Source organism: Pleurodeles waltl, chromosome 3_1 (assembly GCF_031143425.1).
Source record: "Pleurodeles waltl isolate 20211129_DDA chromosome 3_1, aPleWal1.hap1.20221129, whole genome shotgun sequence".
NCBI classification, from domain to species: domain Eukaryota; kingdom Metazoa; phylum Chordata; class Amphibia; order Caudata; family Salamandridae; genus Pleurodeles; species Pleurodeles waltl.
The window spans coordinates 980,015,785-980,087,873 of NC_090440.1; positions in this window are offsets into that span (position 1 = coordinate 980,015,785).

The following is a 72,089-nucleotide window of genomic DNA, read 5'->3' on the forward strand; positions in this document are numbered from 1 at the left end:
GTGAGTGCGTGGATGGCGGGTGTGAGGGGGGTCAGAACCGGTATCGGGGTGAGGGGTTCAGAACAGTGAACGGGGGAGAGGGGGTGTCGCTGCTTGGGGGGGCCTTCTGATGGTGTCAGGGGGTGGGGGCTCCTACATGGAGCGGGGGTTGGAGAGTCCTAGGGGTTGGGAAGTCCTGTTGTGGCGACAGGAATGAGTATTCCTGCCACCAGTATCCTTACCGTCAGGGATTTTGTGGCTGGGTTGCCGCCACGGAATCCCTGGCAGAAAGGATACTCAAAGTACCACAGGCGGTGTTAGGTGGACCGCCGGGTCGAAGGTGGTCAACCTTCGGCCAGGCGGTCCCACCCACCTGGGGCTACAGGTGGTGAACTTGCTGCGATGCAGCCAGTTCACTAGCGATCTCATTCTTTAGCTGTCTGCAGTCTGACCGCGACTGCAGGCGTGGTGGTGCAGGACCGCCAAGGTCATAATGACCACCTAAGTGTTTCTCTCAGCATTCATCGTCTGAATGAATCGGATAAACATCCATTGATCACTCTAAGATGCATAACTTCTTCATCATTAAATTAATTGAACTTACAGTGTTTGATGAGTGTGTCAGTTTTTCACAAATTAATCAATTGTTTCACCAACTCTCTGACGTTCTTGACTGAAAACATATCGTTCATAGTCGACGTTTAGTACTGGTTTGAACTTGAGACTCAATCGATTACTAATCTAACTGTATATGACTCCTTTGTCAGTTCTCCTAATTTTCTTTATGACTTCTTTCACACCATCACCAGAATGATTTTTTAGATATTTGATCATCTTCCTGTTATCAATCTCTTCTAATACATCAATGAAATCTTCAAATGTCTCCATCCATGCAGTACATTTATCGCCAATATTCTGCTTTTTGGCAGTGTTGAATTGTGGTGGTGGTTTGAGGAAGGATGCAGCATTGTCACCCAGTGTGAAACTTACTGACATTTAGAGCATCACTTTCTTCAGCCTCTGTGACTGGAAATCAGGATCTGTTCCATTTGTGTCCCGACCTTGGCTCTGCAATAAACCAGCCTCGGGTCGTCCTTGATGGGCTCCATCGGCAGAATGGCCTTCTGCTGAGTTTTGGGCACTAGAAATACAGACTGCTCCTTTAGCATAACCCCTGCACTTCTTCTTGGGCCCAGCGTTAGCCGTGGTGCAGTGACTCCCTTTAGCAGTTATGCTAAGTCCTTTACTTTATTCTTTGTATACTCCAGTTTGTATTGTTTTACAACAGGTTGTTCTGCCTTTAGTGCTTTATCTGCGCTTTGTAAACCTGCTTGAATCCTCCTTTAGCATTAACGCTCCATATATTGTATAACTTTATTTTGCGTGCCAGAGAAGTACCTTTTTGTAGAAACTTGGTTGTAGTTTCTTGACCAACGATGCACAGACTTTTCCGTGAAGAAATCTTTGTTTTCTCACACTTCACTTCGGCTGGAGTTGCGCTTTAACTCCAAATACGCCAATCATCAACTGTGCACTTCGACCAAGGCACACGTGGCACGCACAAGCAATTTGCTTGGACCACAGCAAACTCTCCAGGGGAACACTTTCTTTTTCAGATTACTTATCCCCTATCTCGTCGCCAGTTGTAGCATCTTCCCCAGCCTGATACCCGCTGAATAACTAAGCCACACATAGAGCTTTAAACCACATGTCTTTGTTCCTTTGCATATTCCTGTGAACTTCAACATTCTAAAGCACGCTCACATGCTTTCTATTCTAGCGACTACGTCACACCCTGGTATGGAGGGAAGCCATAAAGGTTCTGTTCTAAATTATGCAAGACACTACTCCAGGTGCTCACATTCTTAGAAGATTTTGGACCAGGGTACACAGGTGAAGATGTCTCCCAGGGATGATAGCCATACAACAAGCCACCTCCGCTTGAACCCCCAGCTACTCTTGTGCTGTTCCAAAATTAATCTCCAGGAGACTTGGCAGGCGCTATCTTAACTTCACCTTTCAGGGGTTTGGAAGGAATACCTTAGCCACCTCTGTCTGAAAAGTCACTCCTCTGTACTGCAGCATCTGAGATGGCAAAGGGTAGTATTTTTTGAAGCTCAAAAGGAGCCTGTCATATTAGAGAAAACTTCATAAAGTCTGAACATCTTAGTGGTCCTTTGAGAAAGACGATGCACTAATTAGTAGATCATCAAAGAAAGGAAATACATTTTGTAAAAACTCTAAGAGCTAGGAGTAGGCCAAAATGAACCCTAAATTGGAAATACCTCCTCCAAACACAAAAGGCATTCATATTTTTTAAATTGTTAATGGATGGGAATGTGTACATTTGCATCTATAAAATCGAAAGAGGTGAGGAAGTTGCCCTGGTATATCAGCGGAATAATCATTTGAAGAGTTGCCATCTAGAAAGGTCTGTGCTGGAGATAAGTGTTCAGTTTTTTGAGATCCAGAATTGGACTGTACTCTCCTGCAAGATTTTTCACCACAAAGAATATGGAAGAGCAAGACGGATGGTGCGGGCTTTGCACAGCCGTGTCCTCCCTTTTAAGAAAAAAATAAAAAACTGAAAAGTGCTGGCCTTGTCAGAGCTGCTCAAAAACAATAAATGGCCTTGGGAGAAGTGAAGACCCCCGGGGAAAGTGACAAGCACAGACTACTCTTTCCTTGAGGTGTTCCATGCACTTGGAACGAGGCATTAGGAAGGGATAGGTAGGTTTAATGGGAAGAGTGGGAGATTAGATAGAGGTAAAAACTATCAGGAAGGTCGGGTCCAGCCTCTCCCTGACATTTAAGCATCACCAGGAGGGCTTTTGGGTATCTTGGGGGAAGGAGTATCACATGCAGGTGTATCCACCCTTTGGGGGGGGACAGGAAGGGAGCACAGACGAAGGAAAGTGGTGTGCAGGATTTCTCGTGCAGGTCTAAGATTTTCATTGGAGGATGTTTGGTAGGGAAAGATTGGGTAACTGGAAGGAACTCAGTAAGTAAAAAGGGGAAGAACTAAGCGAGACATGGGTCACTGGGGTGTAAGTTGGTGTGATGTGAGAAAGGTTCAGTGAGGGGAATTTAGGACTTACAATATTTTTATGTTTTTGTTAAATGTTATTAATACAAAGTTGAACATGTTGTAAAGTAGCAAGGGCTCATAAGGAGACGTGCAAGTGTCTTTAGAGTTAAATAACAAATAAAGAAAAGAAAATAGCAAAATAAAAGCTGCTTGGGTGAGAGTGAATGAGAGAAGGAATGGAGGAGTAGCGAGCTGCAGAGAGTAACATGCAAGTTGTAGGGTATTAAAGAAGGTTGAGGAATGGAATAACATAGTTCTTATAATGTAAAAGCAGAAAAAGCACTTTTCCAAGCAAATACTGACAGTTTTTACATTCAAATATGAAAATGCTGTGAATTTGCGCACACCTACAAGGAGCCATGCAAAGTCTTTGGACAAAGATAAAAGTGCAGTGTAAAAGCCAGGTGTGGCTTTTCCTTAAGGGCGGAGGAGCGTCAACCCCCGCCAGCAGCGGCAGATGCAAAACCTTTCAAAGAAAAGGATAATAACCTATGTATATTATCCTTCTCTTTGAAAGGGGCGTGGCCACGGGGGGTCACAGGCACTGAGAGGTAGTGCACAGACTCCCCCTCACTACGCATGTATGTTTGGCAGGCCGACTCGGGCGCAGTAGGCTTGCCGGGCTTGAGAGAGCCTGCACAGGTTCCCAGTCTGCCTGGGAGCGCCCTGGCTGATGCTGCTCTAAGCAGTGACAGGATTGACACAGGGCAGGTTGGGAGCCTGTTCCTGGAGCAACAACGCAGGAGAGAGAAGCAGCCCGCGACGGAGAAAGTAATTTTTTATTTTTTATTTTTCTTTAATAAATGTTAATAATGTATTAATGCCTCCCACCTCCTTCAAGTGCCCCCCCCCTCCCCCAGGAATCTCTGCGAGCCGCTACTGGTAAAAGCACACAAATGTTTCATGTTAAAAGCAACCCTGAAGGGCTGGCTAGCAAAGAAAAGTTTTGTGTCACTGGAAGTACTGCTGTATTATAATCTGTTGTCCACATCTTCTTCCTCTGCCTCTTCTTCCTCACTGTCCACAGGCTCCACTGCTGCCACTAGACCATCTCCAGGCTCATCCTCCTGCAAAAAAGGCACCTGGCGTCTCAAGGCCAGGTTACGCAACATGCAACATGCAACGATGATCAGTACAGGGATCCACCTGTCAGATGGAGGCACCGGAACCTAGCCTTCAGGAGGCCAAAGGTTCTTTCAATTATCCTCCTTGTTCGCCCATGTGCCTCATTGTAACGTTCCTCTGCCCTTGTCCTGGGATTCCTCACTGGGGTCAGTAGCCATGAGAGGTTGGGGTAACCAGAGTCACCTGCAAATATTGAGGGATACCTGCTAGACACACACTAACCCTTAGGGACAACCCCATACACAGACACCAACTTATACTGGGTGGGGAACTTGGGCTCACCTATTAGCCACACCCGGTGCCTCTGGAGTTGGCCCATCACATATGGGATGCTGCTATTCCTCAAGATAAAGGCGTCATGCACAGAGCCAGGAAACTTGGCATTCACATAGGAGATGTACTGGTCCGCCAAACACACCATCTGCACATTCATAGAGTGATAGCTTTTTCTATTCCTGAACACTTGTTCATTTCTCCGGGGGGGGACAAATGCTACACGTGTACCATCAATGGCACCAATGATGTTGGGGATAAGTCCCAGGGCATAAAAGTCAGCTTTCACTGTGGCCAAATCCTCCACCTGGGGGAATACGATGTAGCTGCGCATGTGTTTCAGCAGGGCTGACAACACTCTGGTCAACACGTTGGAGAACATTGGCTGAGACATCCCTGATGCCATGGCCACTGCTGTTTGGAAGGAACCACTTGCCAGGAAATGGAGCACTGGCAGGACCTGCACTAGAGGGGGGATACCTGTGGGCTGGTGGAAAGCTGACATCAGGTCTGGCTCCAATTGGGCACACAGTTCTTGGATTGCGGCCCGATCAAGTCTGTAGGTTAGGATAATGTGTCTGTCCTCCATAGTCGCAAGGCCCACCAGGGGTCTGTACACTGGAGGATGTCGCCATCTCATATTCACCCTCAGCGGTTGAAGCCTATGGAGGAAAACAGTGAGCAGAGGGTCATATTCAAACATCAATTGAAATAATGATGCATCTTTTCCTTTACAGAACCTGTATGTGAATCTGAGAGTCAGTTGCTGTGCCAATGTCTGCTGTGATGCAGTTAGGGGCCATGGCCTCTGCCCCCCTGAAATTGCAGCTGCCTGACCTGTGAGGAGGCACAAGTGGAAATGAGGTAATTCCGCTGGCGTTGTGCGCCCTTGCGGTAGTCGGTCGATGACCGCCGCGCAACTTTGCATTTGTTATCATTAGGCCCTATGGGTTCCAGGAGCCAATGGCGATGTACGCCGGCGGTGACGGTACGCACCGTCGCGGACGTGACCGCCACTTTCTATCTGTGCACTCACTTGCTACCTGACCTTCAACAGGAGAGGGCCTACACTGCAAGTGCTGCTGTGACCTGTGTCTGGAAGCGACAATGGCTCATGTGTCTGGGGTAAAGGCCCCTGCCTTCACCGGGGAGGTGTTGGAGAAAGTGGTGGATGGGGTCCTACCAAAGTACACGTTACTCTACGGTCCTCCAGACAAACAGGTGAGTACACTGTGAGCATGATGCATGGGCCATGAATGTATGGATTACTGTGTGTGTAAGCCACATGTACGGGGGGCTGAGGCGTCCTGGCCAGGGTGCTGCATATATGGTGGTCAATGTATGTGTGGCAGGAAAGGGAGGGATCTGCTGGGCCATGAGTGTCACGGTCTGGACGGTTAATTAATTCCCTTTTCTGCTGTCTTTTCCATGCAGGTCAGCGCCCATCAGAAAAAGGGTATTTGGCGTGCCATCGCCAAGGAGGTGCGGACCCCGGGGATCTTTGACAGGCGGAGCACCCACTGCTGCAAACGGTGGGAGGACCTGCGCTGCTGGGCAAGGAAGACGGCAGAGGCCCAGCTGGTGCTGGCCTCCCAACGCGGAAGGGGTGCCCGTCGGACCCTGACCCCCCTGATGTTCCGCATCCTGGCGGTGGCCTATCAGGAGTTGGATGGGTGCTTGAAGGCATCACAGCAGCCACATGGGGGTGAGTACAGATTCAGATTCATGACTGTGCGCGCGTTAAGGTTTACCTGGGTGGGGATGTGGGCTGTGGGTGCCCCTTGGCCAGGGCGAACATGGCAGGATAGGTCCCTTGTTGGGCAGGCTCTGAAGCACTCCACCCCCAATAGTGTTAGTGGGCATCTACTACTGGACAGGGTCCTGTGGGTTTCAGGTGTGCAGCTAATGGCATTAGGCATTGTACCCCATGGGCTGGTGACTATCTTGATAACTGGTAGTGCATGGCCTAGTGCATTTATGCTGCTGCTTGTGAGTTGTGTACGCCAACGTTAGTGTTGTTGCTGGCATTGACCATATGTATTGTCTGTCTCTCCTCCCCCTTTTTGTTTTGTCACCCTGTCCTTGTGTGCATTAGCATCATCTGGCGGAGGAGCAGAGGCACTGGCGACAGAGGGAGCTGCATCCCACATGGGCCTGGAGGCCGAATCCACCGACTGTGAGGGCACCAGTGGGACGGTGGGCGAGGGGAGCACCATGACGGGGACAGGAGGGGACACCACAGACAGTGACTCTTCCTCCGATGGAAGCTCCTTGGCAGTGGCGGACACCTCTGTGCCCACCCCAAAAACAGGTACAGCCGCCACCTCCCCTACCAATACTGCCCTCCCAGAAGCCCCTCAGCGTGTTTCCCATGCCCGCTCACTCAGGAGGGTGGGCATCTCCTTCGCCCCAGGCACTTCAGGCCCTGCCCCAGTCAGCCTTGCTGCCCTCAGCGAGGAGGCTATTGACCTCCTGAGATCCCTCACTGTTGGGCAGTCAATCATACTGAATGCCATCCAGGGTGTCGAGAGGCATTTGCAACAAACAAATGCATATCTTGAGGGCATTCACTCTGGCGTGGCGGCCCAACAGAGAGCATTTCAGGCTCTGGACTCAGCACTGATGGCAGCCATTGTCCCTGTCTCTAGCCTCCCTCCTCCAAATTCCTCTACCCAGTCCTAATCCCCTCAACCTCAACCTATCCCAAGCACATCTTCAGACCAGCATTCACCCAAATCAACACACAAAAGTGGCTCAGGCAAACACAAACACCACACTTCATCTCACAGGCCCTCACACAAGCACCATCCCCATGCAGACACACCAACATCCACTGTCTCCAATGTGTCCCCCTCCTCCTCATCCTCCACCTCCCTACCGCAGCGTCTCCACTCACACCTGCATGCACTACATTCTCATCCACTACCTCCATCACCAGCATGCCAATCACAACACACCCCTCACTGGCAGTCACCATCCCCACATCCATGCAAACGTTCCCTCTGTCCTCTCCCAGTGTGTCTGTGACCCCTCCTCCCAAAGTACACAAATGCAAGCACCCACCCACCCAACAGCCATCCACGTCACAACAGCATCCATCCCATGCACCTGCACCCAAACTCAGCAGACAGACACCTCCTACAACCACTCCCTCTTCCTCCACTCCCAAACCCTCTCCCTCTTCCCGTCCCAGTGTCCCTAAGAAGCTTTTCCTGGCCAACTTTGACCTCTTCCCTCCCCCTCCCCCATCCTTCCCCTCGAGCCAGGGTGGCCAGAACCCAGCCCAGCACCTCAGCCACCAAATCGTTGTCCGCTGTGGTTCCTGCAGCTATCAAAGGCTCAAAGGGGGCACCTGTCAGCCCAGCCAGTGTGCCGCCAACCGTTCTTCCAGGGGGTTACGGGGTGTAAATGTAATGTTGATGCATGTGTTTGTTTGTATGGTGTTGTGGGTGAGGGTGGGAGTGGGGGGGGTGGCGTGTTGCGTGTGTGTGTCACTCTCTTTTTCCTCCCCTCCTCCCCTGTGTACTAGGTGCAGTACTCACCATGGTCGTCGCTGCCGCCGTTGGTACTCCTGGTAGATGAGGTGTAGACCAGCAAGGGGAGGACCTGCAGCTCGGGTGGTGGGCGGTACATTGACTTCCGCCTGTCTGTTGGCGGCTACCGCCGCGGTGTTTGTTGCTACCGCCGTGGCAGTAGGGGTGTTAAAGTGACTGTGTGTTTTGCCGGTTTCCTCCGTGGTCGTGATCCCATTTTTTTTACCGCCCGCCCGTTGGCGGTATTACTGCTGCTGTGTTTCTTCTACTCCCCCACTAAACTTCTCTGCTCCATTCAATAGACATGAGCCATCATTCCTTGCATATGGAAGTCATCAGCTGGAAGAAGATCCTTCGCCTACGTTGTGGCAAAGAGCTGGAACACCTGGCCTCTTCACCTCAGGCAGTCACCATTGTTACCTCAACTCAGGAAGGACCTTAAGACCTGGTTCTTCAACTGAAGCACAGAAGACCGACCCCCCCTAGTCGCCAAGCCTGATGTTGGTAAAGGAAGAAGGAAGAACTGGAAAATCTCTGGGTTGGTCATACAAACAGTCTGTTATGCGGCTGCTAATTCCACTGCATCAGTGGTAAGGTTGAGATGCTTTTAAACTCAATGTTGCACTTTGCTAGAAAGCATCTCTATAAATGTTCCCTATATTCTCCACAGTAGTATTAGATGCTGTAAGAGTGATCGTATGCTAATGATTGTTTAAGCTTGTGGTGAAATCGGCTGTTAGTTCCCCTCCACCACTTTCACAGCCCGATAGACGTGCAAGCGATCTGAACCGGCTAGCCCAAACCTAGTGCGTAATACAAACTGTGAAGGCCTGCAAGAGCTCTTCGTGAGGTTATCCACAGCTGAGCTCTACACTTCGCTCGCACTGATGTGAAGACATGTAAATCCCTTGCATCACCATGACCTTTTGTTTTGCTAATAGATGCAATTCCTTTACTGAGGTACTCAACCTCTATTAAAACTGGTTTGTTCGTTAAGTTGGGTGAGGCCGGTGATATCTATATTAAAATAGCTTACCCAGCTTCCCTTAACTTTGATTGTTTTTTTCAGCAAGGTTTCTTGAGCTCACCTGATTTAACATTTAAAATGTAATATGAGTATGCTTTTAACACAATGCACCGATTTAGTACCACAAAGAAATAATCCTATATATAATCTAAGATCCAAAAATGAAATGCATTGCATTGTAAGTAAATACTAAAGAGTCTTTATCATCTATGTACTGGACGTGTGTTGCATAATTTATGTTCCGATCAGGTTGGTGGCTCAACCCTAGGCCAAACCCTCCCTTCTAATTTACTGACTCACTCACCTCTGCTCAGGGGCATAGTTTCAAGGAGGGGTTTTGGGGTGTGACACCACTCAAATAATGTATTTGTGGCTTCGTACTTTGGTCTGGGAGGCCTGAGTCATGTATGTGGTGTATGGGTTGTTCTCCTGATCATATTTAAAAAATTTACTTTTGTCATCATTCACTGAGAAAATAGATTTTAACTTGTTAGGTTTTTGGATGAAGGAATTAAAAATATTATGACTGATTTACAAAAGTAGTAGTAACTCTGAACCCGATGAACAGGTGTAGATTTACTACTTTTTGGAATTCACTAACGTTAGCAGTAGTATGGTTGGAAAGCTGCTCTCGTCTCAGACTTTCAGACATACTCCTGGCCATGTCACGTGTCATTTTGGTCATGTAACGTTTGTGAACACAACTGCCTCCAAAACGCAGATTGTGCACACAGTACAATTACTCATTGGGAAAGGTCACTTTGCAGTTGTTTTTTCTTGCATGAGGGACAATACTTTTCTTAGTTGAGAAAAACTTTCAGCGCTAACAATATTTAAGGTATTACATCACTCTTCCTGACCCGGTGTTTTGCTGGAGGAAATTTCTGGAAAGTTCTAAGGTGGGAAATGTTGAGAGAGGAGCATGTGAATTCCCACCAACACATTCACAAACTCTCAAGACAAATCATGTTTGGTCCACCCACACCACACTCCTTGGGCGCCATTCACTACTGCATAATTGTACGAAGTTCTGACAAATAGCTATGCTGTAATAAATGCTAGGTATCATTTGGTGGCTATGTAATGGGCATAAATTCTCAGCAATATTTTGAGCATTGGGCCTAGAGTATCAATATATTTTGTGATGGAAGAGTGAAATATAAAAAATGGTCCGCTTTTGTATTTTTATTTTGGGATGGTGTTTTGTGACATGGGACCGCAGGTCAAAGGACACAACAAACCTCCTGGTATTTTTACGGTTCATATTACCTTTCATATTGCAGAGGACATACAACCAGCCTTGGAAAAAGTTTTAATCCCAGTTCCTTATTGCACTGAGCAAGGGCCCTAAGAGAGCCTGACACATTCCATGACAGTTTGCTTTATCCCACCAACAACATCTAAATCAAACTTGGGGCATTAAAGCTGTTAAGACAGCTCAATTTTCCAAAAATATTTGATGGCTAAAAAGCTAAGTGCCCAATTAAAAAAAGCAGTCTAAAATCTGCACCCAAGTGCTTCTGACCTTTCATGGGAGCTTCAGAACACGTGCTTCTGACCTTTCATGGGAGCTTCAGAACTTTCATGGGTGCTTCAGACCTTTCATGAGCGCAGCATGGGTGGGACCTTGTATGGATCATATTAACTTTCCACCCTGACGCCCATCGCTCGGTTTTTGGAAAATTTGAGATTTAAATCCTCTGACTCTCACTGACCAGGATACACCCTTGCTTCTACTGAAAGTTCTCTCATCCTTGTCTGAGAGCAATGTTCCCTTTCAGGCTGTTGTGAGAGTTTATCGACTCCTTGTGACTATGGGAGGACACAATGCCTTCTCGTGTTGGTGAAAGGGTACAGTGTCATCTCTCTCTTGTGTGATACAGTGTTGCTATGTGTTCGAGCGAAGTGTCTCTCTGTGCTGTAATGAAGGTGTTTTATCTCTTTCTGCTTCAATGAGGGTATAGTGGTTTCCCATATTTAAGCCATGTTCAAGTGTTGCGTAATACTTTTGTGAGTTCACAGTGACTCCTCGTGCGTGTGAGGCTACAGTGATGACTCCTGCATGTGAACGGGTACAGTGATCCCTCATGCTTGCGTCAGAGCACTGTGTTTCCTCAAGGTGAAGGAAGGGCAACGTGTCTCCTGTAGCTGTTAGGAGGATATAGTGATCCTCATGCTGGTGAGAGGGCACAGTGTTTTTTGTGCTTGTTCAGTAACAGTCTTTCATGCTGTTGTGAGGATACGGTGACTACGCATGTTTGAGCGAAAGCACAATGACCTCAAATACTTGGACAAAGACCTGATGACTCCTCGTGTTTGCGCGAGGGACAGCCTAAGTGAGGGCACGATATCTCCTCATGATGTTGTGAGGAAACAGTGACACCACATAATTGTGTGAAGGCACAATAAGTCAGTCATTGTACTCACTGATGCGAGAACATAGGGCCAGATGTATCAAACAGTTTTGGGGCATTTGTGATTGCAAAAACTGCATTTTGGTATGTATCAAATCCAATTTGCGATTCGGTAACCTGTTACAGAATCGCAAATTGGATTTGCAACTACATACCAATTTGGTATTAGGAAGGGGCGTGTCAAGGGCGTTCCTTCCTAATACTGAATCGCAGAGGTATGTATGATTGCTTTGTGACCGTGAAGGCGGTCGCAAAACAATCGCAGTTACCACCAATTTCAAATTGGTGCTAACCCATTCTCCAAGTGACACCTTCCCATTTAGGAATGCATGCAAAAACATTTTTTAAGAGCAGGCAGTGGTCCCACAGACCCCTGCCTACTCTTAAAAAATGAAAAGAAAACTTTGTATTATTCTTTTTTAAACCCATCCTGTTTTCCTTTATGGAAAACGGGCTGCATTTTTTAAAAAAAAGATTGCTTTATTTCAAAGCAATCACAGATATGGTGGTCTGCTGAGCCCAGCAGGCCACGATCCCTGTGATTGTAGCCATTCGCAATGGGTCGCAAATTGCGACCTACCTCATGAATATTAATGAGGTAGGTCCATTTGCGAGCCCTTGCATATCGCTATATGAAATTCCTGGAGTGTCATTCATTCCGATAGTGATTACTTAATTGCGATTCTCAAAAAATCGCAATATGGTGATCACTTTTGGGAAACTTGATACATCTGGCTCATAGTGATACCCTGTGCTTGTGTGAGGGTACATGTCACCTTGAGGAAACAATGGTCTATACTTAAGAGGGCCTAGCGCCAGCTATCGCAACATTAGCAACATTATTTTTTACGCTAATGTGGTGATAGTGTGGCAAAAAAGGCTGTGCAATATTTACAAAGTGGACAATGCATGCATTGCGCCATTTTGTAAACCCTTGCACCACATTATGCCTGTGCCAGGTATCCCCTATTAGGGGGCCAACAAAAATGGCGCAATTGAATGAGATTCCACTACGCAATTTTAGACTGCATTTTTAACGCCTCCACAGAGCAGGTGTTAAAAGGAGGCACACCATTACTTAATGTGGGTCTCTATATACTTTTCAGGATTAGTGCCAACATTTCTGGTGCTAATCTTGCAAAGTAAAATAATAGCGTGAAAAATTATGATGCCATTGTCCCTAACCTGCGCCATGGTGTGCCGTATGATAAATACAGTGCACACATAGTGGTGTTAGGGGGGCGTAATGGGCCACAAGACAAGTGGCCCTTCATGACATGAAGCGCCACTTCTCTTAAATCTGGGCCAATGTGTCTTCTATAGCTAGTGTGCAGAACATAACATGCACTGCATCGGGGAGGGCACAGGACCTCTTTGTCCTGGTGAAAAGGCATGATGTCTCCTCTTGCTTGCTCTGTATTCAGTGGTGTCTCCTGGAATATGACCAGAAGGAATAGAACATTCTGACAATAACATGACAGGACAATGCTTGGCACAGGTGCAAAGGTGTGTCCAGGAAAGCTGGTGCTGCCAGGGTGTCATTGCGAAATGCAAAAACTATCCTTCGGAGTTAGAAACTTGGAAGCTGCCATTTGGATCAAAAAGAACCGCAGGCTCTTACATTCTGCTGAAATGCAATGTGTGTTAACGTTTTTTCGTCCCTTAATGTAGCCTATACTTCATAAAAAGGGACACCACACTTAACATGTTCCATATAGGCTAAGCTACAAACAGCAAATAACCTTTCAAACATTGCCTAAAATACAAATCAGATTGTTTGATGATCTCTCCATGCGTATGAAGTGATATATATAAACAGTTCGATATCAGACCGCCTATACAGTGTTTTACATCTGAATAGGATATGGAAAGACATATATATATATATATATATATATATATATATATATATATATATATATATATATATCACAAAGTACAATCCAGAATGCGGCAGCTGATGCGCAACGGTCCAGCCAGGTTCAGGAAACCCCAACTACTTAGAAATATTTCAACTGTAAGGAAACGTCAGGACACCTTCGTGATGCTGTAATCCTATTTATTCAGGAAAAGATTTCCCCTCCAACGCGTTTCAGCCGTAGCCTTGTTCACGGATGGAATGGAAATGCAAACCACATATTTAAATATTTAAATAATGTTAGACATAACAAAGTACAAACATTGTGTAATTCACATCTAGTTCACAGACGATGGCGGCCGTTATAAGATGTGCAATCATTATACATTTTATAATACGATCCTAACTTGGCCAATGTTTTTCTCCCAGTTCTGATAAATGCTTCATGAATACTGTCAATATTATTTATAATAAACATTATATCAATTTTCATATAATACAATAAATAATTCATGATTAATTAAATTTATAATGTTAACCCAATCAAGCCCAAGTGGGCACAAGTATAATTATTAATCAATCTATAACACAGTGTTATTTTTTACCATTATTCTCAGACACTCATGATATATTTCTCATAATTCTTATTAATATTATTCACTGAAGACATATATTCAAGTTATATTTGCTGTTTCTCTGAGTTTCATACCATTACATCATTCAAATAAGCACAGTAATAATTCAAATTGTGATCCAAATTATATTGTCATGATAGTCAAGCCCAAGTGGCCATCAGATAGTCCTAATTTTCCAATATTTAATTCAAATTATAATCCAAATCGTAATACTGTTCCAAACAAGATCAAGTGAGCACAATTAATATCAGAGAAAAAAACATATTCTAAATATCTACCCAAATATAATTCCACACAATTATTAAGTCAGGTATATGGCATAAAACTGAAAATGTAATCAATATTGGCCCCATTACTATCCATATTGGCATCACTGTTGGTCCCCGTGTCCAGCTATTCTAAACTACTTCCCCATATTATAGTGGGCCACGCCTGTGTAGATACTTTATATGCCAGTAGGTAATTATTGGGCACCGTTTGACGAATCTTCACAAAAGTTTCCAAAAATATGTTGCAGTGATTCTTTTTGCACAGGAAGTTTTGGGCTGATGTGTGAAGCGGGGGCTGAGGAAAAGGAGGGGGGGGTCAAAAAGGTTGCATTTTCCTGTGAATTGCAGTAGAACCTTCAGACACGTTTACAGCACGAACCACTGGACGGAATTACACCAAATTTGGCAGAAAGTTAGCTTTCGGTAAGCAGATTGATCTTTTGCTTATTTGGTGTAAATCCGTTCTCTAGTTTTTGAGAAATTTAGTGAAATCCACATTTGTATATCTGTGATTATAAGACTAGGTGAAAAATAACAAACTCATGCAGGGAAATGCACAGCTCTGATTGCCTACCAACACTTCAAACCAGGAAGCTTTGGCAGCCAAGCCAAGTCCCGGAAAAAACACAGCAAAACCCCAAAAGGGGCCAGGGTACACCCTAACCCCTTAGCTCTGGTGCTGGGGTCCCAGAGTGATCCTCCCCAGAGCTAAACAGCATTTAAATTTTTTTTTACCGCAAATTCAGAACGGGGGTCACGAATACACAGTAAAAAATGTTTAAAAAAACTAGCACAGGCTCCCATGCTTGATTTTAAAGAAGCCCCTGAGTGGGCCAGGTCCCAGAGGCACTTTTTTGTTCTCAGTAGGGGGGTCTCTTGGCCCCCCGCACCCCAGGGCCCATCACCCCCTGATGCAAAAATGCTTTTGTAATGTGAGGGAGGCCCGATGGACTCCCCTACAGCCCCGGGGACCATCACTTTCCGGTGGCGATTAATGAAATATGAGCGGGAAGCCGCCTGGATCCCCACGCCCCGGGACCACCACCCCTCAAGGCAGTTTAGAAATTGAATGTGGGGGCTGCTGGGGCCCACCCGCAGCCCCAGGGACCACCAACTCCCCGGGGCTAATACTAAATAATGTAAAAGGGGCTCTGTTTTAGACCCCAAAGCCCCGGGGACCACCACCTCCCCGGGGCTATCTGCACAATGGAGGGGACCACGCAGCCCCCCTCGAGGAGCCACTGATGGCCCTGGGGACTGCCACCCCCCTGGGCCGGCTCCAGCTATGTCCCAGGGTGCCTACCCTTGGGACATAGCTGTTTACTGTGGCTTGGCTGCAGCTCTGTCAAACAGGTCCAGCTGTCAGAAATCAGAGCAGATATGGATGCAGGGAACAGAGATGAAAGGTGTGCTGCAGCAACAAGGGAGCTTCTACTTAAACAGCTTCTTGCTTGCTGAAGCAATGAGACCGTGGGAGAGGTCCTGAGGCTCCCCCCACAGTCCCAGATAGCCTGTAAAAGGCAGGAAAAAAACATAAGAGACCTCGGGCTCCCCCCCCCCGGGTCCCAGATAGCCCATAAAGGCCTTAAAAATATATTTAAAAAAAAAGAAAATAGCTCAAGTGTGAAGGTCAGAGACCTTCACACTGAACGTTCGAGACCAGGTATATACCTGGTCATTTCACCCTTCTTTTATTTTTCAACTACAAATGTTTAAGGCTCATACTGAAAGGTGATATTACTGTTTTTCATTGACAAATACATTTTTCTTTTCAATTTGTGCAGAAATATCTAATTTTAAGTATATCATCACTCAAAGCCTAGAAAACTCCCTATCTCCCATCCACTCTCCTTCTCTCCATCTCTTTCAATCTCTTTCTATCACTCACAAACCCACTCAGACCCTTACGCACCCACACACTCAGACACTCGGGCATCCACTCAAAGCCCCACTAGACCCTCATGCACCCACTCACAGACCCACTCAGATGCTCACAGACCCACTCAGACTCTCACACACCCACTCACAGAGCCACTGACACCCTCATGCACCATCTCACAGACCTGCACGGAAACTGATGCACCCACTAAGACAGTGAAGCATGCACTCTCACACCCAGAGACTCTCACAGTCACTCACCCCCAAATACACCCTCTTACACTTATTTTCACACCCAGATAGGCTGCAGCCAACTCCCACGATGCACGGCGAAAGGGCTATGTGCAGAGTGGGGTTGGGTGGTTGGGGGTGGCCTTGCGGGCAACCCCGGTTGCACACGGGTGAAGGCCCTGCACAGTGCAGGGTTGGGTGCTTACATGGGATTGGCCTGCGGCCAGGCCCTGTTGCCAACTGCTGCAGTGCACGGCCTGGTTTGATTAACGTATAGGAATGAAACTTGCTATATCTTAAAAAAACATAGAAATGTACTGAAAAAAATCAAAGGATACAGGGATGTTATAGTTAGGAAATAGAATTTTTTTTAAACATAGAAATCCACTGGAAAAAACAAAGGTTACATTGACATTATACTTAGGAAATCGAATTAAGAAAACCTTAGCCATCACTGAACAAACATAGGTTACAGGGATGTTAGAGTTAGGAAATAGAATTTCAAAAACCCTAGAAATTCACTAAAAAAAACAATGGTTACAGGGATGTTACAGTTAGATTCACATTTCACATGTACAAAATCAGTGAAATTCAGCAGTCATAGTTACCTCACTCACAGCCCAATGCACTACTGATACACCCACTCACTCACCCATACATGACTCACAAATCTACTATAAAATACATATAACCACAGACACACCCACTAACTCACACATACAACAAAAAACACACCCATGAACTCACCCATACAGTTACACAACCACTTATCCACCAATACAAAGACTTACACACCCAATCAATCACCCATACAACTCCTACTCCCAGTCAACAATGCATACAGGCACTCACTCACCCTAGAGACACTCATACTCCCACTTTTTTATGAACACATTTACTCACATATCCACTCACTCTAACAATCACTCACTGACACAGCACTCACTTATGGAAACAGCAACTCAAAGATAAAATCAGTCACTGATACACTCACTAAATCACCCACTAACTGGCTAATAAAGACGCTATTATGGCTCTTAAGTCCCCAAATAAACATCTCACACATACATATTTACCCATACAGCTACTAACAGATTATTTTTCTTACTTGTACACCTTCACACACATTCACTTACTGTACCACCCAAGAAGTACGAGAACCACTAACCTGTGGATACAGCCACTTATAAAGGCATACACTCATTCATGTACTCAATAACAGAGAGTTACACGCTAACAAAGTTGCTGAAACATACAGGCAGTACTCTATACAAACACTCACACACCCATTCTCTCAGCTATACAGCTACTTAGACACCCCCTCACTGTACCAATACCACCAAGTAACACATCAACTTACGGTTTCATACAGAAACTAACTCAACCACTAACTCACCAATACAAGCACTCACACCTTCAGTCATACATACATATAACCACTTACAGATACTGGATGACATCATCAGTGATGTCATTTGAGATGGCATCAGTGATGGCATCAGTGATGTCACTGACTAGGTCATCAGTGATATCACTGACTATGTCATCACTGATGTAATATGTGATGTCATAAGCAGTGCATTACAGGGGCACAAGTTATAGTTAGCTCAGGTAACTAAAACAGCTGAATTTCTCTAGTTTTGTGGAAGTAAATTCAGGACCAAACTATAACGTCCCTGCAACCTTTGGGAATTTCTAACGTTTTTTTAACTCTATTTCCTAACTATAACATCCCTGTAACCTTTGGATTTTTCAGTGAATTTCTATGTTTTTTTCAAATTCTATATCCTAACTAAAACATCCCTGTAACCATTGTTTTTTTCAGTAAATTTCTATGTTTTTTTTTAACGTATACTCATTTTCATTACTATATGTTAATCCAACCACTGCAGCGCAAGGCTGAAGGGGGTTGCTCGCAGCCATTTTCTCTGGGTGTGAGAGTAGGTGTAAGAGTATGTATCTGGGGGGGAGTGGCTGTGAGAGGCTCTGCTTGGGTGTGCAAGTGCCTGTATCTTGTCTTAGTGGGTGCCTCGTGTCTGAGTGGGTATGTGAGTGGGTGCATCAGGCTCTGAGTGGTCTGTGAGTAGATGTATGAGTGTCTCAGTGGGTCTGTGTGTAGGTACATCAGTGTCTCACTGGGTCTGGGAGTGGGTGCATTGGTGTCTGCAACAAGAATGCCCACGTCACTTTTTTGGAAACTTTTGTGAAGATTCATCAAACTGTACCAAAGGTATAGGCAAGTCAAAAAACACTTTTTCTATGGATACTAGGGCCTAACTAGAACTACCTACTGGGTAGTACCAAGGCTGCTAGACGCATTTCGGCTGTCTAGCAGCCTTGGTCACGTGCATGACAGATCCAATAAACACTGTTTAAATAACGTGTAATCAAGAACATAAAAATTTTCATTTTCATTTTTTATTTCATTTTCATTTTTATTTTTATTTTTTTTCCCTCCCTTCCTCGAAGTAATTTGTTTATAAATGCTATTCAATATAGAGTGATAGTTTGTTGTCATTGCATTAGTGTTAATTTTGAGCAGTGTAGGAATATTAGTGTACAATATGAATTCATTATGTTTAGGCGAAGTAATTTAACTGTAGATTTATTTTGGTAAAGCAGTCCTATTTTTATGTTCTTGATTACACGTTATTTAAACAGTGTGGATTGGATCTGTCATGCACGTGACCAAGGCTGCTAGACAGCCGAAACGCGTTGTGTTGAATAAATACTGTTGATTCTTTGGATTCCTGAGACTACGTTATCTACTTGACATTTCTGGACTTGATATATATATATATATATATATATATGTATATATATATATTTCCCTTTTGCGTTGTTCCCAACAACTAACTTCGAATCGTACAAGATACGGTAATCTTGTTTTATTAGTATTTCATTTTTTCATTCTTGCAGCGAAACGTAAAACCCTCTCCGCCTCCTCCCCATTTCTTACTGGGTTTTCATGTAAATGGACCACCACCCCCGCAGGACAGCTCATGCTATGTTCCAGGGTGCCCACCCCCAGGACATAGCTGTTTGCTCTCACTTGGCAGGAGCTTTGACAGCTCCTGCCAAGTCAGAGCAAACACTACAGTTCCAGCAAGCTAGAGCTGTCAAACAGCTCTCCCTTGCTGAGAGTGGAGGTTTCCTCTGTTTCCCTGCCCACAGAGATGCGGTTGGCCATGCGCAGTGGTGGTTGGATTAACCTATAGTAATAAAAATTACTTTATGATTAAAAAAAACATAGAAATTCACTGAAAAAACAAATATTAGAGGGATGTTATAGTTAGTAAATAGAATTTTTTAAAAATTAGAAATTCACTTAAAAAACCAAAGGTTAAAGGGACATTATAGTTAGGTTCTGAATTTACTCACACAAAACCATAGAAATTCAGCAAGTTTAGCAAGTAGCTATAACTCACGCCTCAAGGTAACTATAACTCGCGTCCTTTGCCATGCTCTGCTAATTACCCCAGATATTACAGCACTCATGACAACTTCTATAAAGTTATTAAAAATACAAATGAAGCACTAGCAGACAAATTAATGAAGAAAAAACTGTGCATGGTTGTGAGTTATAGTTACTTTAGGGCGCGAGTTAGGACCTAGTTTCCATAAGAAAGTGTTTTTTGTTTTGCCAATAACTTTTAGGCCACTGGACGAACCTTCATGCATTTTTCAAAACTTATACTGTGGGCTCGGCTTCTGTCTTGAAAGTTTTGGGGTGATTCATCTAGCGGGTGCAGAGAAAAAGGGGGGTCCCAAAACGGGTTTTCTCCATGCATTTTCCCATAGGGATTTTGAACACAATTACAGCCTGAATCGCTGGACGGAATTATACCAACTTTGGCAGAAAGCTAGCTCTTGGTTAAGAAAGTGTGCCTTTTGTCATTTGGTGTAAATCCTTTGTGTAGTTTGGTAAGTAATTAGAAATTAAAAAATATAGATATCTAGGGAAGCAGACCCTCCGTGGATTCAACTGTCTCTGTGCTTATATCTGATTGCCTGCCAACTCTTCAACAAGAAAGCGATGGCAGCCATTTTAAGACTCTGCTTCAGCTGAATCCCACTTTTTTTTTTTAGTTTTTTAAGAAATGGGGCCTGGGTAGGGCCACCCTGGGCCCTTAGCCTTGGTCTAGGGGTCCCTCACAGACCCCACCAGGGCTAGAAAGCATATTTGTTTAATCTCAGAAACACCCGCAGATCCGGATCTCCCGCACTTTCTTTTTAAATTTTGCCCCCAGGTGGGCCAGGTCCCGGAGTCATTGGCTGATTTAAAAAGGAGGGGGTGCACAGGGGTCCTCTTAGCCATGGGGATCACTACGACCCGAGGCCTATAGAGCAAAACTGTGTGGGGGAAGGGGTGGCGCAGGCCCCCTCAATCCCAGGGGACAAATCATTATTTCAAATGGGGGAGGCCCATAAGATCCAACAGCTCCAGGGACCGTCAACTCCCTAGGGCTAATTCTGAAATTTCTGCAGGGGGGACCACACTTTCCTGGGGAACAATCATTATCTAAAATGGGGGAGGCCCATAAGGCCCAACAGCCCAGGGGACCGCCACCTCCCAGGGGCTAATTCTGAAATTTCTGTGGCGGGGAACGCCACCACTGTGGCAATTTGTTACAATTAAGGGGGGGCACACTGTCCCCACCAGAGCCCCGGGGACCACTACCTTCCAGGGGCTGATATAAAATGATGAAGGGGGTCTATAGTGGAGCCCTAGGGACCACCACCTCACCGGGGCTGATATAAAATGATGAAGGGGGTCTGTAGCAGAGACCTAGGGACCACCACCTCCCCGGGGCAAAGTTTAAGGTTGGAGGGGTCTGCACGGCCCTCTCGTGGAGCCAATAAGGGCTGGGGGACTGCCACCCACCAGGGTTGGCTCCTGTCATGTCCTGGGGTGCCCACCCAGGGACAAAGCTGTTTTCTCTGACTTTGCTGGAGTTTTTACTGCTCCCGCCAGGTCAAAGCAAACATAACTCCACTCCGAGCAAGCAGTCAAACATCTCTCGCTTGCTGAGAGCGGAGCTTTTCTCTGTTTCCCTGCCCGCAGACATGTTGCGAGGCCCCCCCTCCTCCAGTGAAGGCCAAGCCCCGGGCGATGGGGTCCCCAGGGCTGAGATCGGCCTGGGGAGGAGGACATGTGGCCCCCTCCCCAATAAACTTTAAGATATTTTAAGGCCAGGCCCTGGGAAATGGGGACCGCGGGGCCAAAATCGGCCCAGGGAGGGGGGGAGGGCACATAGCCCCCCTCCAACATGGTTCTCCCTTTAAAATAGTATGCAAATGTGCAAATCACCTGGAAGCTGCACCCGCTTGGCCCCGTAGTGTTTAGCATAGTAGTATGCATATGTCTTCCCCTCTTCTGCCAGGATGATGGACATCTTCCTAAAGGCCCCCCTCCAGTATGTTTCCTGCAGATTTCGATGGCGAATTGTCGATGCCGAGAAATATGAGAACATCTTCACAAAACAAACAAGCACCTATTTCATATAGATAAGAGTAAGGACCCTGGTTTGATGAAGATTTGCGTCTTTGTAGTCTCATTGGCCTCTCTATAGGAGGATTGATCTTATCACAGAATACTGGAGAAAGATGCAGGAGGAACAGTCACATTGCCAAACGCACATAGGTCACTGATGACATTTCCTTGTGCTCTATTACACAGCTGTAGTGTAGAATACATACTGGATATTTACCCAAGGAGGCAGAAAGAACTCTACTTGGGTAGATATTTCATGCAAAGCAGTGTACTCTTGTTGGATAAAAGGGCAGGTGAGGTTTTTGTGTGGCAGAGTCACTCACATAACTACTGCCACACCCACACAGACACTCATACACCCACTCACAGAAACACTCATTCACCCACTCAGAGACACACACACTAACTCACAGACCACTCAGACACTCACACACCCACTCACAGACCCACTTACACACTCATGCCTCCCACTCATAGACCCACTCAGAGACTCACGCACCCACTCACAGACACACTTAGACACTCACACACACACACTCACAGTCCAACTCAGACTCACGCCTCCCACTCATAGACCCACTCAGAGACTCATGCACCCACTCACAGACACACTTAGACACTCACAGTCCCACTCAGACTCACGCACTAACTCACAGACCCTCTTAGACACTCAAGCACCCACTGACAGACCCACTCAGACTCTAAAGCACCTACTCACAGACCCACACAGATTGTCACACATACACTGACGGATCCACACACTCACACGCCCACTCACAGAGGCACTCTCACTGTCTCACCCAAGGACACCCTTTTACATCTACTTACACACCCAGACACTCTCACACCTACTCTCTCACATCCACATAGACCCTCTCAAACCCACTCTCACACCCAGACACTCTCACACCTAGAGACACCCTCTCAAACCTAGAGAAAATGCCACTAATGCTGTGATTGGTTTGTGGATGATCTGGTTGATGTAATCAGCCGAGGTTTACAGGATTAGCATTCTCATAAATTTCTCCAGTCTTTACAGTCCCTCTGTCTCCTGACATCAAGCATTTTTAGACTTGTGTGGAGCCGTCCCGTCCTCCTGTACATAATATGAGCAAAAGAAGATGCCAGCATAGGTCCTTGTGATCTATTTGACTTGTTTATATGCTTCTTTAGGCCAACTCACTCCAGGTCGTTATAGACACTTTCTCCAGTCCCTGAACTTTTCACCTGCAAAACATCATTTTCATGTGTATTAGTCTAATAAATTCAATGGAAGCAAAGCAAAACTCAAAATACAGATGACTTTCAAACAAAAGCCCTGAAGTGGAGACTGCCCAAAATGAATAAGGGGGAGGTGCCCGCCCCCCCAGGTATACCTGTCATGATCCAGTATCTAACAGGGAAGGCAGCTCTGTGACCTATAGAACCTGCCTCCCAAACTTAAGACTTCCATGTGAAGGCAGGCACTCCCCTGTCCTGATGTTCAAGAGACACTTCCTATTTTTTCAGCTTGTTGCTATTTCATCAGAACTACTCTTGTCATGGGGTGCACATTTTCATTTTCCCAAAAAGGATAATTCCTTCCTCTCACCTGGACTGAATCTTAATTTTCATCATAGGTTTACAAATATTTGTAGCCAAAACTCAGTTCAGGAGTTATGTGTGGGAAAATGTTTATCTAAGTGTAGACACTTCAAAATATTACAAATAATATGAAGTCTAGGTAAAAAAAAAGTAATTCATATGTGGCAACATTAGTCTCATAGTTGCTTTCCATGCCCTCACTTTACTCATGGGGTATTGTGTCTGGTAGGTCTACGATGAATCCTCAAATAGATTGTATAGTGTAATCAGTTTACTTATCGTATCATGGTCTGGGACATGTATTCAAATAGCCTAATCCCAGCCCTATAACCTTGTCTGGGTTTAATGTTTGCATGAGTGACAAACAGTGACAGTGTACCATGGCTGTATGCATGGATTGGGTATGGTGCCTCAAGCACAACAAACAACGTTTGCTAATGTGCATGAAAGGACAAAACATGTTTGTGCCCTGACGGTCCACACACAGATTCACATTGGCTGCAACCCAATGATGGTGCTTGCGTGGTGACTAGCTGTGAGATTAATCAGCACAGAGGCACTGATGTTCCCGGTTGCAGTAGAATTTGAGGCCACCCTGTGTACAAATGTTGTGATGAAACCTGCCGGTTTTAAATTACTGATCCATTAACTTTGTGAGCACACCAAGGGGGCCCTGTTGTCAGTCTCATAAAACTTCTGCAGTGCCATAGCTGGACTATCCCCATGTGTGTTGTGATTCCTATTGGCTTTTGGTCAATTCTGCTTTGAAGGATACTCTGTCAATGCAGGGAATGGCTCCACAGACTCATGACTAGACCTGCACGTAACAGTGACAACATGGAGGCCAATAATGACACAGGGTACACATGGCCACACACTTGAACTGGAAACCTTTGTGCAATTAACCACTGGAAATATGTGAACACATGCAGCTTGGTCTGCTGGTCCTCCACTGCCACAAGAGACACATAGGTCATTTATATGACTCAAACTGTGGAGCGACATTACATTTTTGGATTGGTTTTGGGACTCTGTGTCACAAACACCGTACCCACACAGCATTTTCAAATGCCTGACTCATGGGTAGTATACAAACAAGTGACCAGGAAGTAGTATCCAACATTGCAGTACATGTGATGGCTTACTCTTGTAACATTGCCATTATCACCCGTCCTCTATCTATCCTGTGCATAGTTTGTCATGGGAGATGTTTTGTCCCAAAATTCAGGGAAGTTCACACAGCATTAGTTGCTACGTTGACGACAAAGAACATATCCTGACTCATTTACACACTGAATAGCATCTGATGGGTTTCCACATTTACAACACATGCATACAAGCACATTAATGAAAGCACGTCTTGTGACGTTCACACAGAGGCCCAACTAAAATTGAAATAGCCAATTCACAGACATTGACACACAGGCAATGAGTTAATGTATTAAGTTGCGTAGCCTTGCTATCCTCTATTGGTGCACAACCTGCTCAAACTGGGTAATACCAATTTGTATTCCAAACGTTTGGGTATCTATTGCGTCAGTGAAGAGTGCTCATCCAATACAACAACTGGAGTATCATGGTCCGGGGTAGTGTGATCTGCCACATGTGCCCAAACACTGGAATACACAATGCAGGTGCAAACAGCCTATCTCTGTACAGTTAAAGCTATAATTTACTATAAAAATGTGAGAAATGACACAAACACAGTAAAAGACATTAATGTTGACGCAAACGCGTAAAAAGACACACATGCATCAAGAATCGCTGCATATGCGTAGAAAATTACGCTCACAGCCATGATACATCCATTGGCCCCGAGCGGTAATTCCTACAGTGTACCCCATGAAATTGGTTACCAATGCTAAATATTTTGAACTATGGATGCGGGGTAATTTTTTAAGCATTTGCGTCAAAACAAAATTGACACACAGACTGTAAGCGTCATAAAATGTTGACGCATCATAATAAAAACGCACCGCATTTGAGGCAGGAAGTGGTGTAATAGGATATCCAATTTACAGAATTGGTACAGTGGGTGTACTTTCACTTTCACTTTGCAGTCTGTGATTTTTCTAGACTGTGTGGCTGTGCTTAGAGTTTTGTCTGCCCCAATTGTGCTTTTGTCTCCTGTGTGCCATCCTATTTGTCATCTGTTTTATTTGTAATTGTCTCAGTTGTTCATTGTACGTGTTTATTTGTCATATTTGGTGTCTAATTTTATCTTTGTACTGTTGGGAGTCTGTTGTGGGTATTGTTAGTTTGAGGATAGTTGGGCTGTTTGAGGGTTACTTTTCTTTCATTTTCCTCCCTCCTTTCCCTTTATTTTCCTCCGTACCCTTTATTTTTCCTATTATTTATGTCATGTTGGGTAGGCCACGTCTAGGGAAAATGGGTGAGGAGGAGCTGGGGGCATTCATTTGGCTGGTGTGCCACTTCCTCCTCTTGATGATTGAAGCAGGTTGCAGTGTGATACAGAGGTATCACACAGAGACGAGGAGGCTCCGGTGGTCAAAGGTGTTGTACCATCTGCGTCGCATCTTCAACACACCGCATAATGACCACCAACTGAAGCTCCGCTGGTCCGACCTTGTTGCCAGAGAGCAGGACCTGCTGGACCTCCTGGGTATTGTGATTGGTGGCCCTGTTGGTGAGTACAATTCAGATTAATGTGCACATTAAAATGCTCTGTAGTGACACTAGCTGCTTTGTTTATATGCTGCATGCAATGTTTTTGGACATGTGGAATGCATGTTAAACATACAGTGGCCCTGAGTTATACAATAATTGCTACACATTACCGTCATTTGTTGACACAACAGCTGCACTCACTTACAAAACACAACTGGATCTTGTAAATTAGTGCTGCCTTCACGTCAATAGATGATGGTAATGCGGCTCAAACATATATTTTATCCATGGTCTGTGAGTGTACCAGGAAAGAGATGTTTTTCACAAGCTAAAGCAAAGAATTAATGTGTTCCCCAATTATTTTGGATGCATGTCTGAACTGTATTCTGGCCCATACGTATCAATTTCTTTTTAACCTCCGGTAATATCTTAGGCTGATAGTTTGACTTGGTTGTGCCACAATTAAATTAGGAATGGATGCCAAAGTAATGCACACTGGTTCATATCTAAATGTTTGGTGCTACTTTCCATAGCTGTAGCGTATAACATGAAGCAAATGATACAAATTGAGGGATAACAACTATCCCTGACCCTCTGTTTGTTGTACCTGTGTGTTTGAAATTGGTCTTGGGAACAATAGCTGGAACAGAGCTGATGCATTTCCCATCTGTGTTACTCTATCGCCATGCACTTCTCATACGTTATGGGGTCATCATGGGATACCTGACGTTGGGGAGTGCATAGTCACAATGTATGACGTTCATGATGTTGTGCAAGGGACCCCTGACCAATTCCATCATACATATAAAGTTCCCTATTACTTTGCTAGTTTACGTTTGGTACACCCCTGCTGATCTAGTGCAGCATATGTACAATCAGTGCTTTAAATGGGCCGGTACTGTCCGGTACTGAGTACCGGCACTTTTTTATTTTAAGAGGGAGAGTACCGGCGCAGCTCAAGAAAAGCGTAATACTTTTAATTGGAGAGTACCAGCACTTCTCGGAAACAAGCAGGTACTCTGGCACAGAGTACCGGCACTTTCATTTTTCCATTTCAAGCACTGTGTACAATAGCTAACTTCCCAGTTTGGAGGCTATCACAGACATGGGTGTATGCTAAGATCAGAAGACCAGCATTCCTGTGACTGCTGCCATTCCGAAGGTACATATAAATTGAAACCTACATCATCATGATTGACACAGTTGACCATTTCCTAAACCATGTTTCAATAATGTGAAAGTGTCAGTTTGCTGTATACCCGCTGATCTCCCAACTTGGCAAATGTAAGATGATTAATGTGGCTAACTGTGATTTCCAAAACACAATGTGGGTACACAGGGCAATGAGTGACACATTTCAGGTGCAATGACTATACCTGTGCCCATGCATTCTGTCGTGGATGACCACAATATACACTGTCACCATATATTTCTTTGTTGCATTAAAATAAAAAAAATGGCCAATCCATGTTTTGCCTCAGATTGTCACCAAGTAACGCACAGGATCCCTGCCATTATGGTGTCATATAGGGCATATGTGGCTCAGGGTACACTGTAAATGTAGCATATGTAACCTACCCCCAACACAGGCCCTACATGTAAGGGACCATAGAAAGCATAATAAATCATGACCTTCAATCAACCCACATGAGCATCACACAGTAATTGATTGTCCCTTGATGCACAAGCCACAATACCTGAGTGACTGGTATTGCAGTGCTCCAGTAATGTGGCTTTGCATGTCTCGTATTACAACACATGATGAAAGGAGTACACTCCATAAATGAGTCTGCAACCAATTGATGGATCATGTTTGTCACCACATGATAGTTAGGGCCACTGCATGTGTGCATATGTGTATCACTCACTGGAGTGACAGGGTCTATACATGTTTGCAGTGCTATGTATGTTGGAGTATCATCATGCCTGAGAGGCTGGACTTTCAGATATAATGTCACACACAGTAATTTTATTTGAAAGTGTTGTACAGTGCACAGACATTGAGCCCATGTCACCCTTCCATGCTTTACAGGTGGACCTGCCCCTTCCACAATTGGGGATGTGGCTCAATTTGCGGACCCAGACATATCCAGTGGGTGTTGATATTTCTGTTCTGTGTTGTGTTTGCAGCTGTTGTGTGATTGACTCCTGTGTGTTGGACACATAGCAAGGTATGATGTGCTGGCAAATGATCTGATATGTATCTTGACTGGAGTTTCACTTTTTTTCCATATTTGAGTTGGACAATCAGTAGCGTGTAGTCATATTTTGGGATTGTAGTGAAGCCCTGTAGGCATGGCCATGTGAATAGGGTGACATTTGTTGTTACATTTCTTGTAAAGAAAATTTAGCAGAGGGCCATTTTCATGATTTAGTCAGCAAGTCATACCCTGAATCTCACAGAATAGGGATGCCAAAGTATTACCCACATACTTGAGCCTCCCTGTTCACTAATGAACACGTTCCACTGTATGTTTGACTTCCTAGCAACATCTAGCTCCACATGTTGTGCTACGTGTATGTGGCACTTGAGTACAATGTCAAAGGTGTGCATGCAGCTCATGCCCAGATGTGTGCCTGCATCTATCTGCTTGTTTTAGGACAGGTATTGGTGGTATCAAATGATGCTGACAATTGTCTGCAACTACAAACATAAATGTGGATGGGATTGTCCAAGGTTTGTGTCTATCCTAGTTGGACACCCTCCTTACCTGTGGTGGACTGACTAAACCCATGTACAGCTGTCCAAAGCCTCCTGTGTGTTCTTGATGTTTGAAAGTATGTGTTGCGTGTCCATCCCCCCTGAGACACAGGCTTAGGGTTATGAAATGTGTGTACCTAGGTGTGATGATCCAAGTGTAGTACACAGACATGTAAATCTGTAAATCATTTGTCCCAACCTAGGATACCCACTCTTGATTAGCAATTGCATACCATCCTGGCAATTCCATTTACAAATCACACATCTTGCAGCCCTTGATTGTCATCCAGAAGATAGTCATTAGTTGGCCTGCCACATGTGGAGGACTTGCAGCATTTGTTACGTGACTAATGGCGGAACAATGATGCTTAGATCATTTAAGTTGGTACACATCTTTTAGAGCATTGCTGCGCTGTTAGATAGGACATGTGTAGGCTGCGTTGGCATATACTTCCTCAGGGAGAATCTGTGATCTGTATGGTGATATGGCCTGTTTCAGCTACATTAGATGTATTGTCTGATTCTCATCAGTAGCTGTATCACACAACAATGTACCTAATGTTTGGCTTTATCTTTTTTAACAGCAGCCAATATGGATGCCAGCCAGATCCGTGAATTTCAGCGGAGGGCGATGCGTTACCGCCTCATTCTGGATGTGGAGTCTGGGTTCCGCCACATGGCACGGCGTTATCGCCATGAAAGAGCCTCAAGGGTGTGGAGAGCATGTTCCCAAGGGGGCCCCTTCTGTGTCCACAACAGCCGACACCACCAGCACCACCACTACGACCCAGGTGGCACCAAGGATGACAGCCACCACTGCAGGACCATCAACTTCCTCAGCTCCTGGACCACTGACAGCAGCACCTGCACCTCCCCCTCCAAGCATGGCACCACCAACTGGACAACCCTCAACTGCCACTCAGACCACCCCTGCTGCAGTCATTGACACAGTGATTTTCGTGCTACGCAACGTGACATGCAACGGATGTTGCACAGACTGGACAGGCTGCAGCAGGAGGTGTCGCAAATAATTAAGAGAGTGAGGAACAGATTGGGAAGAGTGTGGGGCTCCTCCAAAACCAAGCAGCTGCTATCCTGCACTTTTATAAAAGCTCTGTGTCCAAAGCTGTTTCTCCTGCTATTAAAATCTACTTGGCCAAGGCACAGGGAGCAGCTACGGTGCAGAAATATGGGGATTTTCAGATTGCAGCAAGATATCGGTTGGCGAAAAATAATTTTGCCAGAGCCCTAGTTGCTTGCCCAAAGAGTACCCCGCTAAAACCTTTGTTTCTAGATCTGGGTTTCAAAACGTATAATGGATCTGATTATCCTAAAACCGCTACTATATTGGGTGAGAATTTGGACGGTACCAGAACTTTCCATATATAGAGATTCCTTCCGTGACTTTTGAAGAGACCAAATGTGACTTCCATTCCATGGGTCAAACACGTGTCCAAATGGTTTCACATTTTGGGATTGACAAGTTTTGGGGAAAATCCCCAGGGTCTGGAGAAGTCACACAGTTCCATTGTGAAAACATCTTATTGGTCTTAAGTAAGGAATGAATTAACCCGTAGCAATTTAGATGGCCGTTTGACTGTCTCATTCTTGGACTTTAAATCGATCCCTCACTTTTAACCTTATTTGGACCTTATTCCTGACTTGCGGGGGAAGGGGTTGTATGCTCGTTTCCGATTTGGGAGCCTTCCACTGTTATCCCTGACCAGTAAATGGGGGTCTGTTCCCTTGTCTGATCTGTGCCCCATTTGTTCTGGTAGTCCAGAAACCGAGGGGCACTTTTTGTTTTTTTGTCCAGTCTATTCTGCTCCTCGATCCAAATGGATTTGCACCATTTGTCGTGCTCTAGGGGTGACCCAATATTGGGTAGCGATGAGAATTTTAAGGAGTGATACATCTAAACCCTTGTTTGTCGCAGTTAGCAAGTTCCTTGTAGCTGCATGGCATATAAGAAAGAGTTTTCTTAAGCAGTAGCTTTTATGAATTCCCACCTTATACATAGTATCCTAACTTTTTATTAACATATTTATATTTTATACTTGTATTAGTAAGTTCTTGTGACTGTATGGCACATAAGAAGAGTTTTCTAAATGGTAGCTTTCCATGAATTAGTATTATGTGTATAGTATCTCAAATTTTTGACTTATATGTTTATATTTTTGTATTTCTATATTATTCTTTTTTCATGCTCTTATGATATTTTGTTTGTATTTATGCTTTGATGGTCTAGTAACCGAATAAAGCTGTGCTGTTGTTGTTAAAAAGAGAGTGAGTGCTATTAAGAAGACCCTGCGGAGGGCGAACTTGTGAATTTGATACCCTCACCCACAATTCCCTCCCCTCCCTCCTCTTTCCTGGTTCTTTTAATTAGTGGGTTTAGGGGGCTTAGTGTTAGGTTAGAATAGGCTGTTAGTTTAGTTAGTAGTAGTGGGTTGGGGGGTGGAGGGTATGATATTTTACATGTTTTTTTTATTCAGGTGCGTGGGATGTGTTGATGATGTTGGGGTTTTTGGGCATTAAATAAAAAATATATATTTAAAAAAATAAATGTATATATATTTGTTTAGTATAAGATAGTATGTGTTTAGGTTAGTATATGTTGTCCTCCATGTGTCCCGTCAAATAAGGGGGGTGAGGGGTTGATGTTTAGAGTGTTTAGTTAAATGTGATAAGTAAGTTTAGCTTAGGGTAGTTAGGGCCAGTTGTGGGTAATGTGTAGTTAGGATAGGTTAGGTTAAATAAGGTGTTTCCCCTAGTTTTATTATCCTTTTTTACAGTTCAATAAATATTTAGGTACTCCTTTACAGTATGTGTCATATGCTTGGGGATCAGGGCCTTGGCATGGGTGAACAGTGTCAATTTAGTATTTGCATTTGTGTTCCATCCTGCATCCAAATCCCAACTGAGCTGTCACATTGGCAGCTACACCAAAGCTACTTCTCTATGCAGATGCCATCTATTGCACCCACCACTCAAGGTTACTATATTTCCCAATGTGTTGTTAAGTTTGGATGTATGTTTTCAATCTGACATACTTTGAGACCAGATTTGGTATTGAGGACACTGTGTTACGTCTGCCTGCAGCCTGATGTTTATGTGAACCCTGATAAGGTGAGTGGTGGTATAATCTGATGTAGTATAGCATACATAACTCACACCTATCATTTGTTACATTGTACAGCCAGGTTACTTATTTGTACGTACACTCATACACATCCATTCCTGCTGTATGGTGTGTGTGATGAAAAATTTGAGTCAAATGTCACATACATAAAGATTGTCTGGAAGAACAATTTGAAGACAATAATTTTCTGCTTAGACATCCCTTGAAGAAGACTTATACTGGCCAACACCGCATTATACTGCAATGTTTCTATTTACCTCAGAATTAATCCTCAGGAAGGGCAGATGATGGTACAATGCAGACCACAATGCATAGTTATCAGCCCACAATCTTTCAGGACAGTTGTATTGACATTCTATGGGCATTGACATGAGGCAAACATCACTAATCTCCCTCATGTTTGATGTGTCACATTACACAGAGACAAAGTGGTTGTGTAATTGCTATTTATTTTAAAGTGCTTTAGTGCTATACTTACGTAGTCCAGGGTTGTGAGTCCATTAGTGTGACACCTTCCATTGTGAACCTACACAAGTGCAAAAGGACATGTCATCGGACATGCTGGGGTGAAGTGTCATACAGTGCAGAGGGACATGAGTTGCCAATGAGGTAGTGAGAGACAATCACAGGGTATAGTGACACGGTAAACAGTGGGATGGAGAACAGTGCTTGTGAGCAGCTGTTGCAAGACTGGCATGTTACAAAGCACAGGACCTTGGTTATAAGTGGCCATGTGGCAGGGACTAGTGCTACCGGGTACTCTTATGGGTGAAGGTGATCTGTTACACGTCGTCATCTTCAGATGTGTGTGTTGTCTCCTCTGCCCTTGGTGGTGTTGGGTTTGAAGGGGCCACACACACTTCAGTGTTTGAAGGCGTGGAGTCAGAAATCCCGGTAGCTGCCAACTGTGGGGCTATTAAGGGTAGTACTGCAGCAAGGAGGAGCTGCTGGTTCTTAAGGATAGCAGCTACATCACTGTGGTAGGCAGCCAGGTCGGCCCTGAGGGGGTCAATATTGCATTCGTGCACGCGTTGAAAGGTTTGTTATTGGAGGTGTTGTGTCAACTCTCTTACTGCTGTGCTGATTTCCTTCACACGTTGTTGAAGTTCTTGCAAGATTGATGTTCGCCCTTGCATGGCTGCTGCCTGTTCAGCAGATGACATCATGCACAAACGCACCCCCTCTAGGCTGGCTGCCATATTTTGCATCCCCACCCGCACCTCCTTGGCCAGCTCCCACTGTACTCCACCTACAGTCCTCTCAAAGCTGGTGCCAGTGTCGTCAGAGTCCTCAGCTGGGTTGGAGCTGGCAGGTCGTACAATTGGGGTGGTGGGTGGGTCCTCTGTGGTGGCCGCTTTATCTTTGCTCCTCCTTGCGGCTGAAGGTGAGGTCTGGAGGGTTCCAAGGACATCTTGGAGGGTCTGCTGGCTGATGTTTGTCAGCCCGTCATCCATGTCATCAGGGAAGTCCAGGACAGGCATATCCCAAGGAGAGCCATCATCCTCTGCAATGAGATATGATACAATTAGTGTGTCTGTGTTGTGGCATTTGTAATGTGACGTGCCTGACTTCCTATTAGTTGTACATTGTGATATTGGTTCCTGTTCATTGTTCCTGTCTTTCTCCCAGGTCTATGCCCCACCTGCATGTCACATGTAGTGTGGGCAGTTTGGGGAACTGTCTGTGTCACATTCATTAGGTGTAGGTTCTGCCCAAATTGTATGTTGCCACCTTCTTGTCCTACTTAACCCTCCGTCTACTTCCATTCTCATGGTGAGGCCTTGCACTGGCTGTGGTTGTTCTGATGGCACTTGCACCACACTTAACAATGTGGAACTGCCCCCGTCTCTGATATTTCACATCCAGCTATATGTTGCTGAGACCTAGCATATACTATGTATAGCATTGGCATGGCACATTACAGATGTCAGCATTGGTAGTGTGTAATGTTGATGTTGGGGAATGTCTGCTACATTGAATTGCACTGATGGTCCTAGCAGTGTTCCATTTCTTCGTCTGACTGTGCTGGTGTATTTCACTAGCCAGTAACATATGTCCTCCCCCTCAATGCTGTTGTCTGAGCAGTATAATAGTTGGGATGTTGCATGGTGTAATTGGAGCTATTGTGACCCAGGCACAGGGTGGACCCTGACACATGCAGTATGGGTATGAAATTACTGTTGTGTACCTCATAATGTTTATGACAATGGCTGATGTTTGTAGCGACTATGGACATTCACGTATGACTGGTTTAGCACATTTTTATTGATTACAGGGGATTGATAACGTTGTCACCCTGAACCCTCTCATTTGGGTGTGTTTGATCCATGGGCACGTAACTGCCATTAGCTACTTGACCTGCACACACAGCAGAGGTGGTAGTGGCAACTGTTGTCAATTTTAAATTCCACTTGTGGATATGGCCTGAGACTGTTAATTGAGCCCTAGTTCATGTAGGGAGAATACCAGCTGTCATTTGACAGCAGGCCAGTTTTATGTTGTACCCTACCCTCCTGGACTGGCTTTACCTTTCCATCATCCTTGGCATGGCAGCATACCCCAATGCAAATGTTGTTGGTGTAGTGTAGTACTGTGCACCAGGTTTCCTCTGAACAGCCTATGCCCCCGTGCCGTGCCCCTTTGCCCATTCCACTCCCTGAATATCATGACTTCCATGCATTGTGTAGTAGGTATGTCCCCCGCCCCTGCTTACAGTTTACAAATAGGCATTTTAGTTTCCCATGCCATTTACCCTGCATCTGTGTTGTCTCCTGATAGTCTGCGCTGTCCTCTCCTTGAATCCTGTGACAATCTCCTAAGGGATGACGGCTGCCACCATCTCTTCCATGTGGTCCAGGACCTCCTGCGGTGCTGGACTCCCACCTCCAGTCTGCAGTGCTGCCTTCCTGTTCCTGGCCATCTTTTCCTTGATCCTACGCTTGCAGTCATGCCAGCATTTCTTGCACTCGATGACTGTTCTCCATACTTCTGCCATACTGTTTACCTTGTCAACAATTTGTTGCCAAATTGCCTTTCTCCTCCCAATTGGCAATTTAGAGGTGACAAAAAGTTGGTGCTGGCGTTCCGTCACCTCTTTCACCAGTATTTCCTGCTCCTCTGCACTGAACCGACACTTCCTTTTGTTCTTCTCCCTCTCCTGGGTCTTGTGTGGGTCCTCCTGGCTGGTTCCTGGTCGGTTGTCATCTTCCTGGGGTCTCTCAAAGCTTCTGGAATCCATTTTGACACATTTTGCTGTGATTGCGCCGCTTTTTGACGCAATTGCTTAAAAAAATGGCGCCTATCCGGTTTGCCATGTCGTAAACCGGATCAAAGTCATTTTCACCAGGGTTAACGTCATTTTTCTTTACGACGTGACGCATTGGTTTGAGTAAAAAAAAATTACTCACACCAGTGGTTTGCGCCGCAAAATTAAACGCCCGAGTGGCGCTAAGAAATGGCGTTAGCCTGCTTTAACATTTTTTACGCAAAACTGTGTTGGCGCAGTTTTGCGTCAAAAAGTATAAATATGAGCCTAAGGCCCATATTTATACTTTTTTAGCACCGCATTTGCGTAGCTTTTTGACGCAAAAACAGTGCAAACTTATTAAATACAATTGTATTTTTTCAAGTTTGCGCCGCTTTTGCGTAAAAAAATGACGCAAATGCAATGCTAAAAACTTATAAATAGGGCCTTAAGACTTCTTGCTAGCTCCAAAGATATGCACTATTTGTGTACCCACAAGATTCAGGCCCATATTTATACTTGTTTAACGCCGCATTTGCGCTGCTTTTTGACGCAAAAATGGCGCAAACGTACAAAATACAATTGTATTTTGTAAGTTTGTGCCGCTTTTGCGTAAAAAAATAACGCAAATGCGACGCTAAAAAAGTTTAAATATGGGCCTCAGTGTCATAATCTCTGTGATCAATTAAATTAAAAACCAAGCTTCAAACATGATGAGATGGAATGCTGCCAGATCAGCTCCTCTGAAGACATTGAGGGGCATATTTATACTCTGCTTGCGCCGAATGTGCGTCAAAAATTTTGACGCACTTTCGGCGTAAGCCTTGCCCCATATTTGAACTATGACGCCCGACCCTGCGGATGTCAAAAAACCTCTGTGTGCGTAATTTTTTGGATGCGGGAAAACGCCTTGTGTTAATGACATGCAGGGTAGGAGTTCCCGTTAAAAAACAGGCTTTAAGGCCTGTGCGCCTTATTTATACTCCTGGGTCATTTTGATGCACAGGAGGGGGTGGGCCTTAAAAAACAGTGCACAGCCTGATGTGCGTCGTATTTTAACACCTGGGTGAGGGCAGGCGTTAAGGGACCTGTGGGCTCACTTCCATGGTCTCAGACCATGGAAGCAGTCCAGAGGTGCCCTTCCCTGCCCCCAGGGACACCCCCTGCCACCCTTGCCCACCCCAGGAGGACACACATGGATGGGGGGCCCACCCCAGGTAAGTACAGGTAAGTTGAGGTGAGTATTATTTTTTTATTTTTTTTAAAGTGGCATAGGGGGGCCTAATTTGGGCCTACCTACATGCCACTTTGCCCAATGGCCATGCCCAGGGGACAGAAGTTCCCTGGGCATGGCCATTGGGCAAGGGGGCATGACTCCTGTCTTTGCTAAGACAGGAGTCAGTTCAATGGGGGTTGTGCGTCAAAAAATGGCGCAAGTCCGGTTTGAGCCATGATTTTTTACTCAAACCTGACTTGCACCTTTTTTTGACGCACAACCCCCATTTTCCCCTACGCCCACGCTGCCTGGTTTGAGTCTTTTTTTTTTTTTACTCTGACCAGCCCGCAGCGCCGGCTAACGTCAATCCTTAAAAGGAATGGCGTTAACCGGCGGTATTTTTTATTTTTTTAAAGTATAAATATGGGCCTGAATGTTTGCTGAGCAGCCGTCATGTTTCATGTAGTTGCTCAGCAAACTTTTGCATTTTTAAAAACAATCTCCCAAATCGGAGTTTGTTTTTGAATAACAAAAACAAATGGCACTGACACTTTGGAAGGCCTCAAATTTTTCAGTTAAGCTTCATGGGCAAAATCAATGGCCACCTCCAATAATTTAGTTTTTCATGGATAGCATTGCTTGCAGTGGATAGGTGTAATGAAGCCTGGGAGATGCAGGTTGGTGTGCTATGAGTTTTTAAGCTCCTAACGTGGGAAATTCAAGACTATCGAGGTTTTGCAAGTTTAATATCCATTAAGGAGTCCTTTCAGTGGATTTGGAAAGTTTTTTGATGATACACTTTTTTTATGTTCCATAGTGCAGTGATATTTTATGGATCCATTTGTCGGGCAAGCAGGCAGATGATTGGAGGAAAACGTATTCGGTATCCTGCCTCATTCTTCATCAAAGTTTGCAAACAAAACAGGAATGGATACTGTACATTTTGTTTACATTTTGATTTGAATCTGTCAGGAGGAACTAAGGTTACAGACTGCAAAAAAATTATGTGTCAACATAAAAATACCATTGCAAGCTAACGTATATATAAACTCACTGACTGAATGCATGGTCAATTCACCAAACTGGCAGGGGTAGCAGAAGTGACATCACACACTCTTTGACCTTTAATTTCATTCACACACACATTCACACTTGCACACACTCCCTCTCACGGAAACACACACTCACCCTCAAGCACACACACAACATGCATTTAAAATCATGTTTTACTTACCTCAGCTGCCAGGGAGGGGCATAGTCCAGCTATTTTTTATTACACTAATAGAGAATAATTAAACAGTATTTAAATTAGTGTAAGAAAAAATCATATAAAACAACTAGAAAGGAGCCTCACCCAACGTCCCTAAGGACGCGCTGCCATTGTGCTTCTGGAACTGATTTTGTCTCCTCTGAAGCCGGTGGTCGCAAAGACAGAGCCAGGGTCGCAAGGGGCAAGCCAGGGATCGCAGCTGCGACCCCTAAATGACGTCCATGACTGAATGTCCAGTTATACGTTCTGCACCATGGTGTCCTAGGAATGAATGGTCAAACTTTAATGGTCAGTGTATTATCTTATCTAATTACCTTGAAGTAAATCTAATTATGCTAAAGTTCAATGAAAAGGCTACACATTACTGTAACAGTTCATAGAATAGATAAACGTATTAACTTTGATTAATTAACTCAAATTGAATAAGTAATGTAACTTGGTCTAACACCTCTCTGTGCTAGGGTCACCCTGCATCAGTTTTCTAAAGATGACCACAAGCTATTCGGGGAGACTCCAGGAAGTTGATGGTAACTGAGACATCTTGCTCTTACAACAGGTCATCTTGCCAGCAGCGGACCGTCAGGTGTCCTCTGTGGTTCAAGCTATGAGGCCTTCTCGCCCGCTGGCGCTACACTTGGGCACCGCTTGGCATGAGTCTAATGTGAGCCATCGTCCTGTGGCCCTATTCCTCCTTGCCTTAATGGGCAGCAGCAGCCTGACCCCCAAATCCTTTTCTGTCCAGGGTATAATCTGAGCAAAGACTGGCTCTGCGGACCCAGCATTGTATGAGATGTGAGCCAAGGCATTCCATTCTGAGCGCCTTACTAAACAGAGCACTGCGAGGTGTGAGCCTAGAACAAATCTGAGATTCGGCAGAAGGATCCTGAAAGCCAGTGCCACTGGGGCGGAAGCTCCCGAGACACCCTGGGCTGCCTCGTGCGCTGCTGCACACAAGAAAGATTTACGGTAGTGCTAAAGAAGGCCTCGCGCCCAACACCTCTTTCTGTCCCCACAGCTCATTGGCACGCTGTTGACTCCCACGAGACCCCGGCTGCTTCCTCCCCCGCCCTGATAACAAAGTGAGAGCCTGCGCTTTCATCTCCCAGACCCCCTGAGAGACCCCTCACAATGGGCCCTCAATAAAAGAGATGGATGCAGGCCTGGTTAAGATTGAATCACTGAGATGAGGAAGGAGGGGCATTGTGTCCCAGTGATAGTCTGAAGTGCCGGCAGGGGAGGAGCACTGGGCTGGACCCGGTCCTGTGTTAGCCCAGGATCACACGGATGGCATTGTGCTTCACCTCACCCTAACGGGTAAATATTTTGTATTAGTTGTAGTTACTGAGAAGCCAGGCAGGTGCAGATAAGCCTAGAAGATGATCTCATCACCAAGCATGGAGCAAACACCGTCCTGCGACCGACCCGACCCTTGCTCGTTCCCGCCCAAAAACAACTCTGAAACTTAGAAACAGAGAATTTAAAGGTAGATAAGGCCCCTGAGGGCCGGCCCGCCTGCACACTGCGCAATCAGCCCTATCGATAGCCCCGTATTTCTCAGCACTGGAATCAACTTTCACCTCAGAACACTTGCTTTTCCATCTGTGGGACCCAGAGCAGCTCTGCCGATACCCCTTAGCCTGGCCTTTCCTGGCTAGGACCCACATGGATGGATCTATAGAGAGACAGAGGGCTCCCAGCTGGTGGCACACCTTGCTGCTCCAGAACTGGGGCCCACTTGTATGTCTGCCCATGCACCTCAGTTCTGTCTGCGCTTTTCTGATAATGGGGCCCACATTCAGCTCTGCCAAAACATCTAATTCTTCAGTTTTAGAAGCCCTTGGTATTTAGTACTGTGACCCATAGGCAAGTCCACCGCTACACGGTACTCCCTTACAGATCCCCTTGTTGTCCCAGCAATGGTGTCCACGTGTTCCTGCATGTTAGGGTGGCCAGATTTTTAGCAGCAAAAACCTGGACAGGCCAGACATAAAAGTAGGAACATATCTAAATATCTGTCCTGTCCCAATTTTTGCATATTACATCACTCATGACATAGTCAGTGACATCACTGATGGCAACTCAGTGACACCACTGATCGCCTTATCCAGCAAATTAAACTTCAATATACTTCACAAAATACCATTTAATTCTTTTAAATAAGAAAAAGAGGTGACAGACATAGAGCAGAGAGCTCACTGTAACCTTATCAACTACTACACTCATTTATCACCCACGTCCTCCTGCGCTGCATCAGAGAAACACGTGAATTACTTAAGGAGAGCATACCTTACAGTTCTGCAGGAAGGCTTGACGTTTGTCTCAAAAACGGGGATATGTATTTACGTCAGGACACAAGGACTGTTTGGGGAAATCTGGGACGTCTGATCACCCCACTGCCTTTGCTTAAAGCCCTGGCCTGCAGCACCCCTACTTTTCCAGCTTTGGGACCAACACACATGGGGTTCTGCTTACCCACATTAATCCTGTCCTGTGGGACCTCCTGTCGTTTCAGTACAGGGATACACATATACCTGGGCCCAGGGGCACAGCAAACACCTATTGGGTTAAAGGGGCTTCAGCTCCCCCAATACACACCCACCCTTTCATGTGTCTTAGGGCAGGCCTAACAAGCACTGTTCTTCAGCTGGTGTGTGCTCGAGGTGAGGCCTCACTCAAAGCTGCATAAAAAGTATGGGACTTGTGATCCTGAGTTATTGGGATGGGGCCAGAGATGTTGCTAAAAAGTACAAAATATGCTAAAACTATTTTGTTGGATTTTCTCCTTCAGGTAAAAACATATAAAAAATATACTGCACAAACCTTAAATGAAAAGGTAAGTTGAAGTAAACAGTGGTAAGTGCATTATTTTATGTTATGAAAGCTCAGTTGGGTAATGTGCTGACTCATATATCTGTGTGTATAAACAGTGCAGATCTGAATCCTGTTTGGCAAAGTAGGTAATAGTGATGTGCATTTATAGTACTATGAGATCCAGGTTGCGAGTGAAAGCGCTGTTTACATGCAAGTCTTTTTTTTTAAATGATGTAAAACACAGTATAATGCTGCCACAAAATGTACAGACATTTAGGCCCAGATTAAGAAAACTTTCACACAAGGAAGAGCAGAAACCAAAGATTCTGGGCTGCGTTTCATCATAGGGAGAAAGCAGGAAAGTGCCATATCTATAAAGATATGGCACAATCATGCACTCTCCCTAGCACTGGTACACAATTAGGCTGCCAAGCGCCACGCTCACAGCTTTGCGCCGCAGTGCAAAGGTGTCTGTGTGACTCTAGCATAGGTTTTGTACTGAAAGGGTGCCTTTCCAGGTGCATAACACTATGCCTAGACACTTTAAAACGTTTCCCACCACAGTTCAGCACACATTCAAAGTGGGAAAATTTAGGAGAAACAAAAGCATTTTTCCTTTTTAACGCCTGCTTCAAAGTGGTAATATTCTTTGGAGCAAAACCCCGTCTACTATTGTTAGTAGATAGAGTTTTTTGGAGAAAAAAAAACTATAGGTTGTTGCAGGGGAACACTCATGTGCCACCTGTGGAACACTCCCTTGACGCAGAGTAATGCAAAGAAACTCTTTGTGCTGTTGTGCATTACTTTCAAGGCAACATTCCAGCACAAAACAAGTTTTGCGCTAGAGAGTAAATAAAAAAAAATATCTTGTACAGGTTTTATCAATTTTGTGATGCAAACCCAGCGCAAAATGATTGTTAATCGTGGCCTTAATATTTAAGATAAAACAACTGTATTCAAATATATATATATTTTGTTTCTAATACACAAGCAACCTGTATCTAGTAGAAACATCTTATTTTAAGGTTCCATTGACAGAACACACTCCAGATATGGTTAAACCCTTACATTAGCTCTAAAAAAGAATAAGTTTTAGCTACCATGAAGCCTCAAATGACTCAATCCAAAAAGCCATATAATGAAGCCTTTAAATTTGCTGATTACCAATTGCACACATATACATTTCTTTCAGGTAGCAGACATCCTGTCCAGATGGCTTGTTTCTTCTTTTGCTGCCTCTCCCTCTGCTCCACAGCATAGCAGACCCTTGCCCTTTCCTTTCAACCAGAGACACTTAAAGGTGTGTTATCTATTCTGGAACATTTTTTTAAACAAAATGTATGGGAACTGGTCCAGTAAAAGTTTTAACAATTTGAGGTGTCATTCCCAATAGATCCCACACTTCAACTGCTAATATCATCCACAAGTCATTTACAGGTGGAGGAGGCTTTGTTTGTTTTTCATTGCATCTTGCGCCCCAGAGTGTTGCACTCTCTCTGTCTAATCAGCCAACTTGTGAATTGCCCGTAAAAGACGTGGGTCCTGGTTAGGAATTGAATGGAATGGAATTTCAGTGTGGAATTACACTTTGCACAATTATAAGTGGTCCAGTGTTCTTGCATGCGGATTTATTGGTTGTAAAAACAGCAAACCAGATTTTGCCAATTTGAAAATCCAGCAGGTATTGTAACCTGGAATAGGAGTGGGTGATAAATTCCACTCTGTCAGCAGAGCTGGCGGAATTTTGGCCACCCAACGTTATTCTTGCAATGCGGAGTTCCAGCCAAATTCCACCAACCGTTGCAGGCAGAGTTTTTTCATGCACACGGCTCACCAACGGTAAGGTGGCGAGTGAGAATCGCCATCCACTAGTGCAATTATAAGACACTAGGAGGGCACCTGGCAAGAATTTCTCATTCTGAATAGTCGCAGGCGGGCACGCCCGTTCGCAGTGAGAAAGCTGCCACTAGAGTAGAAAATCCACTTAAGCCGCAGCAAAATCAACTCAAGCAACAGCACCCTCCGGCGTGCCGTAGGATCCCGTTCAAGCAAGTTTTTAAAAGTCTAACATAGCTCCTGACCCTAAAAAAAAGGATGAGCAACGGAACATGCAAATTTCCACCCGTTCACGGAACTCCACAGAATCTCGCAGAGGTTTCATGTTACTCTGCGGAATTCCACAGAGTGAAACTCGATGAGTTCCGCCTACCCCTATCCTGGACACCTTACATGACCCCTGCTCAAACCTCCGACAGGGTGCTAGCGGGAGCCATTAGATGCTAACCCCCAGTAGCCAACATTCTACTCTCCTTCCTTTACCCTCCTGTCCTTCTCCCTCCATCTCCATTTATAACAGTGCCCTGCACACTTTTACCACTTGCTTAAATCAGTTGGTAAAAGTGTGCATTAAACCACATGGAAAAGGGAAAAACATCAAGCGTACTGCTTAATAAATCAGGTTCTGCACAGCAATTCACCATTCTGTGGGGTTTACTTCGTAATTGCACGATACTAGTGGGTTGTTATCGCACATTACTGGTAATTATTGGGGCAGAGTTTGCACCCTGCAAGTACTGGGCATCTTGTAATTGGGGCCAGAGCGGACTTCTTAAAGTGCCCATGGATAGATCAACAAGGATGTAAGGCCTAGTTCTTGCATCCATCTATTTCTGCAAATACACTGTAAGGGAACTTTACTACAGTTTAACTTTGCCAGAAGACAGAGAATGCAAGATTGTAGTAGTTTGTAATAGAGAAAGGCAGTGATATTAAAATGTACTGTCATTTGTATAGCACATTCCTAACACTCCAGAGCCCCAAAGTGTATAGGTAGCAGAAACATTGATTTGTTTAATTTTCTTAATGTCTTAAGCCCAATCATAACATCGGACACTGTTTAAACAAAATCTGAAAGGATACAAATGTCTGATTCTTTCATCAGGTTATAGCAATGACTCTAATTAATGCCTCAGCTATCCAAAGGTGCTTTCCCCATCCCAGATAATTGTTGTCTTATGCAAAGTGTATTGTGGGTGCTTGACGTCTCTTTGCACTATGAAGTTGATAAATTCTTTCCTTGCACAGGGTCTGTTTTGGGGTTGGCTGGTTCTCCCTGTGTGTGCACCTCTCAAGGTAGCTCTCTTCATCTTTGCACACTTTTCTAGCCCTATATTTTAAGAGGTTTGAACAGTATTTACAGAGATCACTCCATACATGGCAGGTATTTGCTTGTGCGGCTGTACCTATCCTTCCACTTTTCTCCAAGAGTAAGCTCAGCTACACACTTTGTTTGACAGTTGCAGCATTTTTGGCCATATCCATACACCGAAACACTTCAAGAATAGGCCAGATTGCACTCACACACGTTTTGCCATCTATAAGAACTGAATGCTTAAGAAGGCTACCTCCCGCTCATTGTTTTCTTAAAATTCATGCAGAGACATAGCAACCAAACCTATGAAAGCACCTAACTCTGGTCCTGATGCATGACATAAAAACCTCCCCATATAAGTCGTACAACAAACATGCACTGTTCCTTCTATAGCACTCCACGGAGCATCAAGCTACCCTTTCACAAAGGAGCTTCGGCACCTCATCAAGAGTAGAAAGCACTGTATAAATACAACAATACATTGCAACACATTCAAACCCTACAGCACTGTGATGCTATTCTAATGGCAATACAGAGGTAGACAGATCTCTAGTGACATAACCTATCTTTCCCTCCTATAAACATACAGACCTTATGGACCTTGATTCAAAGTTGCATTTTTAATTCCAATCCATGCACAAGTGGATGTTTGCACAGAGATCACAGTTCTGAGTTGAGCATCAATTACCAATTTTCTCCTGACAGTTTTCACCAACAAGCTTTAGGGAATCTATCAGTATAAAATTCTATGACATAAATGCAAAACATGATGTAATCAGTGTGGTAGACAACCAATGCCACATGTTAGGCTTCATCCTGAGGTGTGGAGCTCAGGAGAAGTTAATTAAGTTACCCATTCAAGCCCCCTCATCAGGGTAGCATCAATTACCATATGCACTAACTATCCCCCGAATTCTGCATAACAGGGAACCATGGCCTTAGCCTCCAAATATGTATTAGTATTTCTATCACAGTAATATCCAAAAAGTACATGGCTTACACCATATCAGTCTCAGTTCCGGGATCATCAAATGCACATACCTTGCCTATTTTTCTATTTGCTGTAATCCCCTACTCTCCCATAGCCCAGATGATATATATATCCAGCCAGGACTCTAGGGGCCAGATGTAGGAAAGCTTTAGCGACTCGCAAATGGCGAAAAACGCCGTTTGCGAGTCGCTAAAGCCCATCTGGTATGTAGAAATGCATTTTGCGAGTCGGAACCGACTCGCAAAATGCATTTCCGAGTCGCAAATAGGAAGGGGTGTTCCCTTCCTATTTGCGAGTCGCACTGGTATGCAATTCCATTTGCGACTGTGAAAGCGGTCGCAAATGGACTCGCAGTTACCATCCACTTGAAGTGGATGGTAACCCAGTCGCAAACGGGAAGGGGTCCCCATGGGACCCCTTCCCCTTTGTGTCTGGCCTAAAAAATAATTTTTCAGAGCAGGCAGTGGTCCAATGAACCACTACCTACCCTGAAAAATACCGAAACAAAAGGTTTCGGTTTATTTTTCAAAGTGCAGCTCGTTTTCCTTTAAGGAAAACGGGTTGCACTTTGAAAAAAAAAAACTGCTTTATTTAAAAGCAGTCACGGACATGGAGGTCTGCTGTTCCCAGCAGGCCTCCATGTCCGTGAGTGCCCTGAATCGCTATGGGGTAGCAAATTGCGACCCACATCATTAATATTAATGAGGTGGGTCTTTGCGACCCCATAGCGACTCACAGACGGTGTCTGAGACACCGTTCTGCATAGCAAATTGCGAGTTGCAATTTGCGAGTCGGAAGTATTCGCAAATTGCAACTCGCAATTTGCTTTCTTGCTACATCTGGCCCTAAGATCTTTATCTCCAGTTTTTACACTTGCTTTTACCTTCATCTTTAACACCTGGTTTTACCTGACACTGTCACTAGTGGGTGAAAGAAAGGAGTCAAACTCCTTTTGAAGAAGTCCTACTTGGACCACAGAGCAGCGCTGACTAAAGGTGGATATTTCTTTTGCCAGAATTCACTAAAATTGGTAAGAACTTCTTGCACTCCAGCTTTCTAAATATCTTGAAGAACCTCAGTTACTAGATGTTAGATTGATGGGTTAAAGGCCTGGTGTAGTCACAGAGACTGCCCCAGTGGCTGTATTAAATTACATCTGACAAGATTACAAAATATGCATTTCCACCATACCTCATCCTGCCTCCTACCTTATTGGTCTATGCCAATGTTTGCTATATTGGCCTTCCGCAGTCAGCTATTTACAAGCACCATGGCATTCAGAATATGACAGCGTGACTTGTCATGAATTTCAGGAAATCTGAAGGCACTCCATCTTGGCCTCCTCAAAATAAAGGGCCATTCAATGTTTAGGAAGGCTTCTAAAATAAATCAATTTTAATGATTCACTTTCACATCTTTTCTGACATTGGTAGCTCTGTGCAAAGATTCCTCAGCGTTTTCATTGCACTTAATATGTAACAACTCAACTCAAACCATATCTTTCATGTATAGGTTTTCAATGTATTTAGTACATGCCCTCAAGTACTAAACGCATGGCTGGTGTCAATTTTAGAAGAAATCAGACAGAAATGATGGGTGTGTCTCTCGTCCTTTGTTGATGAACCATTGTTGCATGAGGGGTAGCTCAATCGTCAGATATTGTGCATAATTGGTTAGAAACGGACATGGATTGCACAATGAAAATACTACTTTGTGCTCTACTTCGTTCCAGTATTGCAAACTGGTAACCATGTTGTTTACGTGATGTCTCTCTTTTATCCCATCCAAGTTTGTCTCTTTCTCTACCCAGGCCTGGCTAGCTACCATTATTAGTATGGACATTTCGAAACAAAGAATAGAGAATATGGTCATTCTTTCCCAAGGATTTTTGGTGTAATTAATACCAAATGTTGCATTTAATAACACACTTTGCCCTTGCAGAATTTAAAAACAACATTGCTATATTAGCGGATTTGGCACTTTATGTACTGGGGCTTCCTAACAGAATTGAAAGCATGACTGTTACTATAACATATGCTATTAGGAGACACTGCTTCTGTTTCTGTTGGGGTGCACTATTCGCAGGACATTACCCACCAGCCACACATTCTATGTGTGCTGGAGCTTGAATGAATACTTGTATATTTTGTATGCTAGAATACCATTTGCTGTAAAGTTATTTTAAGGCAACTACCATTTATGCCAATTCTTTAAGCCTATTGGCTTCCTGCATGGATGTAGTTCATTCATCTCATATGAGTACTGCTCAGCATGTGATACTAACACAAAGTATTTTATTTTGATTTAGAATTGCACAGATTCCTGGCAGAGTAATTAACAGGAGGTAATGTTTCCAAGTGATCGCACTCTTTTATTCAATCTCAGGAGGAGTGAAAGATTCATGAGGAATCAAACCTACGACTTGGCAGTATCATATTGTAGGAAAATGGCTCCTTGTTGCAGTTACCCCTCCCAACTTTTTGCCTGATATTGATGCTGACGTCACTGAGAGTGTGCTGGGACCCTGCTAACCAGGCCCTGGCACCAGTGTTATTTCACTAAAAATTTACCATTGTTTCCACAATTAGCACACCTCTGGCACACAGATAAGTCCCTTGTAAATGGTACCAGTGGTATCAAGGGACCTGTGACCAGGGAAGGTCCCTAAGGGCTGCAGCATGTGTTGCGCCACCCTAAGAGACCCCACACCTAACACACGCACACTGCAATTGCAGATTGTGTGTGCTGGTGGGGAGAAAAAAGGCAAAGTCGACATGGCATCGCCTTCGGTTTGCCATGCACACAAAATACTGCCTGTGGCATAGGTAAGTCCCCCCTCTAGCAGGCCTTAAAGCCCTAAGGCAGGGTGAGGTGAGGGCCCTACAGGTGAGGGCATAGCGGTATGAGCAATATGCCCATACAGTGTCTAAATCTATACTTAGACATTGTAAGTACAGTGTGGCCATATTAAGTATATGGTCTGGGAATTTGTCAAAACGAACTCCACACTTCCATAATGGCTACACTGAACACTGGGAAGTTTGGTATAAGACTTCTCAGAATAATAATCACACACAGATGCCAATGCTGGATTTATAAAAATAAATGCACACAGAGGGCATCTTAGAGATGCTCCCTGTATTTCACCCAATCCTTCAGTGCAGGACTGACTGGTCTGTGCCAACCTGCCACTGAGGGATGCATTTCTGACCTCCTGGGGTGAGAGCCTTTGTGCTCTCTGAGGCCAGAAACAAAGCCTGCACTGGGTGGAGGTGCTTCACACCTCCCCCCTGCAGGAACTGTAACACCTAGCAGTGAGCCTCAAAAGCTCAGGCTTCGTGTTACAATGCCCCAGGGCACTCCAGGTGGTGGAGATGCCCACCCCCCGGATACAGCCCCCACTTTTGGTGGAAAGTCCAGGGAGATAATGAGAAAAACAAGGAGGAGTCACCCCCTCAACCCGGTCCATCCCTAAGGTGACAAGAGCTGAAGTGACCCCCTCCTTGGAAAATCCTCCATCTTGTTTTGAAGGATTTAGCCCAATAGGGATAGGGATGTGCTCCCCTCCCCAAAGGGAGGGAGCACAAGGAGGGTGTAGCCACCCTCAAGGACAGTAGGCATTGGCTACTGGCCTGTGACCCTAACACACCCCATAAAATTCAGTATTTAGGGGCGACCCTCAGCCCAGGATTTTACATTTCCTGATGACCTAAACAAGAAGAAGGACTGCTGACCTGAAAGCCCCGCAGAGAAGACTGAGAAGACAACTGATTTGGCCCCAGCCCTACCGGCCTGTCTCCAGACTCAAAGAACCTTCAACAGCTATGCATCCAGTGGGACCAGCGACCTCTGCTGACTCAGGGGACAGCCCTGCAACCCAAAGGACCAAGAAACTCCTGTGGACAGCGGCTCTGTCCAAACAATAAAGAAGAAACCATCTTTAAAGGGACTCCCACCTTACTCCTGAAGCGTAAGTCCCCAACACTCTGCACACGACACCCCCGGCTCATGTCCAGAGAAATCAACACTGCAGCGAGGACCCTCAGGCGACTCCCACGATGTGGACACCCTGAGACGACCTCCCTGCACCCTCACGGCAATGCCTGAAGAGAGAATCCAGAGGATCCCCCTGACCGCGACTGCACTGTAACGAAGAATCCGACGCCTGGAAGAAGCACTGCACCGGCAGCCCCCAGACCTGAGAGGAACCAACTACCGGTGCAGGAGTGACCAGGCAGTTCTCATCTTTGCCCAGTCAGTGGCTAGCCCGAGAATCCCCCCTGTGCCCTGCTGTATTGCCAGAGTGACAACCAGGTCCCTCCATTGATTTCTATTCAAAACCCGACACCCACTTTGCACACTGCACCCGGCCACCCCTGTGCCGCTGAGGGTATATTTTGTGTGCCTGTTTGGGACCCCCCCAGTACTCTAAAAAAAAACCTGATCTGCTCCCCGAGGACGCAGGTACTTACCTGCTAGCAGACTGGACCCATAGCACCCCTAGTCTCCATAGGCGCCTTTGTTATTTGGGCCCCTCTTTGACCTCTGCACCTGACCGGCCCTGTGTTGCTGGTGCTGGGTGTTTAGGGTTGACTTGAACCCCCAACGGTGGTCTGCCTATGCCCCGGAGACTGAACTTGTAAGTGCTTTACTTACCTGCTAAACTAATTTGTACTTACCTCCCCCAGGAACTGTTTATTTTTGCAGTGTCCACTTTTAAAATGTATTGCCATTTTTGCCAAAACTGCGTACCTTACTGTTTTCCTTCAAAGTTCTATATTTACCTATGCCAAGTACCTTACAATTTATGTACTTTCTTGAATTCTGAATCTTGTGGTTCTAAAATAAATTAGGAAAATAATATTTTTCTATATACAAATCCATTGGCCTGGAGGTAAGTCTTTGAGTGTGTGTTCCCATGTATTGCCTGTGTGAGTACAACAAATGCTTAACACTACCCTCTGATAAGCCTACTGCTCGACCATACTACCACAAATAGAGCACTAGTATTATCTATTATTGCCACTATCAACCTCTAAGGGGAACCCTTGGACTCTGTGCACACTATCTCTCACTTTGAGATAGCATATACAGAGCCACCTTCCTAGACACAACCTAGAATTTAATGTGTTAACCCAGTAAATTCAATATTCTTAGACAAGTAAACATGTGCTGTTTCAAACAATGGCCAGATGAGTAGTCGGCAAAACCTATCATTGGTCAATAGTCAGACAGAAGAGTCTTTCTGAAGATGGAATTAAACATTTTTCATGAGCTCACTTTCATTTCATAGTAGGACGTTTTGGAGAATTGTCAAACGGGGCTGTTCTCTTGAACCACCTGTGAAGATGGGTTCTATAGTGATTTGTATCAATATCTGTAGGCTCTCTAGGTAGCTCTGCCTCATTGTTTGAAGTTAAGGGTCGCTCTTTCTGTGGTTGATCTATTATCTCCCCCTGCCCCAAAATTCGGGTGTAGATTCTCCCCTGACTGTGCCAGTATTCTTCAATTCATAGCTGTACTACCTCTATTCGCACTTGTTGTCCTGCTAGTGTCTTCAGCTAATACCATTCCATGAAAATGCATTGCTACCTACACTCGCCAGTGCCTTTGCTTGATGAACTGCAAGTTTAGAAAGTTTGTTTTAAGAGCATTGTGACCACATCCTTATGAAGATTGAAATTGGATACCTACAAAATAGCCATTAGGTGAATTACAAAGTTTCTGCTTGCATGAATGTATATCAGCTGATAAGATCCAGCAATGCCATCTGGTTAACTTCATGTTTGTCTTCATGGCACCAAGATTACGTAATGATATTTTGGAATCATACTTATGCTGCAAGGGGGGTTGGTAACTCTTCAAACTACCAAACCTACAATGGGCCCCATTCAGCCCAAGGCCAATGAATATCTGCAAGATATGGAAGAATTGAGGGAGCCTCATCACATTCTGCAGAGGAGGGGTGGAGCATCATTCTGAGTTATGACACTGGATTCACCTGGCGTTGAAAACTATGAATCTCTCCCTCTGGCAAGCTCAGTCTCCGGCAGAACTCAGAATCTCCAGCATTTGCCCTCAAGCACACAAAATCTGATTGACACTCAGTAGACTCACATTCCCATTAAAGCAAGGAAGAACAAATAAGAATTGGATTATACTCTGGATTATTATTAGGTGAGACTCTATTTTCAGTTTTTACCAGCTTTTACAGAAAAATAAAAATGGAACCATCCATTTCCGTTTAAAAAAATAAAAAAGCAGAAAGCAGCTATCGCAGTCCATATACTGCCAATTGGAATTTATTATTATCATCCATATCTGATTGTCAACAAGAGATGTCAAGAAGCGTCCATAGTATGTAACTTGTTGGGGCCTGTATTGGTAAACTAAATTAAAATTCTCCTTTGGCCAGCAGCATGTGGCAGGTCTCTTCAGGTATTCCATGCCTGCCTGGTTGGAGATGGTAGATGTTTTTTGCCGGGGACTGGTACAGTACTGGGCAATGGAAACCACCAATAAACAGTTTTGTCTTGTGTGAATGTGAGTCTCAAACAGTAAAACGGAATTCACATACAGCCTGTATGAACTACAACTGACTGCTCAACCGCCAGGGTCGGACTAGCCTATAGTACTATCAGGCATTGCCCGATGGAGTGGTCTGACAGGCCACTGTGTAGTCTGTTTTTTGGCTTTTTTGGGCATGCTTTATGGTCTGCTGGGCTGATGCTAAATGCTGATTTCCCTGATATTAAAACAAACATTGCCTGCATCAAGCTCAAACCGATGTAGTCTTACATGCATTGCAAAACAATTTTAGCTGCATGTCTTTTCGAGATTGAAACTGTCCCAATATGCAAATATGGGCCACTCTTTAGCTGTCTAATTCACTAAGTGGGGGGGCACTTTTATTTTGGTGTCTGGGCCCATTTTCTATCCCAGTGCTACCCTGTCAACCACTGAGTGTTATGGTATTAATATTAGTATGGTTTATATATTGTATTGTAGTAGTTACATGTATATAATACTTATCACCCCTGACAAGGTGTTGTAGCGATTTACGCTGGTTAGCATGCTGCTCCGGAACTCAGGGGCTAGTTGGTGTTTTTTTTATTGTTGTTTGTTACTGTTTTTAGTCCTGGGCTTTTCCAGAAACCACGCCATGCATTTACTCGAGTTTCTAAGTGGTAGATTAAATTAATGGGAGTTAGGTGCGATCTTTGTGGGAGAGCGGAATATGTGCATTTGTGCACTGGTTGGCAGTTTTAATGGAACAGCTACAGGAGAGTAGGTATTATTAGGGTTTATGGGCATGATTTCTAGAGATGAGGTTGTGATCTTTGAAGTGAGGTGTGGGCAATTTGCAGCAATACAATAATAAGGATTAACACAAATATGCACGTGACCTCGCGTAGACTGTGCTCTGAGAGAGAAGGAATGCAGAGGATTGAAAGGAAGGAGACACTAATTTCCGCAAGAAATGAAGAGTAGACAATTGGAAGATTAAAAACCAAAGTCAGTTTTCATGCATAGTATTTGGAGTCTGGAGTCTTTCTGAAACTGCATGCAAACCGGTAGAAAGAAACAACATTATTTTCATGTACTGAAGTGTTACTGTAGGCTAGGAGAACACCAGTGTGCACACACGCCACCATCACCCACAAGGAAATTGAATTAAAATAAACACTGTTATATTTGTTCATAAAATGTGACGGAAGGAACCCCTAAAATAGGAATGTTGCTTTTTAAATATTTGTGTTTGAGATGCTCGTCTCCATTTTCTTTGATGATCAGGGTTGGCTAAAGGAGAACAGGGTCTCTTTTGGTGAGTTTGCACATAGTAATGCTTCTCAAGGGAGATGGCAATTGGACTGTGGCCAATCTAGTGCACCCACAGCACAGCCACAGTGAAGTGGAAAACCCTGTCTCTGGCTGTCATTCATCCTTCCTGTAGTGGTAGTCAGACACAAAAAGGGAAAGACTTGCCTAGAAGCTTCAACACCTGAGCAAAAGAAACTGCAGTCCAACCCTTCACAGTTGCCATCTGCCAAACCGACGGTGCTCTGACAAAAAACAAGCAAACAGCAGCCCCTTCCAACCAAGACCCCTGTTGAATTTCTCAGGGGAGCCCTGTAGCCATTCTTTTTTCACTTCAGTGTCTTGTATCCACCTTTATGTCATATGACTGCAGGTAATACACTTCCACTGTCTGAAGAGGGGATTTACTAGAGAAACATGTGGCAAAAGTACTACTTTTGTTCCCACTGGGTGTCCTGCTGTTCACGCTTTTTAACTGTGGCCCTATTTTTTTCTTTTGGAGGAGGCACACTCTAATGTTGCATCTGTGAGAAGGCACTCTATAATACTGCATCTGTTTGCAGACCATCTGTTTCCGGCCATTGCCCAGGTGTTCATATTTTTCAGAATTTTGTTGGATATTACACATGTGCTTCTGTATTGCGTTTGCACACACCCTCCTTCCCTCCGTCCATGTTGCCTTTGTCCCTCACGCCTCAGCCCTCCATCCCTGTGGCTTTTGACCCCTTTCTCCTTATCTCGGTCTTTGTTATTAGTTTAAACACGCTACACCATAGTTCAGAAAGTTTATTTTCAGAGTGCGCATTTCACTTAAATTTTTCTGACTATTGTTGTTTTATATTCTGTTGTTTTGTCCTCTCTCCAACCATCTGTCCATGTTGCCTTTACTGGCTTCCCCCTTTCCATCCCACGTCCCTGTGCTTTTGCCCCCTCCCATCTTCCATCCCTGTAGCTTGTGACCCCCCCATTCTGTTAATATACCATACTATGACAGGCCATACCATATCACACTATACAACAACATAGCATATCATACCATACTGGACAATGACAGGTCATACCATACCAAACCATACCATATTGTAAAATGACAGGCCATATAATATTATACTATACAATGATAGTCCATACCATCCCATACTAGACCATCACAGGCCACACCATACTATACAATGCCATGCCATGCCTTACCATACCATACTAATGTATAGGATACCATACCATACCATACCACAACATGCCATCCCATACTATACAATGCAAGCCATATCAGAACATACCATACAGAACAAAGACAGGCCATACCATATGGTGTGTGTCACTTACATTTTTCTGACTTTTGTTGTTTTCGTTTTTTTGAAGACATGATATTCCTTCATGTTGCCCTCTCTCCCCCATCCATCCATGTTGCCTTCACTCCCCCCAACCCTCTGTACATGTGCCTTTACCTGCCTACCTCCCGCACTCCATCCTTGTGGTTTTGACCCCTCTCTCTGTTTCCATACCGAACCATACCATTCTATACCATGCCATGGCATACTATTCCATACAATGCAGGCCATACCATACCATACCATACCATATTATACAACAGGCCATACTTTACCATACCATACTATACAATTACAGACCATGCCATATTATGACAGACCATACCATACCATACCGTAAAATGACAGGCCATATCATACCATTCCATACAATGACAGGCCATACCATACCATATTATCCCATAAACTGACAGCCCATTCCATTCTATACAATGACAGGCCATGCCATACCATAACATACCATAGCATATCTTGGAATAAGAGGCCATACCATACCACACAATACAATGGCAGACCATACCATACCATACCATACCATACAACACAACAAAAAGCAATACCATAGTGAACGGGTGTGTCACTTACATTTTTCTGACTGTTGTTGTTTTAGTTGTATTGCACACATGCTATTCCTTTGTGTTGCCCTCTCTCCCTCTGTCTATCTGTTCTGCCTTTATCCACTTCCTCGCTACCACATGCTATCTGCCTTGGCCACCTCTCTCCCATGCTCCATCCCTGTGGCTTATGACCCCTCTGTCTATTACCATACTGTTCAGTACCATACCACACCATATCATGCCATAACATATGACAGGACATTACATAACTTAATATACCGTACCATACCATAGCATACCATACCATTCAATACAATGCAGGCCATACCATATTATATGACAGGTCATACTTTACCAAATCATACTATACAATTACAGGCCATGCCATACCATACCTTGGAATGAGAGGCCACACTACACCATACCATACCAAACCATACCATATCATACAATACAATGGCAGGCAATACCATAAAATAATATAGCATACTCTACCGTACCATACTATACAGTACCATGACAGGCCATACTATATTATACAATGACATGCAATGCCATACCATACCATGGAATAAGATACCATACCATACTATACAATGGCAAGCCATACCATAACATACCATACAGTACAATGGCAGGCTATACCATACGGAGTGTATGTGTGTGTTTCACTTACATTTTTCTTAATTTTGCTGTTTTTGTTGTATTGCAGATATGATATTCCTTCATGTTGTCCTCTCTCTCCCCATCCATCCATGTTACATGTACCCTCTCACTCCCTGCCACCCTCTGTACATGTGCCTTTGCCTCCTTACCTCCTGCCCTCCATCCCTGTGGTTTTTGACCCCTCTCTCTGTTACCATACCATACCCTACTGTACCATACCCTGCCATACCATACCATACAATGTAGGTGTTTGCATATAATACTATAACAGGCCATACTTTACCATACCATGCTATATAGTTAAAGGCCATACCATACCATAATATACAGTTACAGGCCATACCATATTATACAATTAGAGGCCAAACTATACCATACTATACCATACCATACCAAATCATACCATACCACACAATGACAGGCCAAACCATACCAAAGCACACCACACCACCCCATACTATACAATGCCACACTGTAAAATGACAGGCCATTTCCTACCATACCATACAATGACATGCCATACCATACCATACCATACCATACTATCCCATAAAATGATAGGCCATATCATACTACACAATGAAAGGCCATGTCATACCATACCATACCTTAGAATGAGAGGGTATACTACACCATACCACACCTTACCATACTATACCATGCAATACCCGATGATACAACACAATGGCAGGCCATACCATACCTTAGCATACCATAACCCACAACCAAAAGCCATACCATGTAGAACAGGTGTGTCACTTACATTTTTCTGACTTTTGTTGTTTTAGTTGTATTGCCGACATGATATTCCTTCAAGTTGCCATCTATCCCTCTGTCCATTTGTGTTGCCTTTATCTGCTTCCTCCATACCTCCCTCTGGGCATGTGCTTTTGCCCTTTCCCTCTCACACTCCATCCCTGTGGCTTACGACCCCTATGTCTGTTATCATACAATTCCGTACCATACCACAACATACCATGCCATGCCATACCATACAAGGACAGGGCATACCGAACCATATCATATCATAACATGCCATGCCATGCTATACCATATCATACTACGCAATGACAGGTCACACCATACCATAGTATGCAATGAGAGGACATACCAGAACATGCAATGCCACAGCTCCAGATGGCCATGGAGGATGCTGGGAGTCCTCTCTCCACAAGAGACATCCTCCTGCAACCCTTTCAGAGTGAAAAAACACCTCACCGAGCAGAACTCTCTTCCACTACATGGATATGAGTTATCTTAAGGATAAAAATAAAACTCCATGTCAGGAGAACACTATGTATCCAGCTCTTAATTTGTACAAGAAATCAGTGCCAGGACACAAAATATTTCATAAGATTGTGCTGTCTGCCCCCACTGCTGGGCTATTCGCTTCTGCCACTTCTGCCTCCCACTGCCACGTGGTCATCACTCACAGGCTTCAGTTCTAGAACCACCCCTTGACCCCCAGTTGTACTTCTGGTTTGAGGGCAGAGAAGGGATGACCACCAGAAAAACAACTGCTAGCAACATACTAGTACATACAGTACTACATTAGCTTTAGTACTGTATGTGTAGTACTGAAAGTAATACCAGCAGATGAATGTAGGGCTGAGTCAGCCCTGTGGGAATTGAAAGTTGTGGCTATCAGGTGACAAACAGCTATGATTGGTAAGTATTTAAATCACCTAGCTATCTTGGCAGATTTCACTAAGTAGCTGTAGTTTTGTTGGTGGTGAGCACTGCAAGTGCTCTCAACACACACCCTCACTACATTTCAGCATTCCTTTCTCACAGCCAGTGGAGACTCTCAACAGTTTGAACTGGTGAATTATACTCTCCTTATACTCCATCCTCTGCCTGCCTTAATGCTTCAGAGTGTAGCGTTCTCTGGCATGCACCTGCCATACTCGGTACTGTACTTCAGAAAATATAGCATACCACTCCTCACAAATCATAAACACTCCTTCTGAATAACCCTTATTGCAATACCTTCCATTGTCTAGCTTCTCCACTCATCCCACTCCTATAAATCACAAATTACCCTTCTGTGTGAACTCTCTTTGCAATCTCATAATACCTGACCTCGGGACCCCTTTCAGTTAGGGACTGGCTTTACACGTACTTGAAGTAGGGGGTAAACTGCAATTGTTTTGTAACGGAATTCTGGTCACAAAACAATCGTACATCCCCCTGTGACTACCTTTTAGGAATGGACGCCTTTGGCATGCCTCTTGCTAATAGTGACTCACAAACTCTATTTTAAAATAGAGTTTGTGAGTCGGTAATAGGTTAACGACTCGCAAAATAGGGTTTGTACATGCCAGAGTCTGTTTTAGTGGTTGCACATGGGCCAAATCTCTGTTTGCGACTGGTAAAAATGGTTGTACATCTGGCCCTAAGAGAGGGAAAGACGTAAGAGAGGAGAAAGTATCAAGCCATAAGAATGGGAAATAAAGGGGTTCAAAAGGTAAAGTAGAGCATGGGAGGAAATTGAGAAAGGGAAGGGAGGCGAGTACAGAGAAGTAATGAGGCGCATGCGTCTAAGAAGAGACTTTCACCTACCTTTCTAAAACTTGTAGTGGAAGATGTGATTGAACTTTAAGGGATGATTAACAAAACACAGCATTTTAACAGGAGAATTACACTTTACCAGGACAGATCATTATACAAGTTGTCACTGGAGTTGGATATATGTTATAGCTCCCTCTAAAGTTTCAGACTCCCAACAAGGAGATGTCGGCAGTCACTGGTATACCAAACCAAGGTCCATGTGACTCATCAAGTCCACCATTACATCATCAATTTAGGAAGATGAAGGTTTAGCTGCCAGGTCCAGGTGGACCATAGCTGTAGGTGCTTCACGTGCCATGCCACATGTAGAACACCCAGCCAGCTGAACTGTGGCTCCTGCAACGTGCCCAAGCTTCAAGGAATCGGCAGTATCAGGAAGGAGCAATTCTGGGTTGCAGTGCCAGCATAAGTTGGTCTAATTCTAACCAGGGCTAGAACGTGGTAGTGAAACAATAAAATTCCCCCAAGGGAAAAGCAAACCAATCACCCCACACACACAACAAAAAGTCAATCTATCAAATGATCAATCTAAAAACAAAGGAATATAGGGATCATAATTTAATTATACAAACCCAATGTAATTAAAACCTAATATCCCAGGATTCATAAAACACAAAACACATCAATAACAACCACATATAAAAACAGTAAAATCCGACAAAGGGGAGACAAAAAAAGAAGGCATCTGCAATCGTCAATTGTAATTGAACTGTCCCAATTGTGGTAGACTTAGGCCAATCAATTGCTGTCATCAATCCTTGTTGGATTCCGGCCTACTCATATGGGTCCAGGAATGTTGTGTAGCGTTGACGCGTTTCGGTGGTCTTTTGAATCCTTTTGCCACCTTCTTCAGGACCAACAAATATGCTCCCAACACTTATTGAACCAAACCTCCATTCATATCAAATCTAACCATCTAAACCGATCCAAATGTTAACATATATACTTTCCTTTGTTTCCCGATAGTGTTTCACGTATAGATTTCATGGAACCCACAATTTCTATTAAACAGTAAACCCGGACTCTTTATTGTTCATACGGTTCCCACACCTAATTCGGCGTGACGGAACTTAGCTCTCCTTCTTTTTTATTTATTGTTTAAATGCGGTAGCACATGCACAGACTTATCATCTCACAAGGTGCCACTGTTTGTCACACAATATCAGCTCTCTTTGCACAATCACCAGGTGAAGCACGAAGGGCCAGTTTTAGCTTTGGTCACGACCAGTGCGACAATCTTTGTGGACGCCCCCATTCAGAGACGATTTAACACATGGGCAAGGTGGCCTCTGACCTAGGGCCCCAGCCTTTTCGGGGGCCCCCTTATACTGCCAGCTATGTTCTAAAGAGAGTCTTGCCCTGAAGACCTTGAATAACTCTTAAACAGATTATTTTAAATACTCTTTTCCTTTAGTTTATTTTTAATATGAGTCATGTGTGAGACATTTTGCAGAAAAATGTTGTGTTTATGTTTCATGCAACATCCATAAATTTTTTTTTATTTTAGATCGAATGAATTGAAGAGATCTTTATTTGATTAAAAAACATTACTATAAAAGATTTAGAAACGATAATAAATAACACACAAAATATAAAACACATGATAAAAATCTGTAAGATTGCATATATAAAATCATCAGCATCCAAAAAAAGGTTTACAACTGCAAGATTAAAAATGAATTAAAAAAATCATACTTCATAGAGGGACAAGGCAGCCCTAGGTTTAAAGACACAATCACATACTAAGAATTCTTAACTTTGTTCCAGTACAAGGCACTTTTCAGAAAAGAAGAGACAGCAAAAACACAGTTTGGTCAGGGCCACTGGAATTATGAGGCAGGAGAGGGCCAAATTATGTGGTAGGGTTGACTAGATTATGCGGCAAGAAAACGCAAATTTTGAGGCATAATGTGTCACATTTTTTACAAATATTACTTCATTATGTTGCCATTTTTCAACTTGGTAGCACTGTCTGGGCATTGGTTGCACTTCATTAGTACCAGATTAACACACAAATATATCAATAAACCACAAAAAGATGACCAGTCCAGTTTTGCAAAGGGCCTTTCAGCGCACAGCAACATCGGTCACTGCATTTTTTGTAACTTTTACACCATTTGAGTTAGAAACAAATTGTTTTTGTTAAAATGTGTAGATTATGCAGCAGATGAAGGATTATGTGGCAAATGCAGCCAATCCATACTTATGTGAAAATCTATATTGGCAAAAGCCCCTAGACTTTAGGATTGGCAACAAATACTTTTGTTGCAGGGGGTCTTAATACCTATAGAATATTACCAAATGCTATAAAGCCTGGGGTGAGCCATCTAAACCATCACAAGAGCATGCTGTTATCGACTCTCGGATCATATTGACCGGGAAGGAAACAAAGTTTCAATTGAACCCTGTCCAAGTGGAAGTTTGTAAGAAGTGATCTCTCCCAAGGGTTCCTAATGAGGGAGAGTTAAGGTTCAGGGCCAGCATTGGTTTTCAGGAGCAAAAGAGATCTTGAGGTTGGTTTCTCCAGTGCCTTGCACTCCTGAGCTCCTTGGCACGATTAGGAACAGGTCCCTGACTAACCTTCTGTCGCCTTTTTTTTAGCAGCTGGAGCAACAAAACAGTTCAGGGCGACCCAAGGAGAAGGCAACAATCCTAATGTAATTAGGCCGCAGGGTTATGGCCTTACGCACACCCGAGTCAGTCTTCTATCACGTCCCTGTTAAAAGCAGTATGCTCTCCGTACTGCGATCCACAAAAGTAACAGGGCAAGTTTAACATGATCTTCCACGTAGTCAATGCTCAGCTCATCATGCATAAAGACAGAGGGGCTGTTCAGACCCAGGCCTAGCAGTTTCCTACAAAATTGATTTTTCTCTAGCTGGACGCTCGTACAATTAGGATACCTTCAAACTGAAGCACCATATGACAACAAAGGGAGACATTTCATTCTGTGGCTAAGTTTACTACCCACCGTAGGTGCAAATCTAAAGAGAGCTCCACAAGCTTCATTGAATCAAGTTCAGTGGTTAGCAAGACAGGGCAATCAGTTATTCTGTTGATCAAATGTAACCCCCAAGTCAGGAAAAACAGCTACCCTTGAAATAACCTTCCCATTGATGATAATGGGTCTAATTTTTGTCTACTGCTTCCCACATGCCATATAGTGCAATTTGGAAATGTTAGCATCCAGCTCCAGGCCATCCATGAATTTGACAAATAGGTCAGCAAGTCCTTTAAGACTGCTGGCAGTGTGCTACAATAACACTGTAATAGCATATGAAAGGAAGGGTACAAGTATTGACTTCACTTTGGGAAAATCCCTCCCATTTGCTACCAGAAAAGTGTTCAGCCCATTAATGTATAACAGAAATAACATAGGTGCCAAAACACAGCCTTGCCTAACCCCCTAGGGGAGGCAAAAGGAATCCGTACATTCCCCTCCCGTACCATATCTGACCGAGGAATTTCCATCAGTATTAAAAAATCGATCAATGGCTGGGGTAACCCAAGTGCTGCTAAGTTACTCTAGAGCTTGGATCTGTTTACCTGGTCAAAAGCACTGCTCAGGTCCATTACTGCTAAGTAAATAGCCCACTTCTTGGCAACCACATATTTCCCAATTAACAGGTTTAAGTTCAAACATTGTTCCATAGTGCCCTGGCCTTCCCTAAAACCATGATGGACTGGGCAGAGGATGTTATTAAGTTGATCCCAGGCTTCGATTGGTTGTAAAATTATGTGTCCTACTACCTTAACGACTGAAACTAATAGAGAGATGGGTCTATAGCAATTGGGGTCCTGCCTGTTCCCCTTTTTTAAAAACAGGTACTATGACCACGGATTTCCAGTAGGTAGGAATTTTAACCTGGGCAGCCGCGTTTAGGGCGTTAGTTAGAAGAGGGGCCCAGAGGGAGATTTCCTCCTTATAAAGTCCATAGCTACCCCGTCTAGGCCAGGTGCTGTATTAGAGGAACTAAATAAAATTGCAGAATATGCTTCTTCTAGGTCAAAGCTTACCCCCACTGGGAACAGCAGGGACTTCTCTGCCTGGGCAATGGCCCAGTCCCGTCAAGTGCATAGATATTTTTATAACGTGCTACCCATTGGTCAGGAGTAATGGTCGTACCTATGGCATGAGCCGCAGCCGTGCAGAGCTGCTGCCCGCTGACTATCCCCCAAAAGCCCCTGGCATCCACAGCAGTACAAGTAGTTACTAAACTTTCCCATGCTACCTCTATTAAGGTTAGTTTCCTTTCCCAAATAGCTTTCTTGTAGGCTGCTCTAGCTATCATGATATTTTGCTGGTTTCGTGGCCTGACACTGAGGGCCTCACAGAGTCGTTTGTTAGCCGCCCTACACTCTTCATCCAACAAGCCGATTTCAGGAGTCCTACAGGGCCAAGACAATTCCATCATAATGATTCTGGCGGAATGATTTAAGTGACAGAAGGATCTAAAACAGAGGAAGGGGTTGCCTCTAGGGTTACAAGAAGCCCCATAATCAAGCTCAAATTTGAGCCAACTAAAGCTTTTAATAGGGTAGGGATTGAAACATTATGCTATTTAACCCTGTGGCCCTTGTCATCTGTGATCAAGCCAGATAGACCAGTGGCTGCATCAGGAATGACACTGACTGGTAATGTCACCACAACTTCTATGGGATTATGATCACTATAACACGTTTCATGTACTTTACTAGGGCTAACAACTCCTGCAAGGGTCCTAGAGGTGAACACGTATTCAATGATTGAACCTTTTCCACAATCTACAAGAGTAAGTTGTTGATTCAAACGATTTGCCACAGTGTTCATCACGTTACACAATCCCGCCTGCCCCAAGGCATTATACAGTTTCCTTTCTCTGGTGCCAGATGTTGTCATACCAAAGAAAGGATCGTCAACCAGAAAAGGATTGAAGGCAGTGGAATTGAAGCCCAATTTAGCTTTAAAATCACCACCCAATATCATGTTAAAACACTTAAGTTTGTAAAGAGACTTAGCCCAAAGGACAGGCAGCACTTGGTATAAAGTCTTGATCTGGCACCCTAAGTCACAGACTGAGTTATAAAAGTTTACTAAAAAGAAATGGAAATCACTAGAAGCAAAAACCCATAAAATCTGGATCCCAGCATGTCTCAAAGGGACTGGAATAACCTTGAGGTGTTTGGAACTTAGGACCATAGTGTCTATCCCACCTCAAGCTCTATGGCCTGGGGAGGGCGTAGCAGGGATGGAAAAGCATTCAAAGCCATCCCAAGTGACCCACTCCTGGACCCAGGTCTCTTGAAGCATTGCACCATCAAACTGGGTGATAAATGTAAGCCATTTAGGGTCCAAGAGCTTCGCCTTAATACCTGCGATGTTCCAACAAAGAAGCCTTACAGCAGACTCATGATAGTGAGTCATGGCAGCAGCGGAATGTGTGGGCAATGTTGGCCTGCTGATCTTGGGACTGTGGGATGGGGATGGGGTGACCGGGAGTCAATCATTAAGATGCAATTCGGACAAAGGGAGACATCTTTTAGATCAAAACAGGCCTCACATATGAAAAATGGGAGGGTGTCACAGAGATTATTTGTAAAAATATTAGTGAGCTCCTGTTGTATTACAATACTGAAAACACACATCACTAATCTTGAAAATTAGATTTAAACACTGTTACAGTTTGGACTGGCGTGCCACTGCACAAAGAGTGCATGGCTAAAGGGGTTTGAAGAGCTGAAATGTGATCATAAATTTAAAGCTGATCCGAACAGGACCCCCTTCAAAACACGTTTGGCCCAGGACCGTCAACATCCTTAAGGTGTCTCTTCCCCCTTTGACCTCCTTCTCCACACATTTCTTAACTGCCCCCACGTAAGATGCCCTTCATCTCTTCATAGTCCTTCTCTCACATGTATTTAATTGGATTTGTAGCGCTACCCATACCAGTGTAGGGTTTGGAGCACTTAACATCACACACATATACAGAGACAATGAATCATGCGTCTGTAAATCAACGTATAGAAAATGTAGAATAAGACAACAAGGACTACAAAGTGTAGGAGTCACATGGCATCTGTCCTGGTAGACATTATATTACAAGAGTGCCTGATTAGGAGAAGTAGAAACTCAAGATTTAAAATGTAACACAGCGGCTGGGGTTGGCTTCATTAATAAGAATGTATTTCCGCCCACACCCACCCTTTTTAGCAACCTTAGGATAATGAAAGGCTTGGGAAAACATATGTTTCTAACCAATGCCTTGCACGCAGCTGTTTGCTGCCAGTCGGTAGCTCATTGTGCTACATTAGGATTTTAACTTGGTAACAAAAGGGCGTCGGTGACAAAAGCAGTAACCCACTGAGCTATCTATATAAATACAATTCTGTGACATGCATGGTACACGTTTAGCAGGAGGCATTGTAAACATCTGTGCTGCTTTAAGGTGAATCAGAACAGTGACTAGACAAAACTCCCCCTCTCTCTAGCATGTACATTAACCACCAGAGTTATCCTGGCGTTTTTATTATTGCCTGAATGTTGCTGGGCGCCCACCAAATCATGCACCACTTGCTTGTAATCCTATAAATCATTTCAAAATACAGTGCCCCATGAGCTTGGCACCAAGTGCGGTGGCACTGTTAGGACTGCCCTAAAGCGGGCCCTGGAGGCACCAATACCAACCACACTACAAATACACAGTGAACTGGAAAGCCCTATATAAAGTTGCTTCCAGCTAGAAAGTTGGAGGGTCTGCGCTCTTAAAGTCCATTAAAGGCTTTACATACTCACCAGAACAGCGGGGGCAGGTTAAGAAGCCTGTATTTTTGTAGTTTTAAGAGGGCAGACTACACTTCTTAGTCTGTGATGGGCTCTACGTAAAGACCCCTCTCTCTTGCCTCACTTTTCTATTGCCTCTCCGGTACTACTTAGGCACTGAATGCCTGAACGCTGCGGTGGTGGGGCCCACAGGTGAAGATGGGCCTTGTTTGCTGTGAAATCAATAAAGACACGCAGACACTTGTTCTGGTATAACTCACTCAACCACGCCTAACGTGCCACCAGCCTCTTAATCAGTTCTTGCACGTAAAGATCGTCTGGGCGCCCGCGGGGTATGTTAAACCGAAGCTTTATAATGGCAAACTACAAACCTCCTTAAAGTTGTATGCTCATAAATTGGTGTGGCATTTGCAAACACACGCCACTAGAAAAGCCCTGCCACCTTTCCAAGCCCCAGTCGAAACATTTTCTGGGTCCGCATTCGGGTTAGAGACCACCAGTCCGTAACTTTCAAGGACCATCAGTTATTTCCGACTGAAGTTTGTGGTCTGTATACTCAGTGCATACTTTATAAGCTCAAAGCCCTCCTCTTAAACACGCGGCTGCTGCAATTAAATGTGGGAACATGGAATATTGAGGCAGCGTAATCCTAAAGCCATATCGTGACACTTCATTCCATTTAAAGCCACTCCCTGCCAGTTCAGCTCACTTTTGCAGCTTTCCTCTCTCTCCCGTTGTGACGCCTTTTCGTTTTTCTCTTCCTCCGTCTTTCCCATATGTGTCTTTTGCCCGCAGCAAATGCTTGGGGGCGAAGACTAAGCGCCGGGCCTAAACAATAAGTGCCGGTGCTCAGCACCGGAAACAACAAGCACAAATTAAGCACTGCTGTTACTGCTCCGCTCTGTAATTATATCAGTCAGCGGAGTCGGGCCTGTCTGCAGCTGCTCCCTGTAGCCCTCGGCTTGGATTTTCAGCTGCAGGTCCAGCTGTTGAAGTGCATGTGAAATTATGAGAAATGTGATCGAGTGCGATGCGGGCAGGGTCTGTGGGCTAAAATGAGCAAGATATTCTGTAACTATATGGCTGGCCTTTCACCTAAATATGATGCACACACCTTAAGTGAAAAGTAAACACAAGTTAAATTAATGTGTGGAAAATGTATTGTTGCTGTAGGAAAGCTCGGTTTTTAATGCAGTCACATCAGATGTCTGTGTGTCTAACTTGACGGTCTCTTTTTTGAATCCTGTTTGGTGTGGAATAATGAGATGACTGTTTATTGTGCTATGGGGTCCTAGCTTGCAGGGGTGTAGGAGACAATACATTTCTGGGGGGGACAGCGACAGCCTTGGGGACTTTCAATCAACCCTATACAAATCGCTCGTTGTTTACGAACTGCAGGCTCCGTTAAATATACACAATCATATATATTGGAAGTGAAATAGGGAGAAAGGAAGGCATGTTTTCACAGTCTGAAAGTATATTTTATTGTTATTTACATTCACAAAGTAATTAGCTCAAATGTGAAAATCTTGTGCTGATTAACCTTGCATCTTCATGCACCAAGCAAATCAAGGTAGGAGGGTAAAAAGGAAGAACATACCCTTTGCTCCCCACACCCATCATGCTCCTCGCCTCATGCCAATTGGAACCGCACTGGAGATGTCAAAAGCGATTAGGTACAACAGTTGTAAACTGTGCTCGGAAACCATAGTTCTAATAACACTTCTACTCCTGTGTGTGATCTTGGGAAGCTCAGCTCCACATCAGTCATAACTAGGAGCATTTCAACTGAAGAAGCACTTGGAGTTTACAGGCTATATAAACAAGGATTCTCTAATCTCTGTATAAACTGCAGTCACTAATTTCTTTAGAAACGGCTGTTTGTGATGCACCAAGTCACTGCGTATAAAGAAAAGACATTCACTGATTATAAAGAAAAGACATGAGAAAATGACTATAATAGGGTTATTACAGTCGAGTTCTGACATTACAATGCCTTCTGCCAGAGCTAGCAGCCAAGGTGAAAGGCAGATCAGGTCACAGAGCATAATTAATGCAGCTATTTAAAGCAAAAAATGGAATGTTGCTTTTCTTTCTTCAGCTCTACTTTAATAGCTTGGAATGACAGAGGTATGCACTAAGGTAGTGGTTCCCAACCTGTGGTCCGGGGACCCCTGGGGGTCTGTGAAGCCTTCTTAGGGGGTCTGCGACTGCTTAGAAAATAAAAAAATATTAATAAATATTGACAAATTAGGTCCCAAGCTTCCAGTAATGACTACGTGGGGGGTTCTCGGGGGGTCCCTGGGTTCCATCAATGATAAAGTGGGGGTCCACAGAAGTCAAAAGGTTGGGAACCACTGCACTAAGGTTTTAAGTGGTTTGTGGGAAAGTTGGTGGTGTGATCATGAATTATATGGGGTAAAATACCCCCTGCTTACATAAGGATACTGCAAGTCACCTTGAAGTTCATACCTTATAAACATGCATTGGCAAAGCCAATAGGTCTCGCCTATGCAAGTTCTATTGCCTTTGCCAATGTGTTTTAGCCATGCTGTACACTAGTGAGACTACTATTCAGCATGGCTCAAAGTTAATGGCATAAAGGAGAATGATGTGTCATTGACTGTTGTGGCGTAGTGTCATGGAGTAAGTAGAGTGTCCTAGAATGGAGCAGTAAACTAACTTTAAAGAAACAAGGGTCCCTTGAATAAAGTGCAACACCACTCCCATAAACAATGATATTAAAGTAGTATGCAAATGGAATGTTTCATGCATTTAGTCAATCAAAATATAAAAGATGAAATGTAGTGGGAAAACATCAGCAGGGGAAATCGAGAAAGACTGGTATTCGGGCATTACACAAGTTATCTGGATGACCCAATGTCACCAATTAAAAGAAAAATGTAAAAAGGAACCTATTTAGTACAGTGGTTTGAAGGAGGCTGGCCTGGTTTGTACTGGGTACCTATGGTACTTACACCTTATACCATGTCCATTTATCACTTATTAGTGACATGTAGGCAGTGTCTAGACGCCAGGCTCTCTAGGGGTAGCTGTAGCCAAGGCTTATCTAGGAGACATGCAAAGCTCATGCAATACCACTGTAGTCACACAGTACTCACACACATGAAAGAAAATACTCAGTGTTACAAAACTAAAGGTACTTTATTTTAGTGACACAAATGCCAAAAATACCATAGAGACTATACTTCCTTAGGAGGTAAGTAATACACGCTAGTATGCAGCAATAGCAATAAAAACAGTTAGAAAACAGTTCAATTAGTGAAAATCACAATGGTTAGAAATGGACCTAGGGGAAACAAACTATATACTAAGAAAGTGGAATGCGAATGTCAGTTTCCCACCTAGGCAAGTGTAGTGTGTAGAGGGGCGCAGGGAGTATTAGAAAACACCAAAGGTAAGTAATAGAACCCGCCTCAGAGCCCAGGAAAGCAGGAGTAAATCACAGTAACTTTCCTAGAACACAAGAAAGAAGATAATGCAAGAACCAGAAGATACTTCAAGACACAAAAGGTGGATTCCTGGACCTAAAGACCTGTGGAAGAATGGTACTAAGTCCAAGAAGCACAGAAGAGTCCAGGGAGGACAGGAGCCCCTGCTAACCCGAATCAAGGTGCAAAAGAAGAACCACTGGTGAAGAACAACAGTCAGTACTGCACCCAAGAAGATGGATGCGGGTTCCTGGTTGGTGCAGATGATATCCCACACCGTATGGATGATTGCAGTCTGGTTTGCGTCGCTGGATTCCGCCAACAAGCCTTGGCACATGCAAAGTTAACGGTTAGTGGAAAATGGCACTGCCTGGGACCAGGAGAGACCTGGTGGACTCTACTCAGGAGGAGGAGTCGGAGGGGGCTCTCAGCAACTCAGAGAGCCCACAGAAGACCAGCCAGCGCACACAGGAGTCCCCCTGCATGGGGACAAAGGAGTTGCAAAAGGAGGCCCACTCAGCACAAAAACAAAGGATACCACGCCACCAGAGAACCACTCAGGATGCTGTGCATCACAGGAAGGAGTGCTGGGGTCCGGAGCTACATTGTGCACAAAGGATTTCATAGAAGGATGCCAACAATCCTTGGCAACTGAAAAACATGTGGTGCACAGGGGTACCGTCTTGCGTGGGAAGGCAAGCTCTTACCTCCACCAAAGTTGGACAGTAGGACGTCAGGACCATCGGGACCACTTCAGTCCACCACCCGTGATGCAGGATCCATGAAACTTGTCAGGAGAGTGGACCCATGCAGATGGTCATCGTTGCAGAGAGGTGCCTGCTGAAGCAGGGGAGTGACTCCTTCACTCCAAGGGAGATTTGTTCATTCTTCTAGTGCAGGCTGAAGACAGGCTGTCCTCTGAGGATGCACAACCGGGAAACAGTTGCATTTGCTGGCAAGAGCTGAAGATACAATGTTGCAGAAGTCATCTTTGCTTCGTTGTTGCAGTTTGTGGAGTTCCTGGAGGGTCCAGATGCAGTTTTTTCGGGGAGAAGGTGAAGTAAAGGATACAGAGGATTCCTACTGGAGTCTTGCAATCTGAATCTGAAGAACCTCCCAAAGGAGAGACCCTAAATAGCCCTGAGAGGGGGATTGGTCAGCTAAACAGGTAAGCACCTATCAGGGGACGGCTCTGACACCACCTGCTGGCACTGGCCACTCAGATGCTTCTAAAGTTCACTGCCAACTTGGAATCCAAGATGGCAAAACCCAGGGACCCTCTGGAGGAGCTCTGAGCACCACACCTGGGCTGGTGATGGACAGGGGAGTGGTCACTCCTCTTTCCTTTGTCCAGTTTCGTGCCAGAGCAGGGACTGGGGGTAGCTGATCCGGTGTAGACTGGATTATTCAAGGAGGGCAACAAATGTGCCCTTCAAAGCATTTCCAGTGGCCTGGGGAAGGAAGCTACCCCTCCCAAGCCTGTAGCACCTATTTCCAAAGGCAGAGGGTGTAACACCCCTCTACCAAAGGAAATCCTTTGTTCTACCTTCCTGGGCTTGAGCTTTTCAAGCAACAGGAGGGCAGAAACCTGTCTGAGAGGTGGCAGCAGCTGGGGCTGCCTGGAAAACCTCTGAAGGCTGGAATGGCAATACTGGGGGTCCTCTAAGGAGCCCACAGAGTGCATGAAATCATACAACCAATGCTTGCAAAAGCCTTGGGGTATGATTCCAACATGTTTGGTACCAAACATACCTATGTTCAGAGTTACCATTATGTAGCTGGGAATAGGTAGTGACCTATTTCCAGTACACGTGTAAAATGGCATCCCCACACTCATGAAGTCTGGGAAAATGGTCCTGGAGGTCGTGGGGGCACCTCTGCTAGTGCACAGGTGCCCTCACACACAGGTACTCTGCACCCCGCCCTCCGGGCTGGAGGGCCTGCTATAGGGGTGACTTATAAGTGACCTGGTGCAGTGTAACCGGCAGTGAATGGGTTCATGCACCTTTTCACGCAGGCTGCAATGGCAGTCCTGCAGAAGCCTTTGCATTGGGCTCCCTATGGGTGGCAAAAGAAATGCTGCAGCCCACAGGGATCTCCTGGAACCCCAATGCCCTGGGTACCTAAGTACCATATACTAGTGACTTATAAGGGGGCACCAGTATGCCAATTTTGGGTGAAATACTGGGTTACCAGTATGCAACAACCATAATTTAAGTGAGAGAGCATACCTACTGGGGTCCTGATTAGCAGGATCCCAGTAGACACACTCAAACACACTGGCAAACAGGCCAAATGTGGGGGTAACCAAGCTAGAAAGAGGCTACTTTCCTACAAGGTTAGCATCCACAATAATGATTTACACGCTTTTATTCACCCACTTTTACATGAATGACTCAAAAAGTGAATCAAGAAGTCATTAGCTCATAGTATCTATGCTTATGCCAGCTTATGTACAATATCACAAATTCAAGTCAACGTACTTTGGCCGGCAATATTTCGATCCCCTAGACAAGTATTAGGATCATCCTACGCCTTCGTTAAGCTTGAGTTAAAAGGGTTACAGAGTGCGGGTTACAGAGTGCTTGTAACCAAAACGGCGAAGATAAATCGGACTCACGTCTCATATAAGTGAGAAGGCAATCAACGGAGATCTGAATCTCTAATCAAGCGCCAATGTCATAAAGTAGTAGTAGAGTGGAGAAGTGACACAGTGTAATAGAGTGGAGTGGCAGAGTGTCGTAGAATGGAAAGGCATAAAGAAGAGTGAACTGGAGTAGAGTGCAGTAAAGTAACGTGAACTGGCATAGAGAAAGTTGGGTAGAGTGTTGTTGAGCATAGTACATTGTTGTATAGTGGAGTGGCATAGAGGGCTGTGCAGTGGCGTTGAGTAGAGTATTGTAGATTGAAGTGGCATAGAGTGGTGTGGAGTGGCATAGAGTGGAGTAAAGTGGAACGGAGTGGCTATAAGGAGTTGTGTATGGAGTTACAGAGTGGAGAAAGTGTTAGAGTTTAATGGAATAGAGTGTCAGAGTCTAGTATCATAGAGTGTAATGTCAGAGTGAAGTGTCATAGAGTGGAGTTGGGTGGTCTAGAGTGAAGTGCATAGAGTACAGTGGTGCAAAGTAGATTGGTGTAGAGTGTGGTGGTATAGAGTGCATTGGTTTTGAGTAAAGAGGTGTAGAGTGCATTGGTAAAGACTGTACTGGTTTAGCATACAGTGCAGTAGCGTAGAGTGGTAGAGAGTAGAGGGGAGCAGAGTGGAGTGGCACAGCATAGATTGCAGTGGTTCAGAGTGCTGTGTCATAGAGTGATGCGGTGCATGGTAGAGTGGAGTGGTGCAAGGTAGAGTAGACTAGTGTAGAGTGCAGTGGTGGAGTGCAGTGATGCAGAGTAGAGTGGCAGAGTGTAGTGGCATATGGTACATTGGTGTAGAGTGCAGTAGAGTGGCATATAGTTGAGCGGTGCAGAGTAGAGAAGAGTATAGTTCAGTGGCAGAGTGCAGTGTTGCAGATTAGAGTGTCATAAAGGGCAGTGGTGTAGAGTACAGTGGCATAGAATGCATTGGTGTAGAGTGCAGTGATGTAGAGTGATGCAGAGTAGAGAATAGTGGCTTAGAGTACAGTGGTGCAGAGTAGAATTGAGTTGCATAGAGTGCTGTGGCATAGAGTAGATTGCTGCAGAGTACAGTATAATGGTGAAGAGTAGATTGTTGCAGAGAGGAGCATAGTGATGTAAAGTGCAATAGCATATAGCAGTGCAGAGCAGATTGGAGTGGCGCAGGGTACATTGGAGTGGTGCAGGGTAGATTAGACTGGCATAGAGTGGAGTTGCATAGATTGCAGTGGCATAGAGGAGATGATTTCAAAGTAGAGTGAAGTGCCCTACAGTGGAGTGGTGTAGAGTAGATGAGAATGCAGTGGGACAGAGTACAGTGGCATTGAGTGCAGTGGTGCAGAGTAGAGGGGCGTGGAGTTCAGTGGCAGAGAGTGCAATGTTGCAGATTAGAGGGTCGCAGAGTACAGTGGTGTATTGTAGAGTGGCATAGAGTGCTGTGGCGCGGAATACAGTGGCATTGGACACAGTGGAATAGAGTGCTGTGGTGCAGAGTAGATTGGCATAGAGTGTAGTGAGATAGAGTGCATTGGTTTTGAGTAAAGTGGTGAAGAGTGCACTGGCAGAGTGCAGGGGGTGTAGTGTTCAATGGTTAGAGTAGAATAGCATAGATTGCAGTGGCGTAGAGTAGCACAGACTGGAGAAAAGTGGTGTAGGGTGCAGTGGTATAGGGTAGATTGTTTTAGAGTAGAGTGAAGAAAAGATAGCGAAAAGATAATACACTTCGATATGCTGAAGTATGTAACGATAACAACAACATATATAATAACGCTAGGC